General features: G+C 45.8%; 3 protein-coding genes across 11 annotated transcripts in view; all 3 read left to right on the forward strand.

The window, feature by feature from the left end:
• Window positions 1-11,429: 11,429 nt before the first annotated feature.
• Window positions 11,430-17,581, forward strand: phospho1 (phosphoethanolamine/phosphocholine phosphatase 1). Of its 8 annotated transcripts, none has more exons than XM_035398043.1 (3): window positions 11,430-11,606; window positions 12,250-12,297; window positions 14,265-17,581. In XM_035398043.1, the coding sequence occupies exon 3, from the start codon at window positions 14,425-14,427 to the stop codon at window positions 15,292-15,294; it is 870 nt and encodes a 289-aa protein (XP_035253934.1). In that variant the 5' UTR covers window positions 11,430-11,606; window positions 12,250-12,297; window positions 14,265-14,424; the 3' UTR covers window positions 15,295-17,581. The 8 variants fall into 8 exon arrangements, with proteins under 8 accessions (XP_035253934.1, XP_035253938.1, XP_035253936.1 ...); XM_035398047.1 differs by having other exon boundaries at window positions 11,446-11,606; window positions 14,474-17,581; XM_035398045.1 differs by having other exon boundaries at window positions 11,476-11,577.
• Window positions 17,582-24,585: 7,004 nt separating this feature from the next.
• On the forward strand, window positions 24,586-52,947 carry eftud2 (elongation factor Tu GTP binding domain containing 2). Of its 2 annotated transcripts, none has more exons than XM_035398042.1 (28): window positions 24,586-24,742; window positions 28,185-28,298; window positions 28,977-29,139; window positions 29,572-29,650; window positions 30,057-30,132; window positions 31,065-31,130; window positions 31,518-31,553; window positions 31,667-31,757; window positions 33,646-33,728; window positions 34,919-35,085; window positions 35,815-35,939; window positions 36,985-37,048; window positions 37,672-37,762; window positions 38,015-38,150; window positions 39,565-39,692; window positions 40,657-40,850; window positions 41,278-41,389; window positions 41,475-41,615; window positions 42,350-42,451; window positions 43,179-43,261; window positions 43,956-44,042; window positions 44,621-44,747; window positions 45,243-45,330; window positions 45,767-45,885; window positions 46,261-46,355; window positions 48,517-48,670; window positions 50,318-50,425; window positions 52,490-52,947. In XM_035398042.1, the coding sequence occupies exons 2-28, from the start codon at window positions 28,197-28,199 to the stop codon at window positions 52,583-52,585; spliced, it is 2,913 nt and encodes a 970-aa protein (XP_035253933.1). In that variant the 5' UTR covers window positions 24,586-24,742; window positions 28,185-28,196; the 3' UTR covers window positions 52,586-52,947. The 2 variants fall into 2 exon arrangements, with proteins under 2 accessions (XP_035253933.1, XP_035253932.1); XM_035398041.1 differs by having other exon boundaries at window positions 24,589-24,742; window positions 28,182-28,298.
• Window positions 52,948-62,319: 9,372 nt separating this feature from the next.
• The window catches only part of LOC118216339 (gap junction gamma-1 protein-like), a 38,145-nt gene continuing 28,375 nt past the window's right edge, over window positions 62,320-72,089 (forward strand). The window contains exon 1 of the mRNA XM_035397435.1: window positions 62,320-62,975. The gene's annotated coding sequence lies outside the window, so the exon portion shown is untranslated. The remainder of the gene's footprint in view (window positions 62,976-72,089) is intronic.

The raw sequence follows: 72,089 nt of genomic DNA on the forward strand, positions 1-72,089 counted from the left end.
GTGCATGACTGTAGTGCTGTAGAATGCTAAGAGTATTAGCAATTACAGTAGCACAAACCACCCTGTAAAATCACATTGGCAGTCAGTAATAATGGAGGCCATATGTAGAGTTAATGCATGTAATATTAATCCATTACAGCTGAAGAAAAAAACGAAGTTCTACATTTAAAAGTACGAAATCCAGTAACTGCATTACCCAGAGTTCCTGTACACACATGCTGATACATACACAGGTCCAGGACTGTTTGACAATGCTACAGTCTCCGTGTTGATTCTTTGGTCTGTTAATGTGGGCCCTTGTAAAGCCAGCCAGAGTAACTCACAAACATCAGTGCTGAACCTGGAGAATGTGGCGGTAAAAAAACGAAACTCTAAAATGGTGGAAAGATCAAAAAGCCACACAAAATGAACCAAACCGGATATCCATTGTCAGCTTTCCGGTTTTTGTCTATGTAAGCATGTTCAAAGTTCAAAAAGCTCTAAAGGTTAGAATGTAAATGCAAAAAGAAAAGGGGAAAAAAGAGGCAGCCTTGAAGTGGGAAATGCATTTATAGTAAGTGTTTTGGTCCCAGTTCATTTTCAGGATCAGTAATTGCTTTTAGGCTGCAGAAAGGAGGTCACTCATGTCTTACAAATATCTTGCTGATCCAGTGCTCCTCAGAAACGGGACGGTAAAGTGAGATGCAGCATAAGTCTGGAGTTCAGGTATTCAGTTTTATTGCCAACAGACTGCAAAAAAGACCAACGTTTTGACAACAATTGTGCCTACAATTTGCTTATGACACGGTTGTTGTTGAAATATTAGACTTGTTTGCAGTTTGTTTGCAATAAAGCTGAATATCTGTGAACTCCAAAATTATTCCTTCATCTCACCCTCTTAGACTGCTAACTGTCACCGCTCTGCGGGGCACTCCCAGTCCGGGGTCATTTTTATCATTTAAGTCCCCCTCTTTTGTGTTACATTGTGTTCCAGTGACCTTCAGAATGCACTTATTGTACGTCACTTTGGATAAAAGCGATGCCTACAAATAAATAAATCTGCCAAATAAATGTAATGTAATACTTCTTGAGTTCTGTGGGATTCCACAATGCTCTAGTCAGAAACTTAGCCACCTAAATTCTGATCTGCGGTTTCTGTGATGTGCAGTGATTCAGTCATCTCTGCCCCCGTCTTCCCTGCTGTGGGCCATCGGGCCAGTGGCTTTGTGGAGACAGTACTCCCCATGGCTTTGTGGAGACAGTACTCCCCATGGCTTTGTGGAGACAGTATTCCCCATTTGCTTTGTGGAGACAGTATTCCCCATGGCTTTGTGGAGACAGTATTCCCCATTTGCTTTGTGGAGACAGTATTCCCCATGGCTTTGTGGAGACAGTACTCCCCATGGCTTTGTGGAGACAGTATTCCCCATGACTTTGTGGAGACAGTATTCCCCATGGCTTTGTGGAGACAGTACTCCCCCTGGATTTGCTGAGACAGTATTTCTCATGGTTTTGTGGAGACAGTATTCCCCATTGCTTTGTGGAGACAGCATTCCCCATGGCTTTGTGGAGACAGTATTCCCCATTTGCTTTGTGGAGACAGTATTCCCCATGGCTTTGTGGAGACTATTCTCCGTGGATTTGTGGAGACAGTATTCCCCATTTTCTTTGTGGAGACAGTACTCCCCATGGCTTTGTGGAGACTGTATTCTCTGTGGATTTGTGGAGACAGTATTCCCCATGGCTTTGTGGAGACAGTATTCCCCATTTGCTTTGTGGAGACAGTACTCCCCCTGGATTTGTGGAGACAGTATTCCCCATGGCTTTGTGGAGACAGTATTCCCCATTTGCTTTGTGGAGACAGTATTCCCCATTTGCTTTGTGGAGACAGTATTCCCATGGCTTTGTGGAGACAGTATTCCCCATTTGCTTTGTGGAGACAGTATTCCCCATGGCTTTGTGGAGGCAGTATTCCCCATTTGCTTTGTGGAGACAGTACTCCCCCTGGATTTGTGGAGACAGTATTCCCCATGGCTTTGTGGAGACAGCATTCCCCATTTGCTTTGTGGAGACAGTATTCCCCATTTGCTTTGTGGAGACAGTATTCCCCATGGCTTTGTGGAGACAGTATTCCCCTTGGCTTTGTGGAGACAGTATTCCCCATTTGCTTTGTGGAGACAGTACTCCCCCTGGATTTGTGGAGACAGTATTCCCCATGGCTTTGTGGAGACAGTATTCCCCATTTGCTTTGTGGAGACAGTATTCCCCATGGCTTTGTGGAGACTGTATTCTCTGTGGATTTGTGGAGACAGTATTCCCCATGGCTTTGTGGAGACAGTATTCCCCATTTTCTTTGTGGAGACAGTATTCCCATGGCTTTGTGGAGACAGTATTCCCCATTTGCTTTGTGGAGACAGTATTCCCATTGCTTTGTGGAGAGAGTATTGCTTTGTAGAGATAGTATTCCCCATTTGCTTTGTGGAGACAGTATTCCCCATTTGCTTTGTAGAGATAGTATTCCCCATTTGCTTTGTGGAGACAGTATTCCCCATTTGCTTTGTGGAGACAGTATTCTCCATGACTTTGTGGTGCCGCAACATTGTGGACTTCCTCTCTAGACATTTCACGAAAGACAATGTGTAGCTCAAATAGGAAATATTAACTACTGCATTAACTATTGCAGGTCTGTGTAGGATGGTATTAGTGTGGCTTTTCCCAGAGAATCCCAGAGGTCTGTCTATGTCCTTCACACCGCAGTGATCGGGAAGATCTCTGACTTAGAGCGCCCATGGGCACAGATATTTGCTGAGCTATCTTCAGTCAATCAACTCTGCATATACATACTTCATAAGCAGTGACACTGTCACCCCTCTGCTACTGAGGGAGGGAAAGCTCTCTGGAGCTTAGCCAGATGTATCTGGGAATGAGCTGGTCCAATGTTGAGCCCTCTTCCTGTTTTCCCCGGGAGCTTGAGTTTGTCCAGCCTGCTGAAGGCCGAGCTTCTCACATGTTTCCCTTTTCAGCTGTTCCAAGTAGGTCAGGTTAGAGTCCGAGCCATAAATCACTCATTGTGTGCCCTTGCATGGAGTGGAGCTGCTGTTTTTCTAAATGGAGAAATCTGTGTGTGCGCGTTTGTGTGTGTTTGAGGCGGGGGGGAGGGGCTTGTGGAAGAGTGAGTACTGGTTGAAAATTTCTTAGGTTATTGGAGAGACAGGTCAAGTTAATGATCACTGAATCTTAGAAAGCGCACAAATGGGGAAATTCTGAATTATTAAAGTTGGTTTAAGTTGGTTGTGAAATGTAAAAAGGCTCTTACTAAAAAGAGAGTTCTGTAAAATTAAATTTTTCCTAAATGGCACATCAGAGTCACCTGAGGGTTGAAGGAAAGTGATTTTCCCCAAGCCAGTAGATATTATCATGGTTACTAGTTAGAGAGACTAGTTGGAAACTTCTTCCAAAACCGATGCATCTCAAGGTGTGGATATAGCTGCGATGGATTGGCGACCTGTCCAGGGTGTATTCCTGCCTTTCGCCCAATGCATGCTGGGATGGGCTCGAGCACCCCCCGCGACTCTGCCCTGGATAAGTGGGTATACGTAATGGATGGATGGGTGGATTTTGCACTTGTAAGCATTTTGGATTTATTTTAACACAATGACAACGCAACCCTTACTCATATCTGGTTGCATCATATTCCCTCGTGTTCAGATGTTCTCTTTTTTCTAAAGTTTTCTTCGGTCAAGACCCATCACCCAGTTGTGTATTCCTGTCACAATGTTGTATACAATGTATGTGTTGATGTGAAAATGAGTTATGTCTTTACACCATGACTAACCTATATTCAAAAATGATATGTGTTATGTTTTATTAATCACAAACCTAAACACTTGTTTATAACATACTATGTGACTGCCACTACCATACTGCAAAATTCTAGTTTTGCAATATCATCCTTGTAACCACAATCTAATTGTGGACCATTCTTATTTACTTACATGTACAAACGAGTGAAAAATTAAAAGAAAAACCTGAATAAATGAGTGGAGAAACATACAGTTGAGGCCAAAAGTTTACATACACCTAGGATAAAAATATTCAAACTCAGTTTTTCACAACTCCGCACATTTCATGTTACCATATATTTATTTTATCAACTGAAGGTACCACGAGCATCTGTACAAACAATTGTGTGCTAATATAAAAAGCTTGGGACCACACAGACACTACATCGTTCAGGAAGGAGCTACAAATTAACTCCCAAGGCTGAACGAACTTTGGTCCGAAACGTTCAACTGAACCCCAAGACAACAACAAATGAACAGGTGAAGGAGTTGGGAGCATCTGGTACCAAAGTACCAAAGTATCTACATCCACCATTAAGAGAATCCTACTTCACCATGGCCTGAAAGGCTGCTGCACAAGGAAGGAGCCCCTACTCCAAGACGGGCATAAAGTGAGAATGAAGTTTGCAGGTGATTACCAGGACGAAGACCTAGCCTATTGGAGGAGTGTTCTCTGCTCAGATGGAACAGAAATTGAACTGTTTGACCATAATGATCAGCGCTATGTATGAAGGAAAAAGGGTGAGGCTTTTAAATCTGAAGAATACCATCCCAACTGTGAAGCATGGGGGTGGCAGCATCATGTTGTGGGGGTGTTTTGCTGGACAAAGGACTGGTGCACTTCAGAAAATAGATGGCATCATGAGGAAGGAGGATTATCTAGAAATACTGAAACAACACCTCAAGACATCAGCTAGAAAGTTCAAACTTGGTCGCAACTGGGTCTTCCAGCAGGACAATGAGCAGGACATACAGGTGTACTGCATGATACAATTAAGCAATTAACATCATATCATGCTCTGTGGCATGTACAAAAATTCTCAGCAGGCCCAGTTGACCTTGATTTTGGATCAAGATGGCAAGAGGAAAAGATCCAAGCGACTTTGAAAGAGCCTTCATCATTGGGGCACAGATTGCTCAACTGGCTAGTGTTTCAGTAGGAACAGTGACGAAAGTGACATCTGCATTTAGATCTATGGGAAAGACATGAGTAAATAGGGTCAGAAATTGTGGTCAAATATGCACATTCAATGACTGTGATTCTCATACATTTGTGTGATATGTAAGGAAAAACAGAAGAGCAACTCTTCTTCAGGTGACCAAGAATGTCAATGCAGGACATGATCAGACTGTCAGCAAGAACAGTCCGTCAACAACTACATAGAGAGGGATATTATAGTTAGGTTGCAGACATAGGTTCAGAGACATTGATGAGGAGGAGTTTGTAGGCATTGGCAAGGATTGTGTGGGTGATCATTTACACAGACTATATAGTAAGTATGAAAATTTGAACTTTACAACTTTTGACTACACAGAGCACACATTGTATGAGATTGAAAATGATATTGACCCAGCAAACCACTTTTACAATAACATCAGTAACATGTGAGTACTACACAGATGAGCAATTCAACAGTAATGTGAAAATGGCAGGCGCTTTATCAATAATACATTTCAACAGTAGAAGCGTCTATAGAAACTTCTCTAAAATCAAGGATTATTTGTATCAATTCAATAAGTTTAATGTAATCGCTGTATCTGAAACGTGGCTTGATAATGAAAAAGTTTATGATGTGGAACTGGAAGGATATGAGATGTTTACACTAAATAGGATCAATAAAAAAGGAGGAGGAGTTGCCCTGTATGTTGATACAGCTTTAAGATGCAACATGGTTAAATGTATGTCAAGCACTATAGAAAATATTTTGGAATGTTTAACAATTGAAATTGATGTTGAAAAAGCAAAAAATATAATCATTAGCTGTGTATATAGAACACCAGGAACCTGCCTTGATACATTCAAGGATAAATTAGCTGGTATGTTTGACAAATTGAATGACAAAAAGGTGCAAATTGTATGCGGTGATTTTAATATTGATTTGTTAAACCCAAATGGACACAAAAGGACAACAGACTTCATTAATACAATGTACAGCAACAGCCAATTTCCTGTTATTATAAAACCAAGTAGAATAACAACAGACACTGCTACATTGATAGACAACATGTTCACAAATACAATTGAAAGCAAAATAGTAGGTGGACTACTCATAAATGACATAAGTGACCACCTTCCTGTTTTTGCAATTTTTCTGAATTTTTTTAAGATAAAAAATGAAAATAGGTCTAACACTTGTAAACTGATTCAACACAGAACACCAGAAACCATCGCTGCCCTCAAGGTGGACCTAAAGAAACAAAAATGGAATGAGGTTTATGCTAATGATGATCCTAACAAAGCCTATGAGGCTTTTTTGTCCACATTAATTGTGCTCTATGAAAAAAGCTGTCCGTTAAGAAAACTCACAAGGAACTCACAAAGAAGCACAAATATGGATTACCAAGGGGATAGAGAACGCATGTAAAAAGAAAAATGTATTATATAGGAGATTTTTAAAACATAGAACAATAGAAGCAGAAAACAAATATTAATTTATTTTTATATATCTTATAAGTATTATGAGATCTAATAAGAAAGAGCATTATCACAAACTATTGGAGCAGTATAGGAGTAACACTCAAGGAACATGGAGAGTGCTTAACAGCCTAATTAAAAAGGGTACTGGAAAAGCAGACAAACCAAATTACTTTGTAAAAGATAACAATACAATTATAAATACAACAAAAGAAATTGCCAATGAATTTAACAATTATTTTGTAAATGTTGGATACAATTTATCAAACGAGATTGCGGAGCCGAGGAATAGGGATGGTGTCGATGAAGACATTGTTCATAAAAACTCCTACTCCATCTTTATTAGAGGTGCTGATGAAAAGGAAATACTTGACATTGTTAAAAAATTTAAGAATAAAAAGTCCACTGTTTGGACTGAAATTGATGTCGTTAGTAAAAGATATTATAGAATGCATAGTGAAACCATTGACACATATCTGCAACCAGTCCTTCTAAACAGGTATATTTCCCAGCAAAATGAAAACAGCAAAACTGTGGGGGTGTTTCTAGACCTAAAAAAAGCATTCGATACTATTGAATCATGGCTTATTAATGAAGAAACTGGAGAGATATGGTATTGGAGGAATAGCACACTCATGGCTAAGTAGTTACCTCGATGATAGACATCAATATGTACAAATAAATAACGTTGAATCTGATTTGTTGAAGGTTACTTGTGGGGTTTCACAAGGTTCTGTGCTAGGCCCTAAACTGTTTACATTGTATATAAATGATATTTGTAAAGTGTCTAAATTGTTAAAATTTGTTTTATTTGCTGATGACACTAATTTATATTGCTCTGGGAAAAGTTTGGAAGGGCTTCTGAATACAGTGGAAAGGGAATTGAAAGTCTTTAAGAAATGGTTTGATATTAACAAGCTGTCACTGAATTTAAGTAAAACAAAGTTTATAATATTTGGTAATCGGCAAATCAGTAATCAAGTAAAAATTATGATAAATGATGTTGAAATAGAAAGAGTGTATGAAAATAAATTTCTGGGCATGATAATTGACCATAAATTATGTGAAAACAAAAATGTCTAAAACCATTGCAATATTATATAAAACTAAAAATACCTTGAATCAGAAATCACTATATATACTGTATTGTTCTCTCATAGTTCCATACACTACCTACTGTGTGGAGGCATGGGGAAATACATCCAAACCAGCACTTATCCAATTTTCACACAACAGAAGAGAGCTATAAGAATTGTAAATCGAACGGATTATTATGAACCAACCAACGCACTATTTATTAACTTACATGCTTTAAGATTTTATGATCTAGTTGATCTTAAAACTGCACAGATAATGTACAAAGCACAAAATAATTTGCTTCCTAACTGTATTCAGAGGTTGTTTGAAATTAGAGAGAGCCAGTATGAAATTAGGGGAATAGGTATGTTTAAAAAATCAAGGATAAGGACAAATATAAAGATGAGATGTGTATCTGTCAAAGGGGTTAATTTGTGGAATAGTTGTGACAAGGAATTAAGAATGTGTAGTTCACTTTGCAAATTTAAAAAAATGTTTAAAAATAATGTGGTAAACAAATATAAAATGGAGTTATGATCATTATTGTGTATGAGACATTTGGAACTTTTGTTTTTGTTTCTGTTCTGTTTTGTTTTTGTATAGCCTAAACCTAGTAGTGAAAGGGTTGCCTATTAGAATATGTTATGTAAAATGGGTAGGTATAATAAGCTAAAGCTTCAGCCTACACCTTTTCGGTCAATATTTTTTGTTTTCCTTTTAATTTAATTTAATTTAATGCCTTATTGTTATTTATTTATTTCTATGTGCATTCTTTTTGGAAAATTGTTAATAAGGACCGAAATAAATTACTACTACTACTACTACTATTTCTATCCTGATGGGGGTGGTCTCTTCCAGGATGACTATGCCCCCATCCACAGTGCACGTGGGGTCACTGAATGGTTTGATGAGTATGAAAATGATGTTAAACATATGCTATGGCCTCAACCCAATTGAACACCAATGAGACATTTTGGACCAATGTGTTAGACAGTGCTCTCTACCACCATCATCAAAACAGTAAATGAGGGAATATCATTTGGAAGAATGGTATTCCATCCCTCCAATAGAGTTCCACAGACACGGCCGGCGGTGGCTATGGGCAGGGGTGGGCTCAGCCCACCCAAACGTGCGTCTTGCCCACCCAATCAAAAGTTAAGAAAAAATATTAAAATGTATTTTTTTTGTTTTGTTCAGCAAATGGAAAAATAGCACATAAAATACCAGTACCGTTTCTAACTTCTGATTGTGTGGGCAGCCTACAGCCCGCCTCCGATGGGTTGAAACAGCGTTTCTCCGATGCAGTGTACTGCCGGTTGATTTAATTAGCGGTATTAATGTGACGAGAAGCGCTTTGTCATTTGAATGTTGGCAACCTATTATTTCTACCAGCCCACCCTAATATAGCAGGCTAAAACCGGCCCTGTCCACAGGCTTACATAATCTATGCCAAGGCGCATTGAAGCTGTACTGGTGGCTTGCGGTGGCCCAACACCTTACTAAGAGACATTATATTGTTTTTTTGGCTGGACCACAAGAGCGGGGCCAGCCCTAGAAACACGAATGTCTGTGACAGAGTGACTGAGTGATGAAGTTACACCATTGGTCAGCCGAGTTATGAAGTTATACCATTGGTCGGCCGGTCCAGCCATATACTAGGTTCTGACCTGGTCTTGTTAATTTGTCACCTGTTTGTGTGTCTGTGTTTCTGTGTGTCCGTGTGTTTTTGTCTGTGTGTGTACGCGTGTGTGTTAGTGTGTGTCCTGGTTTATTCCTTATACGCACACATACACACACACACACACACACACACACGTACACACACTCATACACACACATAGTAGCTATGGCTACACAGCTCTTCTCTGGCCAGAGGACGGGAAGGCTAGCGGACCTAGCACACCTAGCTCAGGAGGGGGAGGGAGTAATGAGGGGAGTGGTGTCTTAATCGCCCTTCCACCCTGAATGTATGCATCAGCATGCAGAGGGAGACCCATGTGCACAGAAAGGGAACTAATACCTCTTATTTATGTGCAGATGCTGCACAAAGCACTTCCACAAAGTATGAATAAAATTAAGAAATGAAAAAGAATAAAAATAAATAAATGTTCAATACAACAGTAATACAGATAAATTAGCTGCATATGGTTGAATTTTTTAAAAGAGATTGTAGAGTAAGACTTAAAAAAGACCAAGGCAATGGCTCTTATAAAATTTGGTCAATTATTCCTTATTATTGGAGCCCAAGTCACGGATGTTCTGTCCCCTTAACTTTAATTTTTAAATATGACAGTTATGTCTTTAGTTGAGGATCTAAGGAAGCATAGAGGGGCATATTATTTTCGGAGATCAGCAATATATTTGCCTTAAAAGTGATGGAAATAAACACTTTCATTCAGTTCTTAAAGCCAGTGTAGTAAGGTGTAATATGCAATCTTATTCGCATTGCTGAGAGGCCCAGCAGCTGAATGTTTTAGCTAACTGCAGATGGGATAAGGCATGTCTTTTTATCAGGTATGTGAACTGCAGTAAATCAAGCAGAGATCTACTGAAAGCATGTGTGGCCTTCTCAGTAGCAACTGCAGCAGGGAATGCATGTTTCTCACAGCTTCAGATTCCTTAGTCAGCCTCTGGTTAATACTTCAGTCATATCTGTGAAATTGTGGAAATGTTTGAGGCATTCAACATTTTATAATCAGTAATGCATTTTTTAAGGGATGGCAACTTACTAGAATCACTGATTTGAGGGCTCAGTCTTAGTTTCGCTTGATCTTAGCACAGCTTCTGATACTATTTACCACACATATGCTAGTTTTACCGACAGGCCTAAAAACTGGTTGGGGTTTCTGGCTCACACTGGTGTGTTGTAATCATACCTCTCTTGTAGACAGTTTTCAGTGTCTGATGGCTCTGCATCTTCCTCAGAAGAAATCACTAGTGTTTTTTGAGCATTTGCTCTAAGAGAGACTTTGAGAGTCTTTATGCCTTTTAGCAATCTTTTGACCACAGAATAAATTTAATCAAGAGCTGAACTACAAATATATTCGAAGTTTCAAAATCACATCTAATAAAACACAGGAGCAGTAATCTTTACAGTACAAAGTGCATGTCTGAGTCATCGCTGCGAGTGGGAGAGACCGACTGTAAGCTGACGGAAGGTATAACAGTGGTGCGGCACCAGAATGCTTCCCTGTCTACTACTCTCCGACCGACCAAAATAGCTGCCAGCTGCCTACCATTAGACCTGCTGTTGAAGCGAGTAGAACGATGCTAGGTCTCTAAAAAAATGAAGGCAATGAAAGACTCGCATTTAAATTTATTTTGTTTATAAAATTGTGGCCACATGCCTGTATACGTTTTTTTCTAGGCTTGCTACATCAAAATGTCCACCGACTCTCACTGGTGGAAAAATGTATTTTCAAGGATGCACAATTTGGTTCCTAATATCTGACCTAACCAGCTTTTTTTCTAGAGTTTAAAAAAAAATGTATTACTAGACAAATGTAGGTTTTTCGCAGTCACAGGGACACTGGTAGGTTATTGATGTTTCATCCCGAGACGTTTGAGAAATTTACGTCGTCTCAAAATGAACAGTTGGCAGAAACACAACTAAACGGACTAAGGAAAGCAGCAGGTGAAGTTTTTAAAGCTAATTTTGCTTTAACCCGAAATAGATCCAGATTCTATTCTATCCTATTTCATATCAGACTATAGATTGTAATCGGTTGATATTATTATTATTAATTGTTATTCTATCAACCTATTAATCATATTCGTTTATCACTATCCAAGCAAAAATCAGCATGACATTAACATTAAATCAACCAAATCCGTTTCATTATATTTTTGCTCAGTAAAGATGAATTATGACAGTTAGACAACTGCAGTCCCATGCTTTCCCCTTTAAAGACTATGTCGACGCGTCATTGGCCGGTTGATCCGGACGTCATTGGGATAGCCACTTTCTGTGGTTTTTGAGAACCATTAAAATGGGATGAAATTACCTCGTCTACAAATGCATAAAATACTCGCTTCCGAGGAATGGTACGTTCGCCAGGCGGTCCAAAAACGAGGTAACCTTTAAGTGCTTGAAGAGCGCATTGAAAGAAAACAAGGAACACTAGGGAATACAATACGTGAATTGCTTGTCTCTGGATTGGGATCACCAACACAACGCTGTTGTCAGATGGCAAATTACGGTCACTGTTGATTTCCCGTTTTAATTCTCTTTTACACCAGTGGAAAGGGTACCGTTATAACAGGCTTAATACGGCGAAACACTTGGCTTTCATACATGATATGCTGCATCTTTGTTTAAGGAATTTGAATTTCATTGTGCATTTCTACCAAGGTGAATAAAACGTAGTTTATAAAATTGTCGAGTCGGCGTTAGTACCGTTGAAGTCTTTTTCAGAACAACCGGTGCGAACCAGATAAAATAATATGCAAACGTTAGCCTACTGTGACAATAGGACGTGCATCGTTAAATGAATTATGAAATAGCTACCGCCGTGATCAGAGGACTGTCCTTTGAATAAAACGCTCAAACCTACAGTGATGACTGGTACTCGGTAGCCTATTCTTTTACCTCCTTTACGTAGGCTTAATTTTGAATGGTAATTAAGATATAGCCTATAGGCTATAGTTTGCGTACAGGCTGTCTCGTTCTATTCTAAACACTTTAAGCATTTGTTCATTTTTTTCTTCAAATTACAGATTAACCGAACAGGTGGACATCGACCACAACCCATTGTTGACGCAACGGTAAGTTAAATATCGCTAAGATATGTCAAGTTAATAGGCTACAGGCTATAGGCTACACGTCATTTCAGATCGCTCCCCGCAGGCTGTCCCTCTCTTTTCATCAATAGTTCGTAGCTATGCTCAGCATGCATTTTAGTCTAGTTGGTTTGTGGTAAGCAACTGTACAACATGACCAAAACCGACCAGTGGTTTCCATGGTTTGTTGCGAGTTTTTAAGATGCAAGAAAGTCACGCCTTGTCAGTTGTCAACTCAGTGGATAATTTGTAGCCATATGCCAGGAATGCATGCATCGTTTGATAATCGCGGGTTTTGGTCACATTTGGATGAAATGTTTTTTAGGTTTTCCGTGGCAAGGTGAAATGCTGCTGTGGTCTCGCATACAGTCCTAGTCTTGCACTACAGTGGCACAAGACCGTGTCCTAAAAAAAGCGATTGTTAGACTAGGCTATATATATATATAGGCTATATATTTTTTTAACCTTTGTGTGACTTGCGTAAAGAGGAAGTTTCGTAATGGCTACCCTGCGGTCCAGAAACCGGCTGTTTGAACTGGGCTACTTCTGTCAGAATGTAGGCTACCAATTCGCGTTGCAAATAAGGAAATCTATCGATTGCCTCCATACAACTGTGCCATTTAAACGCATGTTAAAAGGATCATTGAACAATTTACCACGTGTTACAATATTGGCGTGTATATTAGGCTATTGTTTAATCCGTCTGAGAGCCTAATGTTTATATTGATTGATAGTTGCTTGCTGTTCACAGGTCTGCCAACATTGTTACAGAACTAGTTTGATAGTTAAACGTATATGTGACAAAAGCAACATAGGCTACTAATTAGGCTTCAGAAGTCATCCCAGGTTAACATCTCAGAAGTGACGTCACCAGCATGGCAACCACATCTACCTGAAAACAACTATGTGTACAGCCTAGCAACGCACAAGTGCGGGCTTTTTAATCAATGGTTGGAGAGCTATAGGCTACGTCCAAGGAACCGGCAACTTATGCCTCACAAGAAGTATTTTTCTTGATGGTGTCATGTAACGGACTAACCTAGTCTACGAAGATATCAATCGCCTGAACAGCCTCTTGAAAAATACACGGATAACCAGGTTAAAGAACACGTCCAGGTGTAGTTTAGGTATTTTGCCATGTGACCTGCTAACTTCTTGTAGTCTAACTAGTCTAATGTTTTCTAACGTTCGACTGGATGTAGTCTTGAGTAGTTAGGCATAACGTTAATACAAACACTTCCAACCTAGGCTGTATTACCAATTGGCAAATGAAACCGAATGACTGCTAAACTAAGTTACATTTGCCAAGGGATTTAAAATAGTTCTGCCTTGAACGAACCTATAGCTGGGCTACTGTAAATAAGCCTACAATTAGCCTACATGTCTTTCTCAACGCAACGGAAATGTAAATGTGAACGCGTACCTTGGTGCGACTGAAGTGAAGGCTACTATTGCGCTTGCTACTGTATAATGGCGTAAAGCATACGAGCAATACTAATCTGGAAAACATAACTGCGATCTGGAATTTGATCAAAACAGAACATTATACGTTCATCCAAACAACGAATTACTTTCCAGTCTGAACCATTAGTTAACTTTTTAAACATAAGTCACGAAGTTAAGAAAGCCCTGAATAATGGTTGATGCTCTAAAACTCAGCCGTTTACGGTGCTGACTGTTTAGATAGGATATATTTTGAAAACCACTGCAGTGGCCTTCTCTCTCGGAATTTGGTCTCAGTTTTGATGACTACAGTGAACAAAGGCTCCTAGACAAACTTGGCGAAAAAATGTATCAACTTTAAAATTGATGAATGATTCAGAAATGAGCTTCTTGAAAATCCTTCTAAATCACTGTCTTTTGTTGTCTTTCTCTTGTATCTATTCTTTATCCCGTTTCCATCATCTAACTTTATCTGACCTTCTCTCTATACTCCTCCTTTTGTACACAAGTATTTCCCAGAATTATCGCCCGTGTGTCCCTCCCTCGCCCCCTCAGTGAGCAGGAGCAAAAGGGAGTGGAGGAGAGGAGGAGCTGGGGAGAGGGACAGGGAGAAGAGGAGTGTCTGTGGCGTCTGTCGCTCAGTTCCGCGAGAGCTGAGACGGGCCAGTCATGAAGGACTCTGTGTTCAACTGCTGTTTTCTCCCGCCTCTTCCTCCAGGAGAGGAGGCGGAGAGAACCCGGCGCCCGAGAAATATGGCCGCCGCCCCAACCTCCTCCTCCCCCTCCTCCCCGCCCCCTCCTGACAAGCGCTTCCTCATCTTCTTCGACTTCGACGAGACCATCGTGGACGAGAGCAGCGATGACGTGGTGGTGCAGGCAGCGCCGGGGCAGAAGCTTCCGGGCTGGCTGAAGGACAGCTACCGGCCGGGGCACTACAACGAGTACATGCAGCGCGTGCTGGCCTACATGGCCGAGCAGGGCGTGTCCGAAGCCGCCATCCGCGCCGTCATCGAGGGCATCCCCGCCTCGCCGGGCATCCTGGCGCTCTTCCAGCACCTGCGCGGCCGGGCGCGGGACTTCGAGATCGTCCTGGTGTCCGATGCCAACGCCTTCTTCATCGAGGCCTGGCTGCGCAAGGCCGGCGCCTGCCAGCTCTTCGCCAAGATCTTCACCAACCCGGCGGCGTTCGACGGGGCGGGCCGGCTGCGGCTGGGGCCCTACCACTCGCACGCGTGCCTCCGGTGCCCCGAGAACATGTGCAAGCAGGCCATCCTGCGCGAGTACCTGGCCCGCCGGGCCGCCGAGCGGGGCCGGCCCTTCCAGCGCGTCTTCTACGTGGGCGATGGCGCCAACGACTTCTGCCCGTCGCTGGTGCTGGGTCCGCGGGACACGGCCTTCCCGCGCCGGGACTACCCCATGCACGCGCTCATCGGCCAGCTGCACGAGGCGCGGCCCGGAGACTTCCAGGCCGCCGTGGTGCCCTGGGAGAGCGGGGAGGACGTGGTGGCCCGGCTCCAGAGGCTGGCCGAGGAGCGCTGAAGCCTGGCAGCCAGACATGACCTCTGACCCTGGCTGACACGCGCTATACACACACACATACACACATACACACACACATACACGCATACACACACACACACACACACACACACAGTCTGCGGAAGCACAATCATGGAACACAGGTACACAGAGAATACCTCACACGGACAAGGGGTAGGACACTCAGCTATTTATAGAAAATATCCATCTGCATATAGATGTGTCCGTACAGTAAATATAAATATTATTATACCTGCATACGCACACGCACACTCTTTCATAAACACAAACACCCTCATGCTCACACAGGCCCCAACCATCCCACCTCCCCCCCCAGCCAGTTGATCTGGACCACCTTCTCCCCACGCCCTCACCTCAATGGCATGTCCACAGCTTCTCACACTTACAGTACACTCAAAATGGACTGGAGAGGCAAGAGTAACTCTGCCTGGACCAAAGCTCAGCACAGCAGGAAACTAACCGGTATTAAATGTGCATTCTGCACGGTTTACGGCCCTCTTCTGGCCAATTATAACTCAGGCAACCACTCACTGACCAATGGCAACTCACCATCCTGCATGGTGTCTCAGAACCCAAAGCTTCAGTACTCTGAAGACAGACTCGCTCTGAAGTCTGTGCTAAAAGGACTGGTGACCTCAACGAACCTGAAATGCTCCACATAACCAGCAAACCCAGGAGTGCATGCCCTAATATTATACTTAGTGATTATTCTGAATGAATAGCCAAACAGTAGAGTTTTATAAAAAGGGCTGTCGCAAGTAATCTTAGTAAAGATCTGTACTGCCTGAGGCCGACTGTACCTCTTCAGCTTTTGGATTCTGTTCATTTGATCGCCATAAATAAGTCTACACTGCTAGTATTGCTTAAAATTATTTTTCAAAGCTATAATGAAATTGAGACTTTAGCAACTCTAAAAACATTTTCACAAAAGTAGTTTTTCTAATAGCATAATTAACTATACAGTCAGGTTAATGCATAGGGTTAATGTGAATGTAGCGGACCCATAGAACTAATTTTGTTGTCGCGAGTCGCCACCTGCAGTCTGACAACAGCCATTACATTCGGATCAAAGTGTGGAACCTCTATGGTGCTTCTCGGCTTCCAATTCTACCTTGATTTAATAATCCTCAACCTGACACACTTTGACGCATGGGGGCTGCATGAGCATGATTCTGCTGTTTGCGTTTCAACCCCGAAAGCATTTCTTCTTTGTGTGAGTACATTATACTGTAACAGTATATCCTTGTGACCAGCAATAAGACCTTGGTGTCCAAAAGGACCAAGTGAAATGACTCACATCTGATAATTTGCCTCTTTTTTGTCAGTGCTACATTTTAAAGAATTGTATAAGTTTTTATCAATGTCTGCTTTTCAAAAGTGAAACTATTCATGTATGCGCATTTGTCCTTTATCAACAGGAATATAAAGCCATAAAAAACTGGTGCTTTTTGTCAAGTTTTCTTCGTTCATTTATACAGTACCAGTCAAAAGTCTGAACACACCTACTCACAGAAAGGGTTCTCTTTATTTTTACCAATTCCCACATTTTAGAAAATAGTCAAGTCATCAAAACTATGAAATAACACAAATGGAATTATGCAGTGACCAAAAAAAGGCAAAACAAACTTATATTTTACATTCTTCACAGTAGCCGCCCTTTGCCTGGATAACAGCTTGGCACACTCTTGGCATTTTCTCAACCAACTTCATGAGGTAGCCACCTGGGATGCTTTTCCAGCAATCTTGAAGGAGTTCCCATATATGCTGAGCACGTGTTGGATGCTTTTCCTTCACTCTCCGGTCCAGCTCATCCCAAACCATCTCTATTGGGTTTAGGTCAGGTGCCTGTGGAGGCCAGGTCATCTGATGCAGCACTCCATCACTCTCCTTCTTTGTCAAGTAGCTTTTACACAGCCCGGAGTTGTGTTTTGGGTCATTGTCCTGTTGAAAAACAAATGACGGCCCAACTAAGAGCAAACCAGATGGAATGGCGTGTCACTGCAGAATTCTGTGGTAGCTATGCTGGTTAAGTGTGCCTTCAATTCTAAATAAATCACCAGCAAAGCACCATCACACCTCCACCCCCATGCTTTACAGTGGGAACCACACATCCAGACATCATCCATTCACCTTTTCAGCGTCTCACGAAGACACGGCGGTTGGAACCAAAAATCTGAAGTTTGGACTCATCAGACCAAAGGACAGATTTCCACTGGTCTGATGTCCATTGCCTGTGTTCCTTGGCCCAATAAAATTTCTTCTTATTTGTCTGCCTCAGTAGTGGTTTCTTTGCAGCAATTCTACCATGAAGGCCTGATTCACACAGTCTCCTCTGAACAGTTGATGTTGAGATGTGTCTGCTGCTTGAACTCAGTGAAGCATTTATTTGGCCTCTAATCTGAGGTGCTGTTAACTTCCGATTTCTGAGGCTGGTGACTCTAATAAACTTATCCTGTGCAGCAGAGGTAACTCTTGGTCAGCCTTTCCTGTGGCGATACTCATGACAGCCTGTTTCATCATAGCACTTTATGGTTGTTTCCACTGCACTTGAAGAAAGTTCTTGATATTTTCCGAATTGATTGACCTTCATTTCTTAAAGCAATGATGGGCTGTCCTTTCTCTTTGCTAAGTTGAGCTGTTCTTGCCATATTACAGACTACTACAACCAGAAATGATGGCCTTCTACCAAACAGGGCTATTTATGACCCACCCTACCTGTCATAACACAGCTGGTAGGCATTAGGCATTAATGAGAAAAGGCATTCCACAAATTAACTTTTAAAGGCACACATTTACTATGTGTGCCTTTAAAATGATGATTTCATCATTCTGCTTCAACATTCTCCCTCTCAAAATTTCACTGAAGTTCTAAATGAAAACTACTTGTTGGGGGTGCATTTCAAAAAACATTTTTTTAATTTATTTAAATTTTAGTTTTGTAAAGACATTCATACACAGGCATCAACTTCACTATTTATATTTGTCTAAGAAACTAATTTCAGGCATTTCAGCATAAGCCTTTAGATCAAAATGTCTTTCGTCCGGCACTCTGAATACCGAACACTGTATCACTATAAATCTCACCTAAGATAACCTACCTCTTGCACTATGAACCTCCTGAATGAGGACAGGGCTGGGGCTTTCTGTCGTTTTTTTTTTTTTTAAAGAATGACGAGATTTTCCTCTCTATCTTGACCTGGAGATATCAAATGGAATTCAGTGTTTTGCTAACTATAACTGTCAGGGTTCTGTGTTTTTCCCTCTGTCTTTCCTTGTTGGGCCGCCAGATGGCGGCACCTCTGTTTTGTGTCCTATTTAATTGTATTATTGTTTTCAATTATCCTATTATTGTTGGCTGGTTGTCTCGTTTTCCCTTCCCTCTCTGTGGCCTGATTGTTCATTGTGCCTCCTGTCTCGTCTGTGTCGTGTCTATTTAAGTTTCCCTTCTCCTTGACTCAGGTGCTGGATCCTTGCTTGTTGTTGGTTAGTTTGTTCGTCCGTGCCCCTGATTGTGCTTCTGCCCCGTGTGTTCCTTGTTAAGAGTTGCCTCCAGTGTTTTTTGTCCACGTTCCTGTTCTTGTGTTTTTGGAGTGTTGGATTTTCTTTGTTTCCTTAGTTTCGAAAATTTAACTTTGTTTTTTAGGACTTGCCCTGCGCGGCTTCGTTTTTGTTTCCTTTTGTTTTTGTTCAAATTAAAAGCTACACTCCTGGTTTTGCGTTTACTCGGGATTTCGAGTGTTTTTTGACTCTGCGTTTGGGTCCATCCCCTCGCCCACCCTGACAATAACCTGTGATAGTGGTGGTAAAAACCAAAAAAAAAAAAATTAGCTCACTGCCATAAGATTCACACAGCTCTCCTTTACCAATATTAAATAGGATCCTATGCTATCACAAGTCACGACTAGCTAGCGAGCCAGAAGGCTAAACAACCGGATTGAGGAATGGCTACTAACTTTAGCTGGTACTAGCCAACTATCTTGCAAAGCATGCCTTTTTCAAATGCAATTAAGTGTGTATAACTAATTGCATTTCATTTTCACACGTTTGAAAAAGGGTTTGATGCTCTACTAACCACTTCAGCAACACACCGTTAAGCTGTAGCCTACATATCCTCCAGCATTGATGCGTGCGTACCTGCAGCTGTTGCGAACCGATTTCATCCTGCAACCTTTGGAAGAAACCAATACCATAGGGAAAGGGGGTGTGACTTTTAGAGGTATTATCTATGACAAAATTAGAAGAATACGTTTGACTCATAATATAAAATGATCATAACTACATATTATAAAAAATAATAATAATAAAATAAAATAAAAATATAAAAAAATCCAGATATCAAAAATCTGGTGAGGCACGTGCCCCTCCCCCCCCCCCCCAACCTTGAATGGGCATGACGCGTCTACAGGGCAAGCTGCATTCATGAGAAATATTTTCATTCTTTTACCTGTGTGGGCATCCTCACCACCCTCTTAATAACTATAAAATAACAATAACACTTCATGTGATTCAATATCCAAGAGGAATATCCCAAGTTTTTCATTTATTCCAGAGTTCCAGACACACACCATGCTTCCCTTAGCACTGTGGTGCTCAGCATGCACCAACTTAACAGTTACCTAATATGAGAAGAATGATGGAGGCTACCACCTATTTGCTCTTAATGCCATTATACCCTTCAGGCATTCATGAGCTTCACAGATAAGGACACTATCAAGTCTATTTTTGTCTGGACATCTTCTGTATTAAAGAAATATCCATCGGATGCAAGAACAGCTGAGTTCACGTGGTCTAATCATTTTTCTTTACATTATGAATCGACATTCACATTAACACAAATATAATTCTCATACTATTTTAAATTTGTCATTGGGATGGATATCTGATGACCAATGGGATATTCACCAACCGTTCTTAAGAAGAATTTTCTTCTTAAAACCCACTTACGCAGTTTTCACGAAGATTCTGACATTTACCAATGTTTTCTTATTTGGGATTTGTTCTTAGGCAAGAACAGAATCTACACACACTCAAGAGCACACTTACGCACATTTGAGTGCTGACATGTTTGTGCAAAATAATTGGTTATTGCGTTTTCTTCAATTCTACAGTTGTATAATATTATAGGATTTAAATTACAATAATATTTTTATCATTTATAATATTTTTTAAATAATTATTTTCATTATTTTACAAAGCATTAAGGTGCCAGGTTCCACCTCAGAGGGTGGTTGCCTCAGCGGGAGTTCATCTGTAAATAAATGATAAAAAACAAACCATTGTAGTGACCTTTTGTTTTTGGGGGTTTCAATTATGCAATGTTTGGTCTATACTGCAAAATCAAATGTTTAAATTTTGAATACAAACTAAGCACTTAGGTAACACTTTCTAAACACTAAACACATGGACATGTTGAAGAAGAGAACACTTATTCAGAGGCGTCACTAGGGGAATGACAGCAAAATGACTGCCAATGCATTTTTTGTGCAGTGTTTTGTGCAGCGACGGGTTTACTCCGATGCAGTTTACAGCCGGTTGATTTAATTAGCGGTATTAATGTGACGAGAAGCGCTTTGTCGTTTGAATCGCTTTGTCGTTTGAATGCATAACACGCCATTCCTTGCGCCCACTCCCATCAGAATTTATTTATTTTGCCTCAGATTTGACATCAAACCATTTTTTTACTTCATCAGTTGTGCGCCCTTCAACGGATACAGCTTAATAACTTCCCAATAATCTATTTTTTTGTATTATTTTATATCCACTACTGACGCTACTAAATATGACAGGTCGTTTGCTGTTCACTTCCCGCAGCAATACCTCCACTTCAGAACTACTGAAGTTTTTCTTACGTTTGAAGTCCGGTGCTCCACCGTCTTTAGATTTTCGTTTGGGCATTATTGACTTCGTTCGCTCTTAACTTTTCTTTTCGATTTCTGTGTGCACACCGCCCTGCAGTCTCATGCCCCTTTATGGGGATTGGCGGGGCGTTTACCTATGCTAATTAGGAACAACTGGCACGCGCTTTACATTTACGAGGACAATGAGATTCATCATTTTAAGAACACATGCAAACAATTCTGCGGTTTAAGAACACGTCGTGAATCTGACGTTGACTTTTCTTAGGATCTTTCTTAAGAACAAATTTAAGAAAAAACTTAGGAAGATATTGGTGAATGAGACCCAATGTTCTTGACAGATGCACAGAAATTACAGACGACAGAAAGAATTTATTTAAAGCAGGGCTACTCAACTACAGGTCCTGCAGGTATTTGCTCCAACCATGCACTACACCACCTGATTTTACTAATGAACTTATTTCCTGAGCCAAGGAGGTAAACAGTGAAAACAGGTGGTGTAGTGCATGGTTGGAGCAAATACCTGTAGGCACTGTGGCCCGCAGAACCTGGAGTTGAATAGCGCTGATCGAACGTGTACTTCAGCATTTTACGTGCATCAACACAAAATAAATCTACCTAGCCTTATTGAATGCCAACACAATTCAAATGAGTAATTTCTATGAGAATAATTTCACGTCTGTACAATCTTGAGTCCCTTCATGCATTGTCCATGACAGTACCAACGCGGACCCAGTTAAAACCATTGGCAGATCTGTCTCAGATCAATTCACATTCTTAAGACAATACCCGGTGTACAGTGATTCAATACAAAACTGACCGTTTAGAGCAGGGGTGGGCAATTATTTTTTACATGGGGCCACATGAGAACAAGAAAATATTATGGAGGGCCGGACCAAAAGGCTGGACAAAAGTCTGCATAATATTAGGCTAATTGTTTTGATTAGTTGGTAAGACTGGTAAGAGTATAAGTTAAAATTGAGCAATGAAAAAGAGAGGTTGTCTTAGGAAAAATGACATTTACTCAATAAAATTTCCTAAAATAATGGTTAACAAAATGTGAACATTTGAACAGTTTTTGATTCATTACATTAGTGACCATTTTCAGCCAAATTCAGTAAGATACATCATATTAGAAAAATAATGATGCCTACATTTGTAGTTAAAACATTTTCACTTGTCACTCATTCTGCGTTTTTCAGTTTTTTCTTGTTCAGTGAGAGAAATCTAGTCTCTGTTGGTCTTTAACAAGTGCATCAAAGTCAGGGTGAATGTTTGAGGTTGAGATGCGAAGCACAGCTGACAGATGATCATCAGTGAGAAAGGATCTGTATCTGGACTTATTAAACTTCATCACTGAGAATGTTTGTTCACATATGTAGGTAGATCCAAAGAGAACAAACATCTTCTGAGCATGTCTCCTCATGTTTGGAAACTTCTCTTGCTTAAGAGAAGAGTAGAATTGCAGCAGTGGTTGTGACTTAAAGTGCTCTGTGAGTACTGCATCAGACTGCAGGTCAATGAGTTCCAGCTGGACATCACTAGGCACATCATCCACATTGCAGGTAAATGGAGAGGAAATCAAGTGCATTTCACTCTCCATTGTTCTGAAATCTTTAAATCGCCTTGAAAACTCATCATGCAGTGCTCCTAACATGGATGAGTACCTGCGGAGGTTATCATCTGATGGTGTGACTTCTTTCAGGGTTTGCATGTGAGTAAGATTGTTGCTCTCCAGTTGCCTCGAAAGAAACTGTAACTTCGTCATGAAAGCCTTCACTAGGTTGTGCATTTCATGGATGAAAAGGCCCTTGCCTTGCAGTTTGGTGTTCAGTGCAGTCATCAGTGCGGTCACATCAACAGCAAATGCAAAATCTGCCATCCACTTCTCATCTGAGAGCTCTGGGATGTCTCTGCCTTTCTTTTCACAAAACTCTCGGATTTCTGCTTTCAGATCCCAGACTCTTTTTAGCACTTTACCCAGACTGAGCCATCTCACAGCTGTGTGATAGCTGATATCAACATGTTCTGTCTCGTGCTCCTCTAAAAGTGCAACAAACTGCCTGTGATTCAATGCTCGTGCCCTAATAAAGTTAACTATTTTAGTTACAACATCAATCACATTGTCAATTTTAAGCACTGACTTGCACAACACATGCTGATGTAAAATACAATGCAAAAATACTACTTTCTGATCTGCGTTGTTTTCAGTCACTTTATCTTGCAAACGTTTCAACAGCCCGACATTTTTCCCTGTTAAATTTGGACAACCGTCCGTTGTAACACCCGTCAGTCTGTCCCATTTCAGTCCCAGCGTGTCCATGCATGCATTTACCTCCGTGAACAAATCGCTCCCCGTCGTTGTCCCTTTCATTGAGCGCATTGCTGCCAGCTCCTCTGTAATCTTGAAGTCCGTTATCCCACGGACAAATACAAGTAGCTGGGCTGTGTCACGGACATCACAGCTCTCGTCCAAAGCCAAAGAGAAAAAGTCAAAATTTGCCACATCACGTTGCAGCTGAAGTTCCAAATTTACCGCAATGTCCTCGATCCTTCTTGTCACGGTGCGCCTGGACAGCGGGACGTGCTCAAAAGCTTCTTTTTTTTTCAGGACATAGTAGGGCTGCAGAGTCCACCAAGCACTCTTTTACGAACTCGCCCTCTGAGAATGGCTTACTGTTTTTAGCGATTTTGTGGGAAATTACAAAGCTGGTCCTGGTTGCTGCATCCCTGGTTGCTGCATCAGCGTCTACCTTTCTTTTTTTAGTTGACATTTTGGGGGTGAAAGTCGTCGAGACAGCTAACGTCCATTCAGTAACACGCACAGAGCCGAAAAGTTTTTTTAGCAGTTTTTTCAGCTCTGTGGTAACACGCATCACGTACGTACCTTACGTCCCTATGCACTACGTAAAAAACACAGGGTGTATAACTTCAAAATAAAAGCCATGCACATTTAATCCACGTATGAGGTAATAAGAAAATACGAAAAAAAAAAAAAAAAAAGTTTATTTTGTAATTTCTTATGAACCTTACGCGGGCCGGTCAGAGTCAACCAAAGGGCCGCATCCGGCCCGCGGGCCGTAAAATGCCCAGGTCTGGTTTAGAGAGTATAAACCCATTTTCAACGACCCTGGCGTTAAACTGACATTACTTCACGACCATACAGCTCGGGATACAAAATAGTGCGCGTGCACGCACTAACAGAACGAAACTTGTGCGGGAGGGTCCATGCGCGCCTGTTTCTTTTTCTGCAACAAAGTTAGATTTGTCGCTTGCATGAATTGCGTTGGTGTAATTAATTACATATGTAAATAATATTATTCCAGTTATTTTGTAACTATTCAAACTGTACATGTTTTAGAGTAGTCGTGTGCATCTTTTAAATAAGGCAGTACAAAGGACCGCCTAATTATTTTGTCAACTACGTAGGAAATACGTTTGCGCTCCTCCTCTGTGCATGGTTTCGGAACAGTGCCGAAATTGCACTGGGAACACACGAGTTAAAGTTTATTACCAAAAATAAACAGATTTACTCGATCTAGACCGTCGGATTCTTAGTTTCGTAAACAGAGGTAAGATTGATAATGGTTTGGGTATGATACCAGTGAAAATCCGCAACTATGAAGATAGGCTTGCACCATAGCGGGCTAGCTAGAGTTAACTTACATCGTTCATGATGCTGCTGGCTACCTTGCCATTCATTGATACTAGCTGGCTAGCTAACTAACAAGTGAACTGGTTTCTAAAATATAGCTGACCAGTTATGATTTAAACGCACGCTTAGATTGGAGTCATTACGTCCATGCGTGTACGACAAGTTAGCAATAGCGAACGTTAGCTACATCTTTTAAAATATCTGGTAAGTTAGGCCCCATTTTTGCGCTATGGTGGTCAGTATCAACGTGCGTTTTAATGTTAACTCTGTATGTTTCTGTTTTGTGCAGGAAAGCCCGTAATAATTAATAATGTCCTGTGACTATAAGCGGTAGCTGACCGCATATAGCCGTTACAAACGTAATTCATTCATATGAGTTGATATTAACTCTGTAACACATTGCTCTACTGTTGTCGGTCTGGTCTTAAAATCGGGTTTATGAAATAAACGGTCCTGCAGCCCCCAGCTCTGGATGTGATTCTCCAAGCAGGGGTGTTCAATTTTATCCGAAAATGGTCCGATTGAAAGGAAAATAAAAAAGAAACCTGCAGATACTGTGGGTCTCCAGTCTTATCCAAAAAGAGCGGGTTGGGTGCAGGTTTTTGTTTTCAGCCCAGCACTGAGACCTCCTGATTCTACTAATCTAAAGCCGCGTTTCCACCAAAATTACCCGGAACTTTCAGTCCCAGGAACTACTTTACCAGGAACTAAAAGGTTCCTTCAGCCAATGGTTGTCTACGTTTCCACCGGGGTCTAAAGTACCGCGAAGATTAGGCAAATTAGCCCACTGACGTTGTCGTCGGTCCATCTGTCATATGATTTCTTCTGTAACCCCATACTACCACCGACGTAGCCTACATTATTTTCTAATAACCGGGACAGCCCGGAGGGGTTTATTCCACTTATATACAACGGGTTACCAACAATGACTATATATGGTTACTTTTGTATTTATTGATTTTCATATATCCTCTCAAACACATTCATTAACAGCAGAAAACATGCACACGTTGTAAACAATTTGCTGTTTTATTACTTTCTCGTCGTAAATTCCATATAGGCTAATCGCAAAATGACAAGAATAGAACGAAAACTCGGACTTGCGTGAAAATGTAAATTAGTAGTGGTACAGCCACCGTTTGCTTTCCTTCGAAGTTACTGCTAGCCGAGCAGCGAAGTGTGCCCTCCAGATGCGAACCATGCACCATAAATGAGTCCATAGTCTTCCTGGTCTTTTCGTGGAATTTAAAAATGGCAGTAAAATTACGGCAGTCTGAAAAAGCTAAAGGGAAGATTACTAGAATTAACCTGTTATTTTACCCGGATAAAAAGTGCGGAAGGTGATTTCCAGTTTGCTTGTACTGTATCACCAATGTTAATTATGCAGAACTACCGCATACCTCACATAACTGTATCAAACGTTTTGAGTCAATTACAACGGGCTAACAAAGAAAATCCGGAAGAAAATATTCAGCAACCGAATTAATCCGTTTGAATGTTTTGGTAGCCTACGTAATATGCTGTCACAGAACGAATGCTTAGCATTGTATAAAACGAATACTAAAGCAAGAAAAGAACAGAAGAGCACACGTTATAATTCCAAGACGTTGACAGGCTATAACCAAAAGTAGGCTACTGCGCCGCATAACATACAAGTTTGATTTGAAGTTATTATGAAAATAAATTGGTTTGCCGCTGCATATTTTCAAACATGGCGGGTAATGGCGGAAAATAAATACAACACAAATGCTACGAGTACTCGACCAATCAGAAATGTTCAGCGCTGCAAGCTCCACCCAAAAGGTTCCTGTACTTTCGGAAAGTACTACCCCCCGAGCAGGAACGTTTTGGGGGGTAAAACAAAGCCCCCAGAACTAAATTTAGACCCTAGTTCCTGCGGTGGAAACGCACTGAGTTCCTCAAAAGGTTCCTAGTTCCGGGGTATAGTTCCTGCGGTGGAAACGCGGCTTAAGTCTTGATTGATGACAACGATTAGTTATCTAGTTGAATCAGTTGTGATGGTGCTTGGCTAAAACAAAAAACTGCACCCAATCTGCTCTTTTTGGATAAGACTGGAGACCCACAATATCTGCAGGTTTTTTTTTTAGTTTCCTTTCAATCAGCAGCAAATTATTGCCCTGAAAACAAGGTATGTGGACTCAACAAATTAAACTCACTGGTGCTGGCCAATCAGCAACTTAAATGAATCCGTGGTGCTGAAACAGCAAAAATGATATGACACTGTTCAGGTTTACATTACATTCATTTGGCAGACGCTTTTATCCAAAGCGACGTACAAGAAGTGCATTTTCATGATCGTAGACAACTGCTGAACACGGGTTCAGTAAGGTACAATTACTTATTTTGTACAGCTATTTCTAGCTGAGAACAATGAACACTAACCTGGTCTAACATCTGCAAAGCCAAACTAGGCAGAAGATTAAGCTAGAGTATTAGGACAAATACAATTTACCAAGAAGTGCAGGGATGGGGCAACATGTAACAAGTGACAAGGAAAAAGGGTTTTTTTTTTTTTTTTTTTTTTTTTTTTTTAATATATATATATATACACAGCATGGTGGTGGTTATTCTAGGTATAGTCTGAAGAGATGAGTCTTCAGGCCACGGCGGAAGATGGATAGTGAGGGGGAGGTTCGGAGAGGGACGGGGAGTTCGTTCCACCACTGGGGAGCTAGGGTGGAGAAGCTCTGTGATCCCTTTGGGCGGGTGGGAGGGGTTACAAGACGCCCTGCTGCTGCAGAGCGGAGTGGTCGAGCAGGCACATAGAATTGAGTCATGTCCTGCAAGTAGATGGGGGCTGTCCTGTTGGCGGCAGTGTAGGCAAGGGTCAGGGCTTTGAATCGGATCCTGGCAGCGACCGGTAGCCAGTGAAGCGATCGCAGCAGAGGAGTGACGTGGGAGAATTTGGGGAGGTTGTAGATGAGCCGGGCAGCGGCATTCTGAGGTTTAATGCCTTGCTTAAAGGTGCAGTGAAACCGGAGTGCCCGGACGAAACCCACGCGGACACAGGGAGAACATGCAAATTCCACACAGAAAGGCCCCAAGTTTCGATTCGAACCCACAGCCTTGCTGTGAGGCGACAGTGCTACCCACTGCACCACCGCCCTAAGGAGACTTGTGTTCTTTAATTATTTATGCTTGCGTTTGTAATATTTAAATCCTCATTAGGAAAGGTGTTCTGCCGTCTTGAGTTGGAGGTTGCGCCAGCTTGTTTGTACAGAAATGTCATTTTTAACGATATTTGAAATGGCTCGCTATTTTGTAAAAAAGCAATTGTGGATTGGGGGATTATGCAGACCTTTGCCATCATGTCAGAAATGTGTTTTTCTCTCTAGCAGTCAGACCTCACCATGGAGACGGACTTGTATGACGAGTTTGGGAACTACATTGGCCCTGAGCTGGACTCTGACGAGGATGATGATCTGGGAGCAGATGACCGTGATGCAGATGAGGTATGTTCACAGACTTCAGTCAAAATGAGTCTGTTTTTCAGACGTAGTCTTGCTCTTCTAAATGGATCAGCCCTATGCTAACCCCTTTACTTCATGCCAGCCAGCAGTGGATGGGCTCCCCCTGAGTCAGGTTCTGCTCAGGGTTTCTTCCTGTTAGCAGCCTGGGAGATTTTCCCTGCCAGCCTCCCCAGGCCTGCTCTTGGGGGGGTTCAGACCCGGATCTCTGTAAAGCTGCTTTGTGACCGTGCCCTTTGCAAATAAAATGAATTGAATTTATGATTTACAGTGGGGTTCTCCTGAAATTCCAGCAGTTGTTTTAAGAAGTTTCTGAGTGCAAGTGCACTGTACCCTCATAACTGAGTGTCCTGGGGCCTGGGGTGCACTGTACCCTCATAACTGAGTGTCCTGGGGCCTGGGGTGCACTGTGCCCTCATAACTGAGTGCCCTGGGGCCTGGGGTGCCCTGTACCCTAATAAGTGAGTGCCCTGGGGTGCCCTGTACCCTAATAACTGAGTGCCCTGGGGCCTGGGGTGTATTGTACCCTAATAACTGAGTGCCCTGGGGTGCACTGTACCCTCATAACTGAGTGTCCTGGGGTGCCCTGTACCCTAATAACTGAGTGCCCTGGGGCCTGGGGTGCACTGTACCCTCATAACTGAGTGTCCCCTGTTTGACCAGGGTGATGAAGACGAAGATGAAGAGCCGGCCGATGCCGATGACGACGTCCCGGGGATGGAGGTGGTGCTGCACGAGGATAAGAAGTACTACCCGACGGCAGAGGAGGTGTACGGGCCGGAGGTGGAGACCATAGTTCAGGAAGAGGACACGCAGCCGCTCACAGGTCAGGCCCACAGGCACTCCGGTCCAGTTAAAGGACACTGCTCTAGCACAGAGGTGGGCAACCAGGGCCAGATCCGTTTCTGGTTTTCATTCCAACCTTTGGGCTTAATCCCTTTGCGCAGATGCCATTTAGGTGGTGTACTATTTAAGGCTTTATAACTCCAGGTGTGAGCATCACAGAGGCTTGGAAAATGGCTAAAATGAAGTAAGACACTTATACTGTTTACAATACTAATCTTAATACCAATGAGGTTATATTCATAATTTAGGTATAAATAAATGGCTTCAAGTGCTTTCATCTTGGCAAAAATGCAGAAATGAAGCTGTTCTCCTTTAGGTTGAAATTAAATACTGAGAGATCACATAACATGCAAAACCAGAATGTGCTGTATAAACAAAGTTTGCTAATTTGTCTCTTTGCCGTCTGTCTCAGAGCCCATCATCAAGCCAGTAAAGACCAAACAGTTCACCCTGATGGAGCAGGAGCTGCCTGCCACTGTCTACGACATGGAGTGAGTGACCTCTTTCTCTCCGGCGCCACCTGCTGGCAGAGCGGATATTGCGCAGTGGTTGGCGGGTGTGTCGGCGGGCTGATATCTGGTGTTGTGCTGTTGGCATCGCCAGACGATTGAGCTGTAATAGGAGTCTGGTGTGGAGACAAGCTGGCCAATCGGCTCTAATCATTCAGCTTGGGGGAGGGAAAGAAGAAACCAAGAGCCAATTTGCATACAAGCCGGGCCGGGTTTGAGTATCCATGTGCTAGAGACTCCTGTCAAAAATAAATAACCCAAACTGGTCAGCCTCTACTGTTCAATAGTTTGTTTTGCTGTCTTTTTATTTAGATTCTTTTCTGTTATTTCCTTTGCACTGTGCACTTTGTTGTATGAAACCTCACTCAGCCTAACATTGTGTGTGCAGGTTCCTGGCAGACCTGATGGACAGTCCCGAGCTGATCAGGAACATCACCCTGTGTGGGCACCTGCACCATGGCAAGGTGAGACCGGTTCTGTCCGGTTTGGACTACCCTATGCCATGGCCCCCTCAGACCAGCGGGTACAAGGCAAAGGCTTGAGTGGGTTCTCATCTGAAGCCTGATGCTTTTGGCCCACTGTCAGGCCTCAGAAGCTCCAGGATCTCTCTAAACTCCTCCCATACAGGGCCTCATCAATATTAATGCAATGCTTCCATCGATCTCTCTAAACTCCTCCCATACAGGGCCTCATCAATATTAATGCAGTGCTTCCACCGATCACTCTAAACTCCTCCCATACAGGGCCTCATCAATATTAATGCAATGCTTCCATCGATCTCTCTAAACTCCTCCCATACAGGGCCTCATCAATATTAATGCAGTGCTTCCACCGATCACTCTAAACTCCCATACAGGGGCTCAGTAATGTTAACATAACACTTCCATTGAAAGATGGCCGTTAATGCCCCTATTTTGATAAAAAGCTGTGATAAGATATTTTTCTATGATGGCTAACGTCGTTCTACATGCATGTGAAACGACACCACAAAACAGCTAACTCACGTAAGACGAAACATTTTTGTAGCTAAAATAGCAAATCATAGCAATTTATGTAGCTAAGGCAGTGCTGTAATATATTGCATAGTTGGTATATAAATTTATTAATCATTACTTGTCTGACATAAGACTCATCTTTTGGCATTTTTGATTGTATAATAGCCAGCTTCCTGTTACACTGCATTCTATGCTGTATCACCACATCTCATGATCGTTTGGGACTTCAGACTCCCGTCTTCATACGGGGCGTAAAAACTGACTGCAGGCTGCTATTGGCTGTGTAGGTTTGCTCATGTGCCCCCGTTGAAGTGACCTGCGGTAAAGGGTGTATATTTGCCCCTGTCAGACCTGCTTTGTGGTAAATGGTGTTTATTTGCCCCTGTATTTGCCCCCGTCAGACCTGCTTTGTGGACTGCCTGATTGAGCAGACGCACCCGGAGATCCGCAAGAGAGACGACTCTGATGTGAGTCTGACTGCAGCTGCCCTCTTGTCACATGACCAGCCTGGTCTCTGCTTCACCAGGATGCTCTTTTTACCGCACCAGAACCGTGAAACACCTGCTTTATTCTGCGTGTGTGTGTGTGCATGTATGTGTGTGTCTTTGCACGTTTGTGGGCACGCAAATACAGTTCATGAAAAGCGAATATTATTGTCTTTTGTCTACTGATAAGTGAGTGAATCTTGTCTTCGGCAGTGTGTACAGCTGAGTGTGTTTGTGCATATGGTCTCTGGCAGTGTGTACTGCTGAATGTGTTAGTGATTGTCTGGTATTGTGTACTAGTGAGTGTGTAAGTGAGTATTGTCTCTGGCTGTGTCTTTGCTCATGCGTGTTTTTCTTTGCTTGTTGCAGCTCCGGTACACAGATATCCTCTTCACAGAGCAGGAGGTAAGACACCTGTGAGACACCTTTAAGACACCTGTGAGATGCCTGCCACCTGTGTTCAGAGTAAACCATCTATAATGGCTTTGTGTCATCTGTCTTTATTCCTCTCTCCACAGAGAGGAGTGGGGATCAAGAGCACCCCCGTCACAATGGTACTGCCCGACTCCAGAGGAAAGTCTTACCTGTTCAACATCATGGACACCCCAGGTATGCAGACCACAGTAGGGCTGGGGGGGGAGCTCCCGCGACTGTGGTGGTGAACCTAAATTTACAATGTAATGATTTGAGTGACACTTTTAGACAAAATAACTTTGCTTTTCAATCCCACAACTTTGTAGGTGATGTCTCATAACACTGTATGTCCGCAGGTCGAGTGCCATAGCGCTGTTTGGTCATGTCATAATGCTGTGTGTGTCTGTAGGTCATGTCCCATAATGCTGTGCGTCTCTGTAGGTCATGTCCCATAATGCTGTGTGTGTCTGTAGGTCATGTCCCATAATGCTGTGTGTGTCTGTAGGTCATGTCCCATAATGCTGTGTGTCTGTAGGTCATATCCCATAAATGCTGTGTGTCTCTGTAGGTCATGTCCCATAAATGCTGTGTGTGTCTGTAGGTCATGTTCCATATTGCTGTGTGTCTCTGTAGGTCATGTCCCGTCATGCTGTGTGTGTCTGTAGGTCATGTCCCATAATGCTGTGTCTGTCTGTAGGTCATGTCTCAATGCTGTGTGTGTCTGTACGTCATATCTCATAATGCTGTGTGTGTCTGTAGGTCATGTCCCATAATGCTGTGTGTGTCTGTAGGTCATGTCTCATGTCTCAATGCTGTGTGTGTCTGTAGGTCATATCCCATAATGCTGTGTGTCTCTGTAGGTCATGTCCCATAATGCTGTGTGTCTCTGTAGGTCATGTCCCATAATGCTGTGTGTGTCTGTAGGTCATGTCCCATAATGCTGTGTGTCTCTGTAGGTCATGTCCCATAATGCTGTGTGTGTCTGTAGGTCATGTCCCATAATGCTGTGTGTGTCTGTAGGTCATGTCCCATAATGCTGTGTGTCTATGTAGGTCATGTTCCATAATGCTGTGTGTCTGTAGGTCATGTCCCATAATGCTTTGTATCTCTGTAGGTCATGTCCCATAATGCTGTGTGTCTCTGTAGGTCATGTTCCATATTGCTGTGTGTGTGTGTAGGTCATGTCCCATAATGCTGTGTGTGTCTGTAGGTCATGTTCCATATTGCTGTGTGTCTCTGTAGGTCATGTCCCGTCATGCTGTGTGTGTCTGTAGGTCATGTCCCATAATGCTGTGTGTGTCTGTAGGTCATGTCTCAATGCTGTGTGTGTCTGTACGTCATATCTCATAATGCTGTGTGTGTCTGTAGGTCATGTCCCATAATGCTGTGTGTGTCTGTAGGTCATGTCTCATGTCTCAATGCTGTGTGTGTCTGTAGGTCATATCCCATAAATGCTGTGTGTCTCTGTAGGTCATGTCCCATAAATGCTGTGTGTGTCTGTAGGTCATGTCCCATAATGCTGTGTGTGTCTGTAGGTCATGTCCCATAATGCTGTGTGTGTCTGTAGGTCATGTCCCATAATGCTGTGTGTGTCTGTAGGTCATGTCCCATAATGCTGTGTGTCTCTGTAGGTCATGTCCCATAATGCTGTGTGTGTCTGTAGGTCATGTCCCATAATGCTGTGTATCTCTGTAGGTCATGTCCCATAATGCTGTGTGTCTCTGTAGGTCATGTTCCATATTGCTGTGTGTGTGTGTAGGTCATGTCCCATAATGCTGTGTGTGTCTGTAGGTCATGTTCAATATTGCTGTGTCTGTCTGTAGGTCATGTCCCATAATGCTGTGTGTGTCTGTAGGTCATGTCTCATGTCTCAATGCTGTGTGTGTCTGTAGGTCATGTTCCATATTGCTGTGTATGTCTGTAGGTCATGTCCCATAATGCTGTGTGTGTCTGTAGGTCATGTCCCATAATGCTGTGTGTGTCTGTAGGTCAAGTCCCATAATACTGTGTGTGTCTGTAGGTCATGTTCCGTAATACCTTTGTGTTTGTAAGTCATATGACATAATGCGCTATGTGTCCATAGGCCATGTGAACTTCTCCGATGAGGTGACTTCAGGGATCCGGATTTCAGATGGCATTGTGCTCTTCATCGATGCAGCAGAGGGGGTGAGCAAGCTTTTCCCATGTCTCACAGCTAAAGCTTGATTCTGTGAGCTTGCTTCTCTGTGTCATTGTGCATAGCTATCTGTGTTTCCCTCTGACTGTCTCTGTGCTTGATTCCCTGTGCCTGGCTCTCTGTATTTGATTCCATTCCCTGTGCCTGGCTCTCTGCGTTTGATTCCATTCCCTGTGCCTGGCTCTCTGCGTTTGATTCCATTCCCTGTGCCTGGGTCTCTGCGTTTGATTCCATTCCCTGTGCCTGGGTCTCTGTGTTTGATTCCCTGTGCCTGACTCTCTGTGTTTGATTCCCTGTGCCTGCGTCTCTGAGTTTGATTCCCTGTGCCTGGGTCCTGAGTTTGATTCCCTGTGCCTGGCTCTCTGTTTGTGATACCCTGGCTGTGTCTAAATCAGTCTCCTTACTGCTGTGTCCTCAAAGTATGTACTGTCTACTAAGCAAAAGGTGTGCTGTTCAGTGCATTTTGTTAGGGCAGCATGTGAGAAATATCCAGCTGTACTGTGGGAGTGTCGTTAGACGTCCCGCCCTTGCGCGGCCATGCTCTTGTGTCTTTGTTGTTGTTGAAGGAAAACGCACTGCTGCGTGTGATATTTATGGTACCAAAATGGTTGTTTACCTTAAAAGTGTGCTCCTAAATATACTCAGTGAAACCCGTAGACTATAGAAAGATGTGGACAAAGTCGCTGTGACATTACCCATTGTCTCTCCATGGGCTTGGTGAACAGAATTTTGAACCTCGGGAAGTGTAGTTTATGGACGCCGCCATGTTGTACAAATTGGAGCCAGGTTGAAGTCGGGTTGTCCACTAAGCGCGTAAAACACAGGCTGGTTTGGTCGCTGGGTGGATCCCCAGCAGTAGGTGGAGCCTCAGCAGTGGGTGGAGCCCCAGCAGTGGGTGGATCCCCAGCAGTGGGTGGATCCCCAGCAGTGGGTGGAGCCTCAGCAGTGGGTGGAGCCCCAGCAGTGGGTGGATCCCCAGCAGTGGGTGGATCCCCAGCAGTGGGTGGAGCCTCAGCAGTGGGTGGATCCCCAGCAGTGGGTGGAGCCTCAGCAGTGGGTGGAGCCCCAGCAGTGGGTGGATCCCCAGCAGTGGGTGGAGCCTCAGCAGTGGGTGGAGCCCCAGCAGTGGGTGGAGCCCCAGCAGTGGGTGAGTGTGCTGATTCTGGCCCTGCTGCCCCAGGTGATGCTGAACACGGAGCGGCTGATCAAGCACGCGGTGCAGGAGCGGCTGGCCATCACCATCTGCATCAACAAGGTGGACCGGCTCATCGTGGAGCTCAAGCTCCCGCCCACCGACGCCTACTACAAACTGCGCCACATCGTGGATGAGGTCAACGGCATGCTCAGGTACCGGGCTGGGGGCGGGGCCTTACCATGTACGGGCTGGGGGCGGGGCCTTACCGTGTATGGGCTGGGGGCGGGGCCTTACTATGTACGGGCTGGGGGCGGGGCCTTACCGTGTGTGGGCTGGGGGCGGGGCCTTACCATGTACGGGCTGGGGGCGGGGCCTTACCGTGTACGGGCTGGGGGCGGGGCCTTACTATGTACGGGCTGGGGGCGGGGCCTTACCGTGTGTGGGCTGGGGGCGGGGCCTTACTATGTACAGGCTGGGGGCGGGGCCTTGCCGTGTGGGCGGGGCCTTACCATGTACGGGCTGGGGGCGGGCCCTTACCGTGTGCAGGTTTGGGGCGGGGCCTTACCTTGGGGTAAGGTAAGGCCTTGCCGCGTGCTGACGGCTGGGCTGTACTGTTGCCCAAGTAAGCCAGGTGAACGCACTTGCATGCTTCTAAACTAATCTGCTCTGGATTAGAGCGTCTGACGGAATGCTGTGCAATTTGTGAAAGAACTGGGGCCAAAGTACGAACATAGTGCACTGCCTAGTACACACTGCTGCACTGCATAGTACACACTGACTCTGAGGGTCACTGTTTTCCCTCCTACCACAGAAAAACTGCTGTTAAGATTAAGAATCAGACAGGATTGACCTGAACACAGGAGTTGAGTATCTGGTGACTCTATATCTAGATCTGTGATTCTACTGCGTAGCAGCTAATGCTAACACGTCTCTGCCTCCAGCACATACTCCACAGATGAGAACATGGTGGTGTCTCCACTGCTGGGGAACGTCTGCTTCGCTAGCTCCCAGTACAGCATCTGCTTCACCCTGGGATCCTTCGCCAAAATCTACTCTGACACCTATGGTAAGTACACCCTACTAGTCCACTTTTACACCAGTGCTTAGCACAAACAATTACTCTAATCTTAGACCTGTACTAAATCCACAGTACTACTGTACACTTACACCTAACATCTGCAATAGGTACACTCTACTATATTACTTTTACGCCTACTGTGCACTAAGTACACACCTGCTCTAATCTTAGACCTATACTAAATAGACTATACTACTGTACACTTGCACCTAACACCTACGGTAACCACACACTAGTAGTCTACCTTTGCGCCTATGATTAGTAACACTACTACTTCCAAACCGTAGTAAAGACACATTGTACTACTCTAACAGTGTGTAAGTACACACTGTGCTACTCCACTCTTACACCTGTAGAAAGTACACACTGTGCTACTCCACTCTTACACCTGTGGGAAGTACACACTGCTACTCCACTCTTACACCTGTGGGAAGTACACACTGTGCTACTCCACTCTTACACCTGTGGGAAGTACACACTACTACTCCACTCTTACACCTGTGGGAAGTACACACTGCTACTCCACTCTTACACCTGTGGGAAGTGCACACTGCTACTCCACTCTTACACCTGTGGGAAGTACACACTGCTACTCCACTCTTACACCTGTGGGAAGTACACACTGCTACTCCACTCTTACACCTGTGGGAAGTACACACTGCTACTCCACTCTTACACCTATGGGAAGTACACACCGTGCTACTCCACTCTTACACCTGTGGGAAGTACACACTGCTACTCCACTCTTACACCTGTGGGAAGTACACACTGCTACTCCACTCTTACACCTGTGGGAAGTACACACCGTGCTACTCCACTCTTACACCTGTGGGAAGTACACACTGCTACTCTCCTCTTACACCTGTGGGAAGTACACACTGCTACTCCACTCTTACACCTGTGGGAAGTACACACTGCTACTCCACTCTTACACCTGTGGGAAGTACACACTGCATTTTTCACTTGTTGTCGTGTTCCCCACACCTGAGGCTCGCTGCTAATCTGAAGTTTCTGCGTTTTAATTGTGTTGCAGGAGACATCAACTACAACGAGTTCGCCAAGAGGCTGTGGGGAGACATTTACTTCAACCCCAAAACGTGAGCGCAATCCGTTTATCTGTGCCAGGCTGTTTCCAGGCATTACCTGACAACCAACAGAGGTTTCCAGCAAATTTTACTCTCTGAATATCGCTGAATGCAGAAAGTAGATTTCTATTCTGTGGGGTAACTTAATATTTCCAGTGTACACATTTTCTTTGCTCTGTTCCCGTTTTGTGGCCATGGTTCGTGTTATATATTACGACCGTCGTCATTTCCCTGGATTCTGTGCGTTCTTAGGGGCACATTCTTGCGTGTAGGATTTTTATTAGGCTGAATTCTGCTCATTGAAAAGCCTTATGAGTTGCCTTTGTGGTCAGCTGTAGATGTATATGATTATCCTTTGGCTTGAGTGTGAAATGTCATTCCGAGGTGTGAGCCTGTTCCTTTAAATTACGTTTGGGCCTCGTGGGAGTGGAGCGAACCTTGACTTCAGTCAGGCGTTAAAACGCGGTCGGTGATGGTCGCTCGGAGCGAAACTGAGAGCTCAGATTTTAGAGAGGGCGAGTGAAGGGATGCCCAGACCAAAACGCCTCTCTCTGCGCATACGTGTGCGCACACATTCAGAGGACTGCATCATCAGTGCTGTTTCCAGGCCTCACCTCCACTCTCCCTCCCTCCAGGCGCAAGTTCACTAAGAAAGCCCCTAACAGCAGTGCCCAGCGCAGCTTTGTGGAGTTTGTGCTGGAGCCTCTCTATAAGATCCTGTCCCAGGTGAGCCAGCACACTCACACACGCAAGCTTGCTCACACACACACACTGGTGGTGGGGGATGTGGACACCTCTCTCCTGCAGGCACACACACACACACACACACACACTGATCTCGCCGCCCCCCCTCCTGCTCAGGTGGTGGGGGATGTGGACACCTCTCTCCCGCGGGCACACACACACACACACACTCTCTCACACACACACACACACACACACACACACACTCTGATCTTGCTCTCCCCTCTCGCTCAGGTGGTGGGGGATGTGGACACCTCTCTCCCGCGGGTTCTGGATGAGCTGGGGATCCACCTGACCAAGGAGGAGCTGAAGCTGAACATCCGGCCGCTGCTGCGTCTGGTGTGCAACCGCTTCTTCGGCGAGTTCACAGGTACTGCGGGCGTGAGCGAGCCTGTCCCTTTAAATCACCTTCAGCACAGTCCTGTCCAGCAGATGGCGTGAGCCTGTCCCTTTAAATCACCTTCAGCACGGTCCTGTCCAGCAGAGGGCGTGAGCCTGTCCCTTTAAATCAGATTCAGCATGGTCCTGTCCAGCAGAGGGCGTGAGCCTGTCCCTTTAAATCACCTTCAGCACGGTCCTGTCCAGTAGAGGGCGTGAGCCTGTCCCTTTAAATCACCTTCAGCATGGTCCTGTCCAGCAGAGGGCGTGAGCCTGTCTCTTTAAATCACCCTCAGCACAGTCCTGTCCAGCAGAGGGCCTGAGCCTGTCCCTTTAAATCACCTTCAGCATGGTCCTGTCCAGCAGAGGGCGTGAGCCTGTCCCTTTAAATCACCTTCAGCACGGTCCTGTCCAGCAGAGGGCGTGAGCCTGTCCCTTTAAATCACCTTCAGCACAGTCCTGTCCAGCAGAGGGCGTGAGCCTGTCCCTTTAAATCACCTTCAGCACGGTCCTGTCCAGCAGAGGGCGTGAGCCTGTCCCTTTAAATCACCTTCAGCACGGTCCTGTCCAGCAGAGGGCGTGAGCCTGTCCCTTTAAATCACCCTCAGCACACTCCTGTCCAGCAGAGGGTGTGAGCCTGTCCCTTTAAATCACCTTCAGCACGGTCCTGTCCAGCAGAGGGCGTGAGCCTGTCCCTTTAAATCACCTTCAGCACGGTCCTGTCCAGCAGAGGGCGTGAGCCTGTCCCTTTAAATCACCTTCAGCACGGTCCTGTCCAGCAGAGGGCGTGAGCCTGTCCCTTTAAATCAGATTCAGCGCGGTCCTGTCCAGTAGAGGGCGTGAGCCTGTCCCTTTAAATCACCTTCAGCATGGTCCTGTCCAGCAGAGGGCGTGAGCCTGTCCCTTTAAATCACCCTCAGCACAGTCCTGTCCAGCAGAGGGCCTGAGCCTGTCCCTTTAAATCACCTTCAGCATGGTCCTGTCCAGCAGAGGGCGTGAGCCTGTCCCTTTAAATCACCTTCAGCACGGTCCTGTCCAGCAGAGGGCGTGAGCCTGTCCCTTTAAATCACCTTCAGCACAGTCCTGTCCAGCAGAGGGCGTGAGCCTGTCCCTTTAAATCACCTTCAGCACGGTCCTGTCCAGCAGAGGGCGTGAGCCTGTCCCTTTAAATCACCTTCAGCACGGTCCTGTCCAGCAGAGGGCGTGAGCCTGTCCCTTTAAATCACCCTCAGCACACTCCTGTCCAGCAGAGGGTGTGAGCCTGTCCCTTTAAATCACCTTCAGCACGGTCCTGTCCAGCAGAGGGCGTGAGCCTGTCCCTTTAAATCACCTTCAGCACGGTCCTGTCCAGCAGAGGGCGTGAGCGCTTGCTTCCCCTGAGCGAGGTGCTGTCTGTTCTTTTTCAGGGTTCGTGGACATGTGCGTGCAGCACATCCCCTCGCCACATGGGGGCGCCAGGAATAAGATTGAACACAGCTACACCGGAGGCCTGGACTCTGACCTGGGGGAGGCCATGACAGAGTGTGACCCTGACGTGAGTGGAGTTGGGGGGTGGGGGTGGGGGTGGGGGGTGAGGACAAGTTAGGGGGAAACCGTTGTCAGCAGGGGTGGCAAAGGGGATTCACTCAGAGCTCTACAGTACTCTCATTTAGGAGTATTTGCCCCTGACAATTAATGTGCACTAACTGGATGATTAATTTAGGGGTGCAGGTACTAATTGGTATGCATGATTTATACTTTGACAAAAATGATGTATGTTGCATAACACTTTCTCAGTGTTGCACCGGACTAGAATCATACTTAGTCGTGCAATGTTGATTGGACAGCCAGGAATTCACTATCATAGTTGTGTTTTTTTTTTTGTTGTTGCTCCATTTGTTGCTTATTTTGGTGTTGATGAACATGAAGGGGACCAGGGGACCAGATGCGGTCAATTAAGTCATTGAACCGTTTAGCCGACATCCTATAACCATTGAATGCTTCTATTCATCTAGCATGCAACCTGTCTGCTGAACTAGGCTGGAACATACTTGCCTTGTTTTTCCCCTCGTTTGCTGTATGTTGACCCACCACTGTCTTTTTGCCATTGACGTCGTTTTTCTAACAGAAGAATTTCCTCCTCTTCTATTTCTCAATAATTTCCGCGGGCGCTGCAACGTTTTCACAGATGTAAACGTCAGCAGTTTGGTGTCTCGTTACCAAAGAGACGGCAGAACCCTCCCCCCAGGCCTTTTGTGAAGTATAAATGCAAATCACTTTGTCGCACGACGCTTGTCGAAAGGGTCGTGCGACAAAGTGTGAATCAGGCTTTAGCTGTGCTCCTGATGTGCTCCTTGGAATAACTGTTAGATAGAGCGCTGGAGGTATTGGCAGTGGTGCCAGTGTTGTACGGGCTTAGTGCTGTGGATGGTTTTTCCTGTAAACAGAAGTCTTGTATGCATTACACTGATTTTGGGGTGAAGCTGCTCCTCTGTAAAGCACAGGCTGTTTGTGTGCAGGGTCCTCTGATGTGCCACACTACTAAGATGTACAGCACGGAGGACGGGGTGCAGTTCCACGCGTTTGGGAGGGTGCTGAGCGGGACCATCCAGGCGGGACAGCCCGTGAAAGTTTTGGGGGAGAACTACACCCTGGAGGACGAGGAGGACTCCCAGGTCTGCACCGTGGGACGACTCTGGATCTCTGTCGCTAGGTAACCACCCTCAACCTCCCTGACAACCACACTCCCTGCAGCATCATCCCAATCTACCCCCTTCACCAAGAATGAGATTTTTCTTGAATGGTTCTGATGTGACCGGTAGTCTTCAATGCATAAACCAAGAGGCCGAGGACTTGGGTATGTCATAACTAGGGTTGGGTACTGAAACCAGGTTCCACTATGGCTTTGGTTCCGATACGACCAGTACCTACAAGTCAAAATCACAGATTTAGGTGCTTGTTTTTAGTGCCACACACCTTTGTTGGCTAACTTTGCACTCTGTCCGCTCAGTCAGTGACAGCAGGTACCATTAGCAAGCTGGCTAACGTTACACTCACTCTGTCCACTCAGTCAGTGACAGCAGGTACTGAATATAAAGGCATGACTAGATGCTCTTCCTCTTTCTGGCTCTGTACCACAGGTACCAGGTGGAGGTGAACCGGGTCCCAGCTGGAAACTGGGTCCTCATTGAGGGGTGCGACCAGCCTATCGTCAAGACGGCCACTATCACAGAGCCGCGCGGCAACGAGGAGGTGGGTGTGCTCCCCCTGCTGGTGGCTCGTGGAGTTGCAGGGGTGTTCTCTGTAGCGGCGTCGCTAACGTCAGTGTTCTCCTCAGGCTCAGATCTTCAGGCCGCTGAAGTTCAACACAGCCTCCGTCATTAAGATCGCCGTGGAGCCGGTCAACCCCTCTGAGCTGCCCAAAATGCTGGACGGCCTCAGGAAAGTCAACAAGAGCTACCCCTCCCTCACAACCAAGGTACAGTGCCTTACTATGATAGTACCTCTCCACTTATACTATGATAGTACCTCTCCACTCATACTATCATAGTACCTACTCCACTCTTACTATGTTAGTATCTCTCCACTTGTACTATGATGGTACCTACTCCACTCGTACTGTGATGGTACCTACTCTACTCTTAGTATGATAGTACCTACTCCACTCATACTATCATAGTACCTGTTCCACTCTTACTATGATAGTACCTACTCCACTCTTACTATGATAGTACCTACTCCACTCTTACTATGATAGTACCTACACCACTCGTACTATGATAGTACCTGCTCCACTCACACTATGATAGTACCTACTCCACTCACACTATGGTACTACCTACTCCACTCGTACTATGATAGCACCTGCTTCACCCTCACAACAAAGGTAGAACCTTATTTTTCCCTTTACCATAGTAGTACCTGCTACACCCTTACACTGATAGTTACACCTCCCTCACTACCCAGGTACAAAGCCTTACTGCTATGGTGCATACTTCACTCTTACTACAGTATGTTAGTACCGCCTTCACTTTTACTATGATAGTACCCTCTCCACCCTCACAGTCAAGGTATAGAACTGTACTATAATGGCACCAGTCGGATGGGTTAGCTGTGCAGTGGTATAGCAGTGAAATGGAGGGTTTTCCCACGTAGTTGTGGTGACAGTAGTGGTCATGTGACTGACTGCAGCGCTGTCTATTGGCTGTTCAGGTGGAGGAGTCTGGAGAGCATGTCATCCTGGGCACAGGCGAGCTGTACCTGGACTGCGTCATGCACGACCTGCGCAAGATGTACTCCGAGATCGACATCAAGGTGAGCGCGTCCTCCCTCCGCCACAGCCAGCAGGGTGAACAGGGTTATCGCCCTGCTGTGTGTCAGCCAGCACATACTTGTCTGCTCTTTAACGATTGGCCAACAGAGGTAGCAGCAATGTGATTGGATGTCTAATATAATTAGGCATTCCAAATTGGGATATAACAGCGTGGGAATATTTTTGTATTTTTTGTAGAATTTTGAGCGTACACACATTATAAACACACAATAAATCCTCCTAAAATGCTTTAAATGTATCTCTGTGTATAATGATAATAATTTCATTATAATTGTTTATAATATGTTTATAACTAACTTTAGATGTTGGCCAACATGGCAGAATGGTTCCTGTTCAGTGTGACTGCACTTCTCTTGCGTATGGTGAACGGCGGATGTGAATGATTGGTGTGTCTGTTAATGATTGGTTTGTCTGTGAATGATTGGTGTGTCTGTGAATGATTTTTGTTTCTGTGAATGATTGGTTATCTGTGAGTCATTGGTGTGTCTGTGAATGATGGTGTTTCTGTGAATGATTGGTTTTTCTGTGAATCATTGGTGTGTCTGTGAATGACTGGTGTGTCTGAATCATTGGTGTGTCTGTGAATGATTGGTTTATCTGTGAATGATTGGTGTGTCTGTGAATGATTGGTTTATCTGTGAATCATTGGTGTGTCTGTGAATGATTGGTGTGTCTGTGAATGATGGTGTTCCTGTGGCCCCACCCCAGGTCGCTGACCCCGTGGTGACTTTCTGTGAGACGGTGGTGGAAACCTCCTCCCTTAAGTGCTTCGCAGAGACGCCCAATAAAAAGTCAGTTCGCTGATTTTGTTTTTTGTTTTTCATTCCCTATTTACATCCAGTCCTATCTGAGCTGAGTGTGTCTGTGTGTTTGTGTCAAACACTGCTGATGTCACACACACAATTAGGAATGTACTGATAAGTAAAACCAGCATCGTGAAGTGGATGTGTCCCAGCTTGATTTTAAAGACTGTTAGAGGAAATCTGGGGGCTGCTGGGTAGGTCATCCTGTGAAAGGCTCTGTTCGAGAGTGTCACGAACCAGCGACCCCTGGTGGTCAGTCAGGTGTCTGCATCTTAAGCTTCACATGAAGGGTCCTCCTGCAACTCTTCCCGTCTGTGCGCGCCACCCTCGAGAACTACTGCGTGACGAGCGTACACGTGCTAGTCTGTGCTCTCCGGAATCCTCAGAGGAGGCTGGAGTTAGCGTCGCAGCATAAAGCCTGATTCGGCATTCCAAACTGCTGGGGAAACGTTTTAAAAAGTAGAACTAAAACACTGGGCTTTGTAGTGCTGCACAGTAGTGCCTGTTCGGTGGATGTGGGTGAAATTCTGTTAATTGCACAAAAAGCGTGCGTCTGTTGAGCTGCGCTGCTGTTGTATGTGTGATGAGCTCTGTTCTGGTGGACGGGTGATGTGAGGTCACTGCACCTCCAGACCTGTGCTCCTCAGCGTTGTGACTGACGGCCGGTTTGTGTGACGCACAGAAACAAGATCACCATGATCGCCGAGCCGCTGGAGAAGGGCCTGGCCGAGGACATCGAGAACGAGGTTGTGCAGATCACCTGGAACAGGTAGGGACCGAACAGGAGCTAAATTTATACCCCAGCCAGAGCTTTTGCCCTCTGACAGCCGATTGCAGGGGGAGAACGTTCCCCAATAAACCCAAATACTGCCCCCGGAGGCATCGGCCATGATGTATGATGTCATAACTGCTCTTGCAGGTCTCTGTGTGTTTATAAGTGTCTCCTGTGTCTTTTGTTAAACATTTGATTGACTGTAGTTGTAATTAACTTGGCCTACCAAGGACTCGGGTCAGGTGTATTATTTTAAACATTAATCCTGTAGACATCAGTGAAAATTTAGCAGATTACTGACACTTTTAAAAGTATAATTTCCACCAATATTGAGAACATTCCTTGTTTGCATTACTTTGCATACGATTTTGGCGAGTATCGCGTTTAGTTGGAAATGGCCTGGTGTCCGCAGCAGTGATTTCAGATTTGACCAGCGTCTAAACACATAAATTAGTTGGCATATGTAAAATGATTTGACCCCAGGGCTAGGCCAGTAGACCAGGTCCTTAGTTCCCCATTTTACGCACCATCATCTTCTCTTAATTCTCCTCCTTCTCTTTCTCTCACTCGTGTAGGAAGAAGCTGGGAGAGTTCTTCCAGACCAAGTATGACTGGGATCTGCTGGCTGCTCGGTCCATCTGGGCCTTCGGACCCGACACCACAGGGCCCAATATCCTGGTGGACGACACGCTGCCCTCTGAGGTCAGATTTAGTGCAGCGGACTGTGTGAAAGCCCGCTGCTTCACATGTCCGTTCCCATGCATGCAGTCATGTTTAGCCTGCACAGGGAAGTAGGCATGCACTGCTTTGAGCTGAATTCTGTGTGTGTATGTGTGTGTGTTATTGTTATAAATTCTGTGTGTGTTTGTGTGTGTGTGTGTTATTAATACTGTGTGTGTGTGTGTGTGTGTGTTATTAATGATCTGTTTGTGTGTGTGTGCAGGTGGATAAGGCTCTGTGTGTGTGTGTGTGTGTGTGTGTGTGTTGTTAACGCTCTGTGTGTGTGTGTGTGTTATTAATGCTCTGTTTGTGTGTGTGTGCAGGTGGATAAGGCTCTGTGTGTGTGTGTGTGTTATTAATGCTCTGTTTATCTGTGTGTGCAGGTGGATAAGGCTCTGTGTGTGTGTGTGTGTGTGTGTTGTTAACGCTCTGTGTGTGTGTGTGTGTTATTAATGCTCTGTTTGTGTGTGTGTGCAGGTGGATAAGGCTCTGTTGGGCTCAGTGAAGGACAGTATCGTGCAGGGCTTCCAGTGGGGGACCAGGGAGGGGCCTCTGTGTGATGAGCGTGAGTACACCCCCCCCAACCCCCCCCCCCCCTCCCCCCCAAGTAAACCTGTGGATTTCTCACTGTATTCAGAGACACTTTAAATAAATCTAATTTGAGTTAAAAACAAACTAGCAAAAACGTTTGTTGATTTATCATGTTAAGATGAATAATTTGTTTAGTAACTATATTAAAACCAAGTTTATCATTGTCTATTACCCAACTATTTGAAAAACTGTGGTACAATTTTTTCTTAGCATATTACCTCCAACATTATTGTCTCCAACATTTGCAAATATCACCCCCCCAACTCACCCCAACACTCCTCCAGACAAGCCTTCCAGCACCGCCCCCCCCCCCCCAATATGCACACACAATCACTGAAGACCCCCCTCTCCTCACAACCCAGTGCAGAACGTTCTGTTTCCTCTCTAACGCCCCCCCCCCTCTTCTTCAGCCATCCGCAACGTGAAGTTTAAAATCCTGGATGCAGTCATCGCTCAGGAGCCCCTGCACCGCGGGGGGGGCCAGGTGATCCCCACGGCCCGCAGGGTGGTCTACTCCGCCTTCCTCATGGTGAGCCTCCTCCTCCTCCCTCCCCCCCCCCCCGGACTGAAACAGGCCTTCTGCGTTTCCACGGACACACACGTTTCTGTCAGTCACAGCTCCCCGTCCTCTTCCTTAGTTTCCTTCTGTAACATGCCCGATGAAGCACATAAAAGCATCCTGCACATTTTAACGCTAAGCAATATTCATATACATTTTGCAGTAAATGCTAGAATATAAGCGAATCGAATATTTTTGGTAATACAATATTCACCTTGAATTTATTTTGGTCCTGTTGACAGCCCTCGATAAAAATAAAAAAAATTTCATCTATGGATATTTATCTTTCTGACTAACTTCCTCTCCTCCCCTGGTCTTCTCTGATTGGATGACTGCCTCTCCCAGGCCACTCCCCGCTTGATGGAGCCCTATTACTTTGTGGAGGTGCAGGCCCCAGCTGATTGTGTGTCTGCGGTCTACACTGTGCTGGCCCGTAGGAGGTGAGCCCCGATCTGCCCACTGCACCCCTGACCGGGAGCATGCGGGCACACTGTACGCTTATGATGGCCCAAATACTCGTTAGTGGTGGGTGCGGTATTTTTCTGCAACCATTGTGCAAGTTTTAATTCTGGCAACCCGGTGAAACAACCCACAGTCATTACGGACTGCATTAAGGTCCCCTCTGGTAGAGTCTGTTCTTACCCGTCTCTCAGTCTCCCAGCTCCAACGCTCAGATCTCCAGACGCTCTGGTCTTGCCACCCTGACGCTACGCTGCTGTAGCAGGTACAGACGCACCCAGTTCAGACCCTGATCAGATTCTCAGCACACAGCTCACAGAAGCGTGTTTAAGGCACGCTTTCTCTCGCTATACAACCAGGTTCCATTTCAGACCCACCGTCACTGGGGGGGGTGTGATTGGTTGGAAAATAGGGGTCAGAAGCGGGCAGCTTTATCACTCTGACCTGTGGTCATCATCCAGTCTCTGCCACCCGTTTGCTGTTTTTTTGACCTTGTATGCCCTCAATGAAATGTACCTCCAGCTCTGAAAGAGTCAGGCGTGTTCACCTGGCTGGCCACCGGTCCTTTGATCACTGAGAGGAGGAATGAGGATTTTTCAGATGCGCCAAACAGCATGTGGTGTCCAAACTGCACCTGTACTGTGTCTGTATACTTCCCACCAATGAGAATAACACAAAACCACTGTTGGCATTTTAAGAAAGCATCTGCTGTATTCATACACGCGTGTAAAATATGTTAGTTCCACGTTGTTGTGTGGGTGTTACATAGATAACGTTTGGCCCATATGAACCATATTCAAAAGTGATTGGCTCACATCACAGGAAGTGCTTGCTTATCCCTCCTATTATGTTTGGGGTCAGTTTGACCCCATTCAGTGTTTGACGCCTCTTAAAAACCAGTTAGCCTTATATATTCAAATACTATATTACTTTTTCTAATTTGGTTGGATTAAATGGTAAACATGCAATAAACATAATGCCATGCCAAGTCCTGTACCAACTTTATGTACAAAGGTGTTTTGCGTGGGGTCATTTATGAGTTCGCTGCACTAAATGTAATACTCATGTTCAATACTCATGAGCGCTTATGACTGTACAGAGAGATACTGAAGTCTACAATGCTCACGAGCACTTATGACTGTACAGAGAGATACTGTAGTCTACAATGCTCACGAGCACTTATGACTGTACAGAGAGATACTGTAGTCTACAATGCTCACGAGCCCTTATGACTGTACAGAGAGATACTGTAGTCTACAATGCTCATGAGCACTTATGACTGTACAGATACTGTAGTCAGCAATGCTCATGAGCACTTATGACTGTACAGAGAGATACTGTAGTCAACACCCCCCACAAGAAAGTGAGTTTTTCACAGATTTTTAATATTTATGAATGAAAGGCCAGTCAATGGGGAGATATTAAGAAGGTGACACACGTGTCAGAATGTTTCTGGTGCAGTAGTTTAGTGGCAGTTGAAATGTTGAGCTCAGTGTGAGGGTGATGGCTGCTGTGGGACGCTCGCGCCATCGCGCTGCAGGGTGCGGGTGTGTCGTTGGGCTCAGTGTGAGGGTTAAGCTGGCCGCTGTGGGACGCTAGCTCCATCGCGCTGCAGGGTGCGGGTGTGTCGTTGGGCTCAGTGTGAGGGTTAAGATGGCCGCTGTGGGACGCTAGCTCCATCGCGCTGCAGGGTGCGGGTGTGTCGTTGGGCTCAGTGTGAGGGTTAAGCTGGCCGCTGTGGGACGCTAGCTCCATCGCACTGCAGGGTGCGGGTGTGTCGTTGGGCTCAGTGTGAGGGTTAAGATGGCCGCTGTGGGACGCTAGCTCCATCGCGCGGCAGGGTGCGGGTGTGTCGTTGGGCTCAGTGTGAGGGTTAAGATGGCCGCTGTGGGACGCTAGCTCCATCGCGCTGCAGGGTGCGGGTGTGTCGTTGGGCTCAGTGTGAGGGTTAAGATGGCCGCTGTGGGACGCTAGCTCCATCGCGCTGCAGGGTGCGGGTGTGTCGTTGGGCTCAGTGTGAGGGTTAAGATGGCCGCTGTGGGACGCTAGCTCCATCGCGCTGCAGGGTGCGGGTGTATGTTTAGCGCAGCGCTGTGTTCATGCGTTAGCGTCACGCCGCCTTTCTCTTCCTCTGTGGCGCAGAGGTCACGTGACCCAGGATGCTCCAATCCCGGGTTCCCCGCTCTACACCATCAAGGCCTTCATCCCGGCCATCGACTCCTTTGGGTTCGAGACGGACCTGCGCACGCACACCCAGGGACAGGCCTTCTCCCTGTCCGTCTTCCACCACTGGCAGGTACGAGCCCATCCCACGCCGGGGGGGGGGGTGGAGAGGGAGGCCAGCTCAGATCACTCCTGTAGATAGATGCATGGCTGAGTCGCTGGCCATGTTTAAGGTCACCTTCTCATGGTGTGGTACAGGGACAGATGCAGATTTGGAGAGGCTGATTAGCCTGACATTCAGGAACCTGACGCTGAGATAGTTTGATATCCTAAGTATCCCGCTTTACTTCTGTCTCCCTCCTAATTTTACATCATTTTTTATTTTTGTGCGTTATCCTACGTGCTGTTAAAATAAACTACAACCTCAGCAATTTGTTTTCGTTGTTATTAGTTATTAATCACAGAGAAGTGATTTGTACTAGTACACGAGTCAGGAAAACCCTTGTTCAAAACAAAAAACCCTTTTTTTTACCGTTTCCTGTGTGCTTGCTCACCGAGCCCCTGGCAGCTGTCATGCAAGCGATGCGCGTCGCTAAGTAACGTCGGAATCCGAATGGAGTCTGAAATCGCCGCCTCTGTTCCCCACCGAACCCCTCTCTGGTGCTCTCTGCGGATTTCCCGGGGTACTGTAACGGGAGGGAGTGAATGAGTGGGCATTCCCAACTTTGCCCAGGATGTGGGAATCATGTTGCTCTTTGTAGTAACATGGTATTTCCATGACTTACCACCAGTGGGAAAACCAAAAATCTTCTGAATATCATTGCTCAGTTTTGGCAAGAAACAAATATGAACAAAACCGCATTTCCGAAAAGGTTATTAGGTTTCAGATACACCTGTAGTGGATACACCAATTTTTAATGCTGTGACCTCATTCTCCCATCTCTTATACTGGAGTAGTATAAAGACTAGCTGAAGTACCAAGATGTATTACTGTAGTGAGTTTTCATTGGATGGGAGCAGCGATGGCACCAGGCAGTGCAGGTACAGGTAAGCCAGCTGGGAATTGTAGTCTGGGTACTCATTTGTATGCAAATGGTAGGCAATACCTCTTAAAGGCACGGTGCATGCATTGGCTGTTCCAGCTTGCTGGCTGCAGGGTTGTAGAGGAGGACAGGCCTGATTGGCTGTTCCAGCTTGCTGGCTGCAGGGTTGTAGAGGAGGACAGACCTGATTGGCTGTTCCAGCTTGCTGGCTGCAGGGTTGTAGAGGAGGACAGGCCTGATTGGCTGTTCCAGCCTGCTGGCTGCAGGGTTATAGAGGAGGACAGGCCTGACTGGCTGTTCCAGCTTGCCGGCTGCAGGGTTGTAGAGGAGGACAGGCCTGATTGGCTGTTCCAGCTTGCCGGGCTGCAGGGTTGTAGAGGAGGACAGGCCTGATTGGCTGTTCCAGCTTGCCGGGCTGCAGGGTTAGAAAGGTTGACAGGCCTCTGGCTGGCTAGCTGGCCGGGCTGTATGTGCACTGCTCTCTCGGATCAGCAGCTGTGTTCCCCACACTGCAGAGTAACTGATCCGAGCTGACGGGGCTCTGGGCCTGTCGCCTTGCTGTGTGTGCCTGTGTGGCTCTGTGCGTATCGCTGTGACAGGCTGCATTTAATCTGATCCACTGGCTTATTTCTCTCTCCCTCTCTCCCTCGTGCTCTCTCTCTTTCTCTCCCTCTCTCTCCCTCGTGCTCTCTCTCTCTCTCTCTCTCTCCCCCCCCCCCCCGTTCTCTCGTGTGCAGATTGTGCCCGGTGACCCGCTGGATAAGAGCATTGTGATCCGGCCCCTGGAGCCACAGCCAGCCCCCCACCTGGCCCGAGAGTTCATGATCAAAACCCGGCGACGCAAGGTGACCCCGGGGCCCGCTGCACACCCACCTGCACACCTGCCCTACTGCCACACCCACCTGCACACCTGCCCTACTGCCACACCCACCTGCACACCTGCCCTACTGCCACACACACCTGCGTACCTGCCCTACTGCCACACACACCTGCCCTACTGCCCTACTGCTACACCCACCTGCCCTACTGCCCTACTGCCACACACACCTGCGTACCTGCCCTACTGCCACACACACCTGCACACCTGCCCTACTGCCACACACACCTGCACACCTGCCCTACTGCTACACCCACCTGCACACCTGCCCTACTGCCACACACACCTGCGTACCTGCCCTACTGCCACACACACCTGCGTACCTGCCCTACTGCCACACACACCTGCACACCTGCCCTACTGCCACACACACCTGCACACCTGCCCTACTGCCACACACACCTGCACACCTGCCCTACTGCTACACCCACCTGCCCTACTGCCCTACTGCCACACACACCTGCGTACCTGCCCTACTGCTACACCCACCTGCACACCTGCCCTACTGCCACACACACCTGCGTACCTGCCCTACTGCCACACACACCTGCCCTACTGCCCTACTGCTACACCCACCTGCCCTACTGCCCTACTGCCACACCCACCTGCCCTACTGCCACACACACCTGCACACCTGCCCTACTGCCCTACTGCCACACCCACCTGCGTACCTGCCCTACTGCCACACACACCTGCACACCTGCCCTACTGCCACACACACCTGCACACCTGCCCTACTGCCCTACTGCCACACCCACCTGCATACCTGCCCTACTGCCACACACACCTGCACACCTGCCCTACTGCCCTACTGCCACACCCACCTGCACACCTGCCCTACTGCCCTACTGCCACACCCACCTGCACACCTGCCCTACTGCCCTACTGCCACACCCACCTGCGTACCTGCCCTACTGCCCTACTGCCACACCCACCTGCATACCTGCCCTACTGCCACACCCACCTGCGTACCTGCCCTACTGCCCTACTGCCACACCCACCTGCACACCTGCCCTACTGCCCTACTGCCACACCCACCTGCATACCTGCCCTACTGCCACACACACCTGCACACCTGCCCTACTGCCACACACACCTGCACACCTGCCCTACTGCCCTACTGCCACACCCACCTGCATACCTGCCCTACTGCCACACACACCTGCACACCTGCCCTACTGCCCTACTGCCACACCCACCTGCATACCTGCCCTACTGCCACACACACCTGCACACCTGCCCTACTGCCCTACTGCCACACCCACCTGCATACCTGCCCTACTGCCACACACACCTGCCCTACTGCCCTACTGCCACACCCACCTGCACACCTGCCCTACTGCCACACCCACCTGCCCTACTGCCCTACTGCCACACCCACCTGCATACCTGCCCTACTGCCCTACTGCCACACCCACCTGCATACCTGCCCTACTGCCACACACACCTGCACACCTGCCCTACTGCCCTACTGCCACACCCACCTGCACACCTGCCCTACTGCCACACCCACCTGCATACCTGCCCTACTGCCACACACACCTGCGTCCCTGCCCTACTGCCACACCCACCTGCACACCTGCCACACCCACCTGCGTATCTGCCCTACTGCCACACCCACCTGCACACCTGCCACACCCACCTGCATACCTGCCCTACTGCCACACCCACCTGCGTACCTGCCCTACTGCCCTACTGCCACACCCACCTGCATACCTGCCCTACTGCCCTACTGCCACACCCATCTTCGTACCTGCCCTACTGCCACGCCCACCTGCGTACCTGCCCTACTGCCTCACCCACCTGCGTACCTGCCCTACTGCCACGCCCACCTCTTACCTGCGTTCCTCCCCCTAAGCCACACCCACCTCTCACTTGAGTACCTCCCCCTAAGCCACACCCCTGAGCCACACCCACCTCTCACCTGTACACTTACCTTGCTCCCCTGCACGTATACATACACCTCTCTCACTGGCACATTCTCTTCCATCTCTCTCCCTGTGTATTTAACCGCCTCTCTCTCCACCTTCAGGGTCTGAGCGAGGACGTCAGCATCAGCAAGTTCTTCGACGACCCCATGTTGTTGGAGCTGGCGAAACAGGATGTGGTGCTCAATTACCCCATGTGATGTCAGAGACCACACCCCCTCTCCCAAGCTCGTTCCTTCACTTCCTCAAAAACAACCCTTTCCTCTGGAATTTCTGTTTTTTTAGGTCTGTTGCTCAAAATGGGTTATTGAATTGATCAGATTGATTGGGGAAAACCCAAATTCACTGGAAGTCGATGGTTTGAGAGCCATGTTTCGTGTGGACAACTCCCACGTGCCGGACAGATAAACCCTCTTCAGATGCACACGGACGTCCAGCTCATGAATTTTTACGTGTATAAATTGTTGAAAATGTTTTGATAAGATGTGTTTTTTTTTTGTATTTGTCATCGCTAACTTGATGCTGAACATGTTTAAATAAAACCTGACCTGTTCAACCTAAATCAGATCTCTGCACATGGCTTTCGCTAAGTTCTGCCCGAAAAGAGCAATTATGTGAAGTTAAGCCACCGTGAAATTTCTACAGTAAATAATGGGGCACTGTCCTTTTCTGTTTGCATAGTCGCAGTTTAAATTACGCGCACAGTCTACTGCCAGAACTCTGCTTGGCCCCATTGGTACAGTCTGTATATCAGGTTGGAGAGGAGGTGCTGGGTGACTCATTCTGTTGCTTGTCTTACACTGTTGTAGTGCATTAATTTTGGTCCACAGTCAGGTATGGATGCAAAGGCAGAGATTGCCAGTGCATCATATATGATATGACTGGTTATTTTAGAATGTTTTCAAGGTAAGAATCATACAGAGTATGTCTTTAAAAGAAGAAACAGCCTGTCATGGTTCAGAACCGTGCACGTACTGGTCAGCACTCTCCAAAATCGAAGAAAAGAAAAGAAAATAAGCATAATAAAGAAAATAAGCATAATAAAAATTGTCAGCAGTTAGTTGACTACTGGTTCTCGCTAATGTGTGCTTTGTGTACTGCCCCCATCTGAGCAGAACGTTCTACATTGTTCTTGGGGATCCTAGGAATTTGTGCTTTAGAAAGGAACAGGTGACCAGAGTGGGTTATATTTTGATGCTAGCACTTAGGGTTGTGATATCTTCATATTTCTTTACTAATCAGGAAATACTCATTTTCGTTAGTGTGTGCTAAAAAGTGTGCCTTTATTTGCGTGTTATTTGGTATACTGGAAAACATCCAGACATCTGGGGATGTGTGTAGCTCAGTCAGTAGAGCAGCCGACTCGTGTTATTTACCCCCGCCCCCATGTGGGCAAGGGGGAGATCCCTGCCCTGGCACCTTCTGAAAGGAGGGAGGCTGTCCCACTGTCCCACGCTCCTTTAAAACAATACCTAGACCCCCGCTAAAGTCAGCCTTAAAGACCGTGAGTGGAATCGATCAGCCTTACAGACCGTGAGTGGAATCGATCAGCCTTAAAGACCGTGAGTGGAATCGATCAGCCTTAAAGACCGTGAGTGGAATCGATCAGCCTTAAAGACCGTGAGTGGAATCGATCAGCCTTACAGACCGTGAGTGGAATCGATCAGCCTTAAAGACCGTGAGTGGAATCGATCAGCCTTAAAGACCGTGAGTGGAATCGATCAGCCTTACAGACCGTGAGTAGAATCGATCAGCCTTACAGACCGTGAGTAGAATCGATCAGCCTTACAGACCGTGAGTAGAATCGATCAGCCTTACAGACCGTGAGTAGAATCGATCAGCCTTACAGACCGTGAGTAGAATCGGTCAGCCTTACAGACCGTGAGTAGAATCGATCAGCCTTACAGACCGTGAGTAGAATCGATCAGCCTTACAGACCGTGAGTGGAATCGATCAGCCTTAAACACTGGATTAACAGACATCACGTACAACACTTTGTGCTCAGCTGGGTCTTCTTTCCGGTTGTGGTTATTGTTGAGGGGGCTTAGAGTTGTATCCATTAGCATACTCCTGGTTATTGTAATGCAGGTGGATTAACAGACATAACATGCTCAGTGCCTGGCTTTTCTGGGCACACAGTAGTGGAATGAACCTCCTGCAGTGATCATGACAGCAGAATCACTGGTCATGTTCCTACGCAGACTGAAGACCCACCTCTTCAGACTCCATTTTGGTTCCCCTCCCATCCCCACCACCTCACACTCCCTTGTGGTTAGGATATTTTTATGGTTTCAGGTTATGATATTTTATGGCTTATGTTTTCTTCTTAGGGCATGTTATGGATGTAATGTATGTTTTCAGAATTTGTATTTTTGTTCTTGCTTTGAACTTTTGTTCATTCCATTAACTAGCTTGCTAGCTAATTAGCATTTAGAACTTTAATGATTTTCATATACTGCAGACTAAACTTCTGTCTAGTTACTGTTTCCTGGCATGAACGTATGTATTTGTGAAAAATATGCTCACCTCTGCTAAAAATCTATGCATTGAATATAATAGCAAGCAGTGTATTCAGGATAGGGGGGCAGAAGGTTGGTTCTGAATTGAGACACAACTCGAGGAGTTTACCTTCGATGATGTCATCATTGGGTGAGTTCTCCATCATCAGGGTTCCCCTTGACACCCCATCGTAGGCCAGAGCTTGGGATGATGGGTGGGGCCAGTTGGCTTGCCTGTCAGAGCATGGGCTTCATTACATTTACATTACTGGCATTTAGCAGACACTCTTATCCAGAGCAACTTACACAACTTTTACATAGCATTTACACTGCATCCATTTATGTAGCTGGATATATACTGAAGCAGGTTAGGCCCCTTGCTCAAAGGTACAACAGCAGTGTCCTGCCTAGGAACCTGCAACCTTTAGGTTACAAGACCAGTTCCTTACCCATGATACTACACTGCTGCCCCCTTCAGCCAGTGATGGACGTGTCCATGTCACGCCATGACAGGCAGGTTGGTGCGGGAGTGGGTGAGGCTTGTGGGTCACATGACCCTCCCAGGATGACACATCCCTGAACAGAGACATGAAGGATCCCCGGAGTCATTGTTTTGCATCCTGCCTATTTTAGTTCTGTGACAAAAATAGAACCCATAATTCTAACCTAATTCTAAATTTTGGTATAATGGGAAGTGAAGACCAAAATGAGTAATGCTTTTGGGATTTGGCCATCTTAGAGTTTTAATGCCCAAAACCGAGATACCTGGGCAGTTGGTTCTTGGGGTTTGAACCAAAACAAATGGATAAGTACAGTATATAGGTGTAATCAGATGCTGTGGTCAGTGAGGACAGTGGCTTAGATATTTCAGTGAACTGAGCATCCCATAGGGAGGGGTGTGTCTTTTTTCGATCCAGCCCTCTGTGTTTTGATTGCTTGGTGCTTATTCCCTGATTTCCCTGATTATCACCCGGGAGCCCGGATGAAGTAATGTGACATCAGAATGGTGCTGAGTAGCATGCCCGTCTGGGTGATGAGGTCACATTTGGTAGGCAGCACCAGCTCAGGCCCAGCGTAAAAATCCATGATCTAGAGGGTTTGTCAAGTCCACTTTGCTGCTGTGCTTAGAAGAGAACAAACCTGTTTGTGGGCATGACTTATTTGATTGGACACATCTGTGTATGCGGTGGGGGGGTGGGGGGCCATTGTTGCCTGGTGTGCTGCAGAGGTCCTGGTGGGAGGGCGGAGTTCTCGTTTGTTAAGTCTCAAATGAGAACGTTCTGAAGGTGCACCAAGGACACCCGAGGAAGGCAGACCCTTCACTCCAAATGAGCCCCTGAGTTCATCTGGAGTATCAGCAGTATTCCCTGCCTCCTGAGGGGATGATCTGGATGATGCCCCGCCCTCATCGCTAGCAGACATGCTTCCCCTTTCATGTGCCTGATTGATGGACTGACTGAATGAATGTGCTGCTTTAAGTGTTCCTGTGGGAAATGAGCTCTGCTCGTGTGTTAAAGGATGATGTGATTGGTTGTGTTTGTGTGTTCAAGGATGACGGGATTGGTTGTGCTCATGAGTTGAAGCATGATTGGATTGGCTCTGCTCGTGTGTTAAAGCCTGATTGGATTGGCTCCACTCGTATATTAAAGTATGATGTGATTGGTTGTGCTTGTATGTTGAAGGATGATGGGATTGGTTGTGCTTGTATGTTAAAGGATGATGGGATTGGTTGTGCTTGTGTGTTGAAGGATGATGGGATTGGTTGTGCTTGTATGTTAAAGGATGATGGGATTGGTTGTGCTTGAGCAGTGGTGAGTGATTGAATGCATTCCAAGGCTGCGCTCAAAATGCAAAATATTTCACTGGTGCACTTTGATTAACAATGATGATGATAATAACAGTAATAACAATAATTATAATAATAATTACTACTTGTACAGCTCCTTTTGTGCATAGGACACATCACAAAGTTCTTAAAAAACATTAGTGTAAAACAAATAGAGCGCTCTAGCTGTGTAATAAAGTTGAATAATAATAAAAGAAGGTAAAATAAGTAAACAGAAAATGAGAGACAAATAATATGGAATAGAATTAAAAGTGTACTAATTAATGACAATTAAAAGTAAATAATAAAAGTAATCTAATGGTATTATGATCGGTGGATCATCCAGAAGAACTTAATGATTATTATTTAAGAATCAGATTCACACCATACACTATCTATAGTGGTCATAGTAACAGCACTTTGCAAATGAACATTCAATTCAGCATCAGTTTATAAAATGATCTGCAGTGTTTTTTCTCATGGGTGTTTCAGCTCAGACATTGGTCAGATTCTCAGTTTCAAAGTGTTTTTTTGGATGAATAACCCTCATTGAGTTGATGCGATTGGTTGGGAAATCTTGGCTGTGTGAGAAGTGGGCGGGTTTGTGGGTCTGACCTGCTGCTTATAAGTCAGACGTGAGCCTGGGGTGTGACTCCAGGGGTATGGAGACATGCTGTGTTGCGATCATGTAGCACGCTTATGGCCCACATGTAGCACGCTTATGGCCCGCTTATGGCCTGCTTATGGCCCACATGTAGCACGCTTATGGCCCACATGTAGCACGCTTATGGCCTGCATGTAGCACGCTTATGGCCTGCATGTAGCACGCTTATGGCCTGCATGTAGCATGCTTATGGCCTGCATGTAGCACACTTATGGCCCACATGTAGCACGCTTATGGCCTGCATGTAGCACGCTTATGGCCTGCATGTAGCACGCTTATGGCCTGCATGTAGCACGCTTATGGCCCACATGTAGCACGCTTATGGCCTGCATGTAGCACGCTTATGGCCCGCTTATGGCCCGCTTATGGCCCACATGTAGCCCGCTTATGGCCCACATGTAGCACGCTTATGGCCTGCATGTAGCACGCTTATGGCCCACATGTAGCATGCTTATGGCCTGCATGTAGCACGCTTATGGCCTGCTTATGGCCTGCATGTAGCACGCTTATGGCCTGCTTATGGCCTGCATGTAGCACGCTTATGGCCCTCATGTAGCACGCTTATGGCCCACATGTAGCACGCTTATGGCTCGCTTATGGCCCGCATGTAGCTCACTTATGGGTAGCTCATGGCCTGCATGTAGCCCTCACTAGCGGTTACGGATGAGACAGCAGGACGAGCCAATCTGAATTGAGCCCTGAAGCACTGCTCACAATTTGTGGGCTAATGCTAAATATAGCCACGGCCTGCTGCTTCCCAAGCCCGAGCACCAGACACTGTCCTTCATAGCCTCTTTCTCTCTCTCTTCAGTGTTTCATTCCCACCATCCCTACAGCTTTCCTCATCTTTCTCTCTCTTTTCTTTCTTCTCGCTTGTCTGGTCTGCAGGTCTGTCTGATTCTCAGGGAAAAGATGAATGGCTGAACTGCAGTCGATCGACCTCGACTGAAGACACTTTTGTTTAAACTGATCTTCTCCCTCTCTGCCCATGACATGCTTAATTACTTCTTGTTGGCCTTGTGTGATGACAGTAAATTGGGGGCTCCACACACGGATTCAGTAACACAGAAATGGTCTGCGCTTCTGTCGCACATCACGTGTTTTGCACAGCGGTGCAATCGCACTAATGGAAATGGTCAGCTAGCATCCTGCGCTGGGTGTGAAGTCAGTGGCAGATTACGAGAGTGGATCATTTTGGTCTTCTTGGTCATTAAGGGTGAACAACCAGCAGATTTTGGTGCACAGAGGTTTGGCAGGTGGATGACTTTTTCTGCCTTAAAATGATTGGAAAGACCTAAATCTATATATATATATATATATATTTCATAGAGGATAGTATAACACTTGGGATGTCTTAATATGTTTCTCAGAACTCCAAGGTTCTTTATCTCCGAATTTATATTGGGGATAGGTTGCTTTAAGGTGACACAGAGATGTGAATCATAAAGCAAATTATGTTACTAAAGCAAAAGCAAAGAGGTGTTACTCTACGTTTTGCCATAACATCACGGAAGGTAAGCATCATGTGAGGTCGGGTTATCATACACATGTATACATTAAAGAAAACAGAAAAAGGAAAATTTGGCAACAACCAGACCTGAACCCCCAAACAACAGGCCTGAACCCCCAGACAACGGCCCTGAACCCCCAAACAATGGCCCTGAACCCCCAAACAACAGGCCTGAACCTCCAAATAACAGGCCTGAACCTCCAAACAACAAGCTTGAACCCCAAACAACAGGCCTGAACCCCCAAACAACAAGCTTGAACCCCCAAACAACAAGCTTGAACCCCCATACAACAGGCTTGAACCCCCAAACAACAAGCCTGAACCTCCAAACAACGGCCCTGAACCCCCAAACAACAGGCTTGAACCCCCAAACAACTGGCTTGAACCCCAAAACAACAAGCTTGAACCCCCAAACAACAAGCTTGAACCCCCAAACAACGGCCCTGAACCTCCAAACAACGGCCCTGAACCCCCAAACAACAAGCCTGAACCTCTAAACAACAACCAAATTTAAAAAACCCCTGTGGGAAGACAGACACTCAAACGGTGGGGAAAAACTCCCCAATGGGAAGACATTTGGGGGGCAACCCTCCTGTAGAGGGGGGGCCCATCCTCAGCTGGCTGGCACAGTGTAATAGATAAGACACACTGACCAGTAACAGAAATGTAATGAGGGATCTATCAAATGATAAAATGGGTTGGGCAGGTTACAGTCTGAGGCATTAAACCAGCTGGTAAAATAAACAGTCCAAGTGAAGCCTTAATATTAATATACAGTTTGGGGGGACAAGGTAAGACATGATGTAATTATTAGATTGACTGCTGAATATGTAGATTTGCATGTCTATGTTTATACACATAATCAAATCAAATCAAAAATCAAATTTTATTTGTATAGCGTATTTTACAACAGTTGTCACAATACGTTTTACAGACAACCCTAGCCTAAACCCCCACAGGAGCAAGCCTAAGGAAACAGTAGCAAGGAAAAACTCCCTGTGGCAGATGGGGAGAAACCTTGGAAGGAACCAGGCTCAAGGGGGAAACCCATCCTCCTCTGGTCGGCTCAGGGTGCCTGCATGTCAGCCAGTTTATGCACAAGATATGATATGTGATGTGGCTCAGATGATGGGTGGGGCCGGGTGGCGGTGATGGGGAACAGCAGGTGGCGGCAGATGTGGGCAGGGTGGAGGCAATGACGAAGGAGGGGCTGGACCGCAGAGGTGGGGGTGACCAGACGACTCTCGAAGCACTCTCGAGGGTTGGGGCAAGAGCCCTGCCGGCAGCGTGGGGGAGAGGGTGGAAACAGCAATTAGGGAATTTGCAATATAGCAGACAGTGAGTAAAGTGGCAGTGGTATGTATTGGGGGGGACCCCGCCAGGAGTAGAATATGGCTGCATATCTACTAGGACAGGGATGGAGAGCCCATGCAGTCATGAGGGGTAGACAACCATACCTGCCTATCAAGAGCCAGCCCATGTAAAGTCGGGTCACAGCTGACTGACAGGTGACAGTAAGGAAAGGATTGCCACCGACAAAGCTCTATGACTACAGGCTTCTCGCACCCTGTCTCCAGACTACAACTGATTGTAAGCCTGAGCATACTTAATACATAACCGCAGAGTCTTGTTTCAATTCTATATGAACTGTAACTTCTGGTGCATTTTCAGAATCCACAAAGGAAAGGGGCATTTCTCATTTCTTTTTATTAATTAAATTATTGACATGTAGAATCAGCGGAGTCCTAATTGCTGATGGACGCCTGGTCACTGAAGCGAACCCATTTGTGGAAAATGAAGTGTGTTCAATCGCAGAGCAAATGTATACATTTACTTCCATATTTATTTCTTGATTCATTCATTTCTGTTTATACCTATTTCCGTATTTATTTAGTTCTGTATTTCTTTGTCCATGTGATAATGAGGGAGCTGTCACTCAAATGATGTCATAGTGTCACGTTATTCCCATTGGTTGATCAATACCAGAGTGAGTAGATAAACTGTACATGCCTTGCTTAAACACCGGTTGCTTTTTACTCATGTTTTTACTGTGTTTACATTAGTAGGAGAGATATAAAAATGGTATAAAATGTAGCACTTATTTTTAGGAGATTGAGCAACGTATTTCAGGTTAAACACTCAATTGGAACCTGTGGAGAGTTATTTATTAGCTGGTTTGTCTGTCCATGACATTGCAACTCTTTTTGTGGCTGGTGATGAGGACAGTCTGAGATCTTAGAGCAGCAAGCCTCCTATCGAGTAAACTTTGCCTAGATGTACCAGTGTGTCTTAAGTGGAATTAGGCTGCTGTTGTATGGTGCGCAGCTCAAGTTTGGGCCTTGGACCATCTGTCTGGTTGATCAGATGTCTAATGCAGGAACTGCGCACTCTCTCTCCGTGCCTGCCCGCACCAACCTCCGGCTCTCCCCCTCTGGGCTTGATTGCTATGCCCGAATGTAAAAGCTGAGCCCCCTCATCATATGGTTGAAGAAATACATAAATAAATAAATAAATAAATAAATAAATATGGCAATACATATTTATAGAAATAGAGGAGTCAAGAAATAAATACGGAAATAAATAAATGCAGAAATAACCACTTTGACACCGATTTTGCCTATTAACTTATTGATTTCTGTGTACATTTTTCTTGCATATATATTCATTTATTTATTTATTGAGTCATTCATTTATTTTAAATTTTGGCATTTTGAGTGCTCCATATTTCAGAGCCCTTGCAGCTGCGTTAATACACGGGAATGTCTGTGTCCTTGCTCATGACGTGCTGTGGCCTCGCGCAAGCTTACATCATACAGTTTCAGGGAAGGTCTTTAATTTCAGCTGGAAACCACGCGCACTCTGGCTTTCCTTCGCATACACCAAATACAGTTATCTACATCTCCCCCCCAGAGACTGTTCATTATTTACATTACATTTATTTGGCAGACGCTTTTATCTGTCATGCTTATAATTTTGACTTAACTTCACACCTGTAAAGTCAATGTATTAAATGTTTTGAACCGAATATTATGATCTGTAACAAGGCAGTTTTTCCTGTTCAAGAATGTAGAATTATTAACTGTAATGTATAAATAGTATTGTCGTTCGCGATTCTACTGTTTATCGCAATAGGATATGTAAAGGAATTGGTAGACACGTTTCGCAATTGCACAAAGGAAAAAAACGTAGCTATTAGACATTAAATGTATAGAAACTAACGTTGTGGTGTGACACAGAAGTATGATATGTGGATTACACAGCCTGCCCGTGGTGATGTAATCTTAAATTTTGTGTTGCCACAATACAATAATTACTAATGTGACCCCACACACTGAGTAGTACGCATGGTCGATATCCCTTCCCTTCACTTCCCCGGGAAAGGACATATTCCCGTAGCCAAACAGCGTAATGTCAGTCGGCTGTGGCCGCGTGCTAACACTGAGCATCCTCTGACGGAGGCAAGCGTACGGCAGAAATTCTATAAAATTTGGAGTACTTTGTGTCGAAGACAATTGGACAGGAAGGAAGAACAGAAAATCTGAACAGATTTTTAAAAAATGTGGAGCTGTACAGCGGAAGGCATGCTGCCGAAGAGACGACATATAGACTTTCTTGGCAAGCATGGTTATTTTGTTTTATGTTAATGGAGAAACATGAACAAAGGATGAACGCGCTGAACGTGGAGTTTTTTAACACGGGGTGACAAAATCCTATTTCACTCCGGAGCCACAAACTAACACTCATTTTTGGAATAATAAACACGGATTGCCTTGCCCAGATCGAACAAAAGGAAATCGCTTGCTCGCTGAGGTTAGCAAGAAAGTATAATTATAACGTTAGGGGTGTGTATTGTGTCTTAATCTGAGAATATGCTTCGAGCCGGCGATGGGGGATAAGTGATGTTATCCGCGGAACCCCACTTTTCAAGAATGAAGTGATTGCCTATTTCGGTAAAACATTTTTTGTCTGTCGTCTGAAAAATATACCCGAAGTGGACAACTTCGGACTTAGATAGCCAAAGCCTTGGAGGAATAAGTGAACGGAAACCTCCCATTGATTGACTACACTTGGAGCTTCACAGACTCGCGTTGCGGTAAGAGTATTGCCTAATAATGAGTTTTTGTCTTTTGTATCGATGCTCAATGACTATTTTTAATTTTCTGAACGTAACGTTAATACAACGTTATCTACCGCATAGCTTGTTTACAGCTGAGCTGGTTATTGCTAACATTATGAGCGCACTCAATGGTCAACACAAATGGTCAACGATATAACTGTAAAGGACTCGGCAGGGAGCAGGCAGGAATCGAACTCGTGTCGCTACAATATGAATCATGAAATGACATTCGGTTGTAAGCGAGCTAGTTGACTCTGTCGATAGCTAAATGGGCGTGACACGTTGATGTGACCTCAGTAGACTACTTAAAATTTTGTAAATCAAGGAAACGGTTGTACATTTGGTCTATTGTCTTTAAATTTTAAGCATGTTCCCAGTAGACCTGTTTTGTGGGTAGCATGTATTTAGCGAGCTTGCTGCTAAACCTACGATTGTGCTGTTGCAATGGACAAAGATTTCTTGCTCACGTGGAAAAAGTTTTTGCGCTTCTAGGTTTGCCCTGAAGCGAACCACGCTTCAGGTCACCGGTGTTGTGTTTTGCGTGCTGTTCTGATGAAGCTATAGCCTTCCTTATGTTAGGCGCTTGTTTGCGTGTTTTGTTTGTTTTATCAGTTTCTCAATGAATGACCCTCAACTGTTACCGCCGTGCGATACGATGTGCGCGCCGCTGTCTCTGCTCGCGCCTGCTGAACAACTGCACGCGGGTTTGGACCTTGTATTGACAGGATTACGTCTAACTGTACCGTCATGTAACCAGCTGTTTTTTTGATGGCGCAATGCAAAATATTATCATTGGATGATACACTGGCGGCGATTTAAGATCATTTCACCGACAATAAAATAAATGTTTAATTTTTTTAAACAGTCATATATATAATCATTTACCTACCACATGTAACTACTAGCCTACTGTACTGATGATCTTAGACCGAGATAATAATGATTATGATGATGGTGATGATAATAATAATAATAATAATAATTAATGAACACATGATGCGTAATATACATCGCAATAAATAGTGGGATTTATCATTTTATTACAATTATTCTTAATATGAATAATTTAGTTATATTTTTGTTATTCTCATACTACTACAACTACTACTAATAATAATACTTATTATTATTATTGTAATTGTAATACACAATAATAATAATAGTAATAATAATAATTATTATTATTATAGGTACTGTAAATATGAAAAGATCCTTTGTTATTATTATTTTATTTATTTATTTATTTATTTTTTTACAATAATTGAATAATGACAGTAAAGCTATCTGGCAGTTAATTGGTTTCCACTGTGAACTGATGAAATTTCTGATGTGTAAAGGCCCTCCTCAGTGCCCAGCTTGCTGGGAAGAGTGCTCACACAGAAGGGGAGCAGCATTTAATAAATTAGGAGCAACAGCCTTTCAGACATCGAGCGACGGCAATTAATTATGAGGACATTTACAAACACATAAAGTGTCCTGCAGAATTATACTGTATCCAGTGCGATCTGTAATTGTTAAAGGCTGAAGACTGATGATCTTAATGACTCTAATGGATTCTTTCCTCTTAGCGCTTTGAGGGTGAGGGTCTGTAGCTACATGGAGCTTAACAAATAGCAAACTGTGTAAGCACTGCTAAGACATCACCCCAAAGACTCCATTGAGAGCAGTAGGCATGTCCGCTTAGCTCATTGTCTGTAATTGCTAATGGGTTTAGCGCAGACGTAATTTTGGTTGTGTACCACAGCCACCCCCGAGCGCTGGCTGTATTGAGTGGCAATAGATGGACACGGTTGTTTTATTCAGAACACTCCACTCATCCAATTCAATTTACTGAACCTGCTCACTGCAAGCAAGACATCATTATAAGTGAATATCTGAGAACATCACAAAACAAGTGCAGTAAATTCTCACATAACTGATCTCAGTGGGACTGAGGTGGACGCATGAGAGGCAAGATAAGCCAGCAAAACGACCGTAAAGATGGCAGCTGATGCACTTTCAAAATGTGAATTTCAGTAAAATAATTTCAGTAAAATAAACATACTTAGTCCTAGCTTGCAAGAAGGAAAATACCATTATATGCATGCAGTCGCCTAAAGGCTGGCACTTTTCCAGACTGTCACTGTTGATGAGAGATTGACATCAACATTGGATGATAGCTTGCTTATGTGGGCGCTAAGCAGGAGTTTACTGTAACTGGTAATTTTCAGGTGATTTGAGGTATATCCTTAGTTGAGTGGATCAGTCAGCAGTAGGGCAGTGGTCCCTCCCGCAGGGTCCATGTTGTGTGATTTCAGACCGTTTAAGGGGGGTCAGCTGCTGGGACTCTCAAACCAGGCAGGGCATGCAGCTCACACTGAGAGTTCGGTGTATTCTGTTTTGGTAATATTTTCATATGCGCTTATTCAAGGCCTGGGTTTCACAGGTACCCTGGCTGTTCCACAGCTGGGTGCTGCTCACTCAATTTGTCACCCCTCGAGTTGTTTTTTTTTTTGGGGGGGGGGGGGGGGGGGTCAGGTGATTAGACGGTGAGTTCTGCCAGCAGTATATCACTGTCCCCTGTGTCCTCGTTCGGGGTCCCAGGGGGGTGCAGGGGGAACCCGGTCTCCAGCAGGCAGGAAATTACCCATCAGCCTCTCTGCCAGGAGAGGGATGAGGTGCCGATTCGCTGTGGCAGCTAGCGCCTCCCATCCGGGGCTGTGTGTTCCTGCAGCCCCAGCTATTTGCCCTCTTTCCTTAGTCAAGACTGCTGTTGATTCTTTTTAATATTTATCATGCTTACTTTATTCAAGCTCTTGTTGATTGATTACCTCGCATACATTCAGGCTCTGCCTCAGTCTGTTGAGCTGAGCCTCAGTGTGCCTTACCTCCCTTGTTAAGACTGTAAACAGGTGCAATTATTCATGCGAAACATGCTGTCCCTCTTCCTTTTCTCTCGTTTGTCTTCCTTCCAGTATATTTTCAGTTGTGTAGTGAATCGTAAATTCCTTCAGGGAAAACTAAATGTTTATTTCATTTTAAGCAGCAGATAAAATTCAACTTATCAAGGTGCATATTGCATGATTATTTCACTAAATTAATAGAGTGTTTCAGCACTGGCCTGGAACAAGCCTGCATGTACACCATCTATTCTCAGATAACATTGGACACACCTGCGGTAACCAAAATTTGATTAAGTTAAGAAAAGGACTGTAATTAGAATTTATCAATAGTAAGTAACCACTGTGCACTGAAAGCTCTTGGGGTTTTGTAGTGGTATTAACAGTTCTGTCACATGACCTGTTTGTATAAATCACCATCAGTGTTTTGTATTTTGTCTTCTTTTGTTGGCTAGTAGATCTTTGTGCGCACTGTAATTGGCATACCTGGCACTGTACTAGCCAAAGTGCTCAGTAATAGTGTAGTGGATTCAGCACCCTGGTCTTTAACCCAGTGGGGTAACCTTATCTCCAGCTGCACAGAGCAGCTGACTGGGCCCTTGTCTTACTTACTGTCATACTGTACCATTGGACGTATTTAATAGTGGGTGACTGGGCTGCAGACATGCAAGCACTTATACACACCTGCAAGCCTGCACGCACACACACACGCACACACGCACACACGCACACATGCACTCACACGCACACACGCACACATGCACACACGCACACACACACGCACACATGCACACACTTTTAATGTCCTGCTCAAGCACCACTGAAATTGATTTAAAATAATGCTTTCATGCATTTCAAAGATTTTTTTCTACATTTCTGGTTTAAATAATGCGATGTTCCATGAGGTCAGCGGATAAATACAAGAGCTGGAGAGGGAGCTGTAAGGGCTCTTCTTGCCTGGAGGATGTGGGCCGGGGTAATGGAGTGGCTGAATGGAATGTATGGTGTGGAGGGGAGCACTCTGTGTGGAGAGGAGAGGAGCGCTCTGTGTGGATAGGAGAGGAGCGCTCTGTGTGGAGAGGAGAGGAGCGCTCTGTGTGGAGAGGAGAGGAGTGCTCTGTGTGGAGAGGAGAGGAGCGCTCTGTGTGGAGAGGAGAGGAGCGCTCTGTGTGGAGAGGAGAGGAGCGCTCTGTGTGGAGAGGAGAGGAGTGCTCTGTGTGGAGAGGAGCGCTCTGTGAGAAGAGGAGAGGAGCGCTCTGTGAGGAGAGGAGAGGAGCACTCTGTGAGGAGAGGAGAGGAGCTCTCTATGAGGAGAGGAGAGGAGCGCTCTGTGTGGAGAGGAGAGGAGCGCTCTGTGAGGAGAGGAGAGGAGCGCTCTGTGAGGAGAGGAGAGGAGCGCTCTGTGAGGAGAGAAGAGGAGCGCTCTGTGTGGAGAGGAGAGGAGCGCTCTGTGTGGAGAGGAGAGGAGCTCTCTATGAGGAGAGGAGAGGAGCACTCTGTGAGCAGAGGAGAGGAGCGCTCTGTGAGGAGAGGAGAGGAGCGCTCTGTGAGGAGAGGAGCGCTCTGTGTGGAGAGGAGAGGAGCGCTCTGTGTGGAGAGGAGAGGAGCGCTCTGTGTGGAGAGGAGAGGAGCGCTCTGTGAGAAGAGGAGAGGAGCGCTCTGTGAGGAGAGGAGAGGAACTCTTTGTGTAGAGAGGAGAAGAACGCTCTGTGAGGAGAGGAGCACTCTGTGTGGAGAGGAGAGGAGCGCTCTGTGAGGAGAGGAGAGGAGCGCTCTGTGAGGAGAGGAGAGGAGCGCTCTGTGAGGAGAGGAGAGGAGCGCTCTGTGTGGAGAGGAGAGGAGCGCTCTGTGTGGAGAGGAGAGGAGCGCTCTGTGAGGAGAGGAGAGGAGCGCTCTGTGTGGAGAGGAGAGGAGCGCTCTGTGAGGAGAGGAGAGGAACTCTTTGTGTAGAGAGGAGAAGAACGCTCTGTGAGGAGAGGAGCGCTCTGTGAGAAGAGGAGAGGAGTGCTCTGTGTGGAGAGGAGAGGAGCGCTCTGTGTGGAGAGGAGAGAAGCGCTCTGTGAGGAGAGGAGAGGAGCGCTCTGTGAGGAGAGGAGAGGAACTCTTTGTGTAGAGAGGAGAAGAACGCTCTGTGAGGAGAGGAGCGCTCTGTGAGAAGAGGAGAGGAGTGCTCTGTGTGGAGAGGAGAGGAGCGCTCTGTGTGGAGAGGAGAGAAGCGCTCTGTGAGAAGAGGAGAGGAGCGCTCTGTGTGGAGAGGAGAGGAACTCTTTGTGTAGAGAGGAGAAGAACGCTCTGTGAGGAGAGGAATGGACAGCAGAATGGGCTGTGATGGAAGAGCTCATTGTTGTGCTATTGGCTGTGCACGGGGCTTGGACCGCTGCATCGCTGTTAGCCCATTATTAGACCCTGTGTAGCTGTGCTGATGAGAGAGAATGGGGAATATAGGCCATTCAGTCTTCACAGGATATGTGTGTATGTGTGTGTGTGCGTGAGTGTGAGTCTTTACCTGTGGACGTGTACATTTTTTTGTGTGTGCATGCATGTGCTCATATTATCATGTGATTGTGTGTATATGTGTGTGAATGTGTGTATGTATGTGTGTACGTGTTTGCGTGCGTGTGTATGTGTGTGAGTGTGTGTGCGTGTACGTGTGTATGTGTGAGTGTGTGTGTGTGTGTGTGTGCTGAGGGAGTGTGTGTAATAGATTGTGCATTTGAAATCTGAAAATGGCTGTTCTGAGAAACAGAATGTGAGTGAGTGAGCGCACATGATTCTGTGCTGTGTGTGTCCTATTAACACTAAAAGGGCTCCAGTAATCTCCAGTTAGAGTCATTTTAACTGTCATTTTTATTCACATGTAATACCAAAGACACCTCGCATGGAGCCTGCCTGTCTATGTGATCAGGCTGCAGGACCGCTCTGCTCATGGTGAGCTGCTGGTGATGAGAATGTGAACAGCATGGCCTGCAGGCTCATGTGACTCATGATGACATGTCAACAGTGCAACCCTCTCGGCTCCACAACAGTGCGTCTGCAGGAGGGCATTCTCTACAGGAAAGGCCATGTATAAACACCAGGGGGAATCCCAATCTGGGATAAATAATTTGATGCAATCACACAGCGTGGTGTGACACTGTGTGATGTCACTGACTGAGCGTTTGTTGCTAGGTGAGGAATGTCTGGGTATTGTGATAGCTGAATGAGACTTCAACATCATCAGTTAGCGCCTTTATACAGTGGACTGGCACAGCCTCATCTTAGCCCAGTCTCAACCCAGCCTCAACCCAGCCTCAACACAGCCTCAACACAGTCTCCACACAGTCTCAACCCAGTCTCTACCCAGCCTCAACCCAGTCTCAACCCAGCCTCCACACAGTCTCAACCCAGTCTCTACCCAGCCTCAACCCAGTCTTAACCCAGCCTCAACCCAGCCTCTACCCAGCCTCAACATAGTCTCAACACAGTCTCAACCCAGTCTCTACCCAGCCTCAACCCAGCCTCTGCCCAGCCTCAACACAGTCTCAACCCAGTCTCTACCCAGCCTCAACCCAGTCTCAACCCAGCCTCAACCCAGCCTCAACACAGTCTCAACCCGGTCTCAACCCAGCCTCAACCTGGTCTTAACCCAGTCTTGCCTTGTTAGATAGGCTATGATTTCTAACTGCAGACTCCATGAGATATAGATCAATAGAAAAGGATTGCATGACATTACAGGCATTTAGCAGACAGTCTTATCCAGAGCGACTTACACAACAGTTGCACCCATTGCACCCATTTATACAGCTGGATATATACTGAAGCAATAGTCAAGTACCTTGCTCGATGGTAGAACGGCAGTGTCCAACTTCAGAATCGAACCTGCAACCTTTTGGTTACAAGACCAGTTCCTTACCCATTATACTACACTGCCACCCAGAAGCATATGTACATGTGACACGATGTAAAAGGCATAGTGATGACAGACCCTGAAGGACAGACTGTATGACAGCCCTTCTGATTCCACCATTTATTCACCATTCATTCTGTAGTCTGAAAAAACTGAAAAAATGAAAATGACTGGTGTTATCCTTTAATACTCTTAGTATTGAGTGTGCTTATAAGGATTCTTAGTGGATTTTATAGGAGTGTGTGTGTCTAATGGTACAGTGAACAGTCTGTGGTTTGACCCTGTCCACAGGTTGTGATATAACGATAAGAGCAACCAATCAAAACAGTGATGAGACATTTCCCCAGTGGGAATGTTACTGTGGAGGACAGAGCTCTGGGCCCCAGTGTAGAGAACAGCAGACACACACACACAAACACACCTACACACACACAAGCACACACACACACACACACACACACACAAACACACACACACCTACACGCACACACACACACACCTACACGCACACACACACACACCCACACACACACACGCACACACACACCTACCTACATGCACACACACACACACACACACACACACACACACGCACACACACACCTACCTACATGCACACGCACACACGCAAACACACTTACGCACGCACACACACACCTACACACACACCTACCTACATGCACACACACACACGCAAACACACCTACACCTACACTCACACACACACACACCTACACACACACACACACACACCTACACTCACACACACACACACACACACACACACCTACGCACACACACACACACACACCTACACGCGCACACACACACACACGCCTACACGCACACACACACACACACACCTACACGCACACACACACACCTACACACACACACACACACACACACACACACACACACACCTACACGCACACACACACGCACACACACACACATGTAGACAAACATGTGCACATTCACATACATACAGACACACAGATAGACAGAATTAGAGATAGACAGGTTCATGCAGACACATTTAGCAGTGGTGTAGCAGTGATCAGCATGAACAGGTCCCATGTCCAGGCTGCCATGGGAACAAGGCAAAGCCATTCAGCACAGGCCTGCTCAGTACAGTACACACATTCATCTGTGCATACAGGCAGCTGGGCCTGCCTTAAAGGGGCCTGAGACACGGCTGCCACGGAAACGCCACAAAGCTTCCCATTCTGGCCCAGGCCAGCCAATCAGAGCTCAGAAGCGCCCACTGTTTCCTGCAGCCTTGGCCCTCTGAACCTCCCTGTCTGTCAATCCTAGGCTCCGCCCCCCCCCCCCACCCCACCCCTCATCATGCTGCCGTTCCACCCTAGGGCCCCTCTGTCCCCTTTACCCAGCGGAACAGCTGTGCCCAGCTGCCAGCCTGCCTCTGGGGCCTGTGCACCTCCCACAGCGCCAGCCTGCCCCTCTAATCACACACTGCCCGCACGCCACGCAGCTCTGTCCACTGGCACACACATCCCATCGGCTCGGACTGGGATCCCAAACACCCACTCTGTCCATCCAGACACACCGCCAAAGCTCAGAGGCCATCAGGCCTGTGCAGAGAGGTCAGCTATCGGGGAGCGAAACAGAGGCTGTTAGCTATCAGGGAGAGAAGCAGAGGCTGTTAATTATCGGGGAGCGAAACAGAGGCTGTTAGCTAAGAGGCTGTTAGCTATCGGGGAGAGAAGCAGAGTCTGTTAGCTAAGAGGTTGTTAGCTACTAGGGAGAGAAGCAGAGGCTGTTAGCTATGAGGCTGTTAGCTACCAGGGAGAGAAGCAGTGACTGTTAGCTACTAGGGAGAGAAACAGAGGCTGTTAGCTATCGGGGAGAGAAGCAGAGGCTGTTAGCTATCGGGGAGAGAAGCAGAGGCTGTTAGCTATCAGGCAGAGAAGCAGATTCTGTTAGCTAAGAGGCTGTTAGCTATCAGGGAGAGAAGCAGAGGCTGTTAGCTATCAGGGAGAGAAACAGAGGCTGTTAGCTAAGAGGCTGTTAGCTATCAGGGAGAGAAGCAGAGGCTGTTAGCTATCAGGGAGAGAAGCAGAGGCTGTTAGCTAAGAGGCTGTTAGCTACCGGGGAGAGAAGCAGATTCTGTTAGCTAAGAGGCTGTTAGCTATCAGGGAGAGAAGCAGAGGCTGTTAGCTAAGAGGCAATTAGCTATCAGGGAGAGAAGCAGAGGCTGTTAGCTACCGGGAATAGAAGCAGAGGCTGTTAGCTAAGAGGCTGTTAGCTACCAGGGAGAGAAGCAGAGGGTGTTAGCTAAGAGGCTGTTAGCTACAGGGGAGA

This window comes from Anguilla anguilla, chromosome 17 (assembly GCF_013347855.1).
Source record: "Anguilla anguilla isolate fAngAng1 chromosome 17, fAngAng1.pri, whole genome shotgun sequence".
Lineage (NCBI taxonomy): Eukaryota > Metazoa > Chordata > Actinopteri > Anguilliformes > Anguillidae > Anguilla > Anguilla anguilla.

Bases quoted from the DNA above. Each gene is read 5' to 3' on its own strand.
- phospho1 (XM_035398043.1), top strand. From the start codon at position 14,425: ATGAAGGACTCTGTGTTCAACTGCTGTTTTCTCCCGCCTCTTCCTCCA.
- eftud2 (XM_035398042.1), top strand. From the start codon at position 28,197: ATGGAGACGGACTTGTATGACGAGTTTGGGAACTACATTGGCCCTGAG. The intron at 31,758-33,645 runs GTATGCAGACCA...ATGTGTCCATAG, and splicing joins CAACATCATGGACACCCCAG to GCCATGTGAACTTCTCCGAT. The intron at 42,452-43,178 runs GTGAGCGCGTCC...GCCCCACCCCAG, and splicing joins ACTCCGAGATCGACATCAAG to GTCGCTGACCCCGTGGTGAC.